The sequence below is a fragment of the Schistocerca gregaria genome, unplaced genomic scaffold (genome assembly GCF_023897955.1).
Source record: "Schistocerca gregaria isolate iqSchGreg1 unplaced genomic scaffold, iqSchGreg1.2 ptg000305l, whole genome shotgun sequence".
NCBI classification, from domain to species: domain Eukaryota; kingdom Metazoa; phylum Arthropoda; class Insecta; order Orthoptera; family Acrididae; genus Schistocerca; species Schistocerca gregaria.
Genome location: NW_026061787.1, coordinates 1,548,715 through 1,620,803, shown reverse-complemented (window position 1 = coordinate 1,620,803; position 72,089 = coordinate 1,548,715).

The following is a 72,089-nucleotide window of genomic DNA, read 5'->3' as shown; positions in this document are numbered from 1 at the left end:
TGTCTGCTAGGATGCCATTGTTTATCAGTGAACAATGTAAACCACAAAAAAGTAAATGAGAACAATAGGGTTTAGGAGCATACTTGTCACAACCATTGTAGTGGAAGTGCTTCTGCTGTGACTAACATTGTGTGAATGTTTCTAACTGGATGATAGTAAGACCATGGTCAGTACTGGAACCTGAAAGTACCTTATCTTGCTCCTGCCCTTCTGCAGTAATATAAAAATGAAACAGAGTGTCTTCCAGTGTAGAGCCTCTTGTAGAATTTTACCATTTTAAAGTAGTTCCTAGAACATGTTTCAGTGTTCAGGTTGCAAAAGAACTTTTTGGAGCATCTGTCAACGTTTTCAATTGTATAACTGTGTCGAAATGTATGTACGTCTTGTTCAGCAGTATTCAGTTTGTAAATATTTCAAGAGAGATGCTGTTTTTAATTTATTAAATGCCACATCAGTAAAGTGGCAATCTATGGGATCAAATTGAGGCAGTTTTAATATTGGAACTGGTATGGCCTACAGATGCACCATTGGTTATTTATACTAAACACAAGCCTTAGAACAAAATGAATAGCACTGAATGTAAACAAAATTTGAAAGAGGTAAGTGCTGGCACAGATTGCATTGACTTGTTTATCAAGTTTTGTATTGTCATCAGAGCTAATAAAGTTATTGCCAATAACAATGAACATGAAGGAGTTATAAGTCTGTCTTGTATCAACTGGCCAAAATTGAAAACTAATCGGTTAATGTGAGAACAAGGGGACATAAGTGACAACATAATCTCGATCTTGGTGAAACAAACTCAAATGAATACACATATTATTTAGTTACATTTACTAGCTATTCTAGTTCCCCACAACAATGTACAACTGCCTTTGGCTATGAGATTTAGCTTTATTGCAGCAAGAGAGAATGGATGCAAGGTATTTCAGTGTGTACTACAAGTATTTTGATGAATTTTCATTTTCAACAAGTAGTACATTCTGGCTGTAGGCATACAATTTTAAATGTATTGGGCCTAATTATTGTTTCTATTGTAAACATGACTAGCATTAGTGGTCATGTGAAAACAGTAGCACATATTATGTAGCTCTATTTGCTGAAGAGCTACTCAGGTCAGAATATTACAACCTATTTGTAGCCCACCTTATTGGTGAAATTACTGTAGCTGTGAAGTTGTCATTTGGAACAGAAGCGCACAATAAAGTATTTTGAGACCAGCAGAAGTGCTTTTTACCAATGTATGTAGGTAGTTCTAACAATTTTTCGTCCAGTGAGTCTTCCACCTAGCTTATGGTTTAACACTATGTAGCAGTGAGATAACAGGTGACCATCGGCATGATTAAATGTTTCTTAAACTAACTGTTTCTGTAAGTTGATAAAATTAACCCTTAAGTAATAAAAATGGTCATGTATATAGTTGCACACTGAAGTCCCAAATTATATTTATAATGCAGTGTTTGTTAATGTTGTAATGTGCCTACGAAACATTTATGGTTGAAATTTACTGTAAAAGATAGATGAATTTAAAAAAAATGCTAATGGTCTTCTTAATTTTGTTGGTTTCATTGTTCCCATCACCTATTACGTATGTGAGAAATATTAGCAGTGAGGCTGTTTTGTTTTTTCGTATGGCATCGAGTAATTACTTCATAGCAAATCCCAGAGGTTAAAAATGTTGTACTGCATGAAAGGCATGGTAATTCTACAGAGCTGCAGTTGCACTACCTTTGAGCTGTGTACATTTTTTAAAATACAAGCAGGTATCAGTTTTATGCTGTAAATGTCTTGGTAAGCTTTCCAGTGGAACAACCAGAAATCTGTGTGCAAATTAACACCATGCAAGCAGTGTAAGTAATGGTGACAGCTCTTTTAATACACCCTGTATATGAAAACAAACTACATACACACAATTTTTGAGTGTTTAGGAGAGGAAAAGAAGCTTTTTTTTATGTGACTGCCTCTAAATTTCTTTTTTTATAGGGGGAGACGATGTTGGTATATGAAGCACTGGTTACCAGTTCAGCTGAATGCATTGTCACTATTTGAGCAAGCATATTCCAGTTGTGCCATAATGTAGACAGGCAATATTTTCTGAATTGCCCCTATACCAATAGTCACACCATATCTTGAGCATTACTAACATCTCTGACCCCACAAATTCTTTGTAAATGTAGATTTTTGTACACAATGTATGCAACTTTTTTAGGAGCACCTGCTGACCAGAGAGTAACAACCTCAGGATAAAAGCAAGTAGCTGTACAGGACAGAAGGGTTGGAGCTTGACTAAGGTAACTCAGAAAGTACCTTTGTCCTTGATTCACATTACCTGTCATGACTAGAGAGAGATAAACAAAACAAAGATAGTTCAACTGTTAATTACCCCCTTGCCCCACACACACACACTGCTTAAACATAGTTACCATCATAAGCAAAAATTTACATTAAAAGGCGACAGGCACTTCCATTGAAGTCCTAAGTATGAGGTGCATCCTGAAAGTAATTGCCAAATCATTCTACTGCCACTGCAGCACTTGTGTTGTAGGTTCACACATTTCTCTGGTTCATTGTCTTGACACTGCAGCTCAATTTTGTGGTATTTATATTTGTTAGTGATCAGTCAAAATCTTTAGGACAACCTCTGAGCCCAGTGACTGTGAAGTGTGCCCCGTTATGTTTAGTTCCAACACACAGAACATTAAGCCAGCTGAAATTCATCAACTTGTAGACATTTACGGTGAGAAAGTGGATGAGACAGTTGAAGAAACACTCATGACGAAGCATGTGTTGGACAGCCTTCTGTTGTCACTGATGGTATGGGTGAGAAAACACATGGTTCACAATAAGAAAGTATTTCAAAAACTGTTTTGCATGACTCAGTCATAAATTGCTTAAATTTTTGTGAATTGCGTTTGAAAAATGCTTTCAAAATTATGTACCTTGGCAGAGTTTTGACATTTCAGCACTGAATACAGTGATAAGGAAGATGAGTTCTTAAATAGAATCGTGACTGGTGATGAAACTTGGGGTCTTCATGACACTCCAAAATAAAATCAACAATCTATGGAGTGAAGGAACTGACAGTCCGACAATCCTCCACCACCCCCAAAAAAGAAATCATAATGAAGTTGCAAGTGCAAAAAGTCAGGTGAAATGGATTCTGCGACCAACAAGGCATTCTGCTTGTTGAGTTCCTTCTCAGAGCTGAAACCATGAAAGTGGTATGATACTGCAAAACACCGAGAGAACTCCATCACACTATTCAAAACAAAAGATGCAAAACTCTCAATCGAATCATTATGATGCTTCATTTCTGCTGGTGGCACTGAAATCCTTACTAAACAATTCACTTGGGAACAGTGAGACCACCTGCCAATCAGTGCTGATCTCACATCTTCGGACTACCACTTTTACTTCATCATCAGTCAGGATGAAGGTGCTTGAACACCTATGATGATGTAAGCAAGTGTGATCAGTATTGGAGGTCTTAACTGGTATTATCTTTCTATGAAAAGGGCATAGAAAAGTTGGATTACTGCTATGACAAATGTCTGAACAGTGGTGGCTGTTACGGTCTGAAGAAATGTTTTCATGAGTCCTTTCCCACAATGGTACTTACTTTTCTGGCATGCCTTGTATATTTTAATGCCTTTTGGCATACCAGTGTGGGTATAAAAGCTGATGGAGAACACCCCACATCCTCTTCTTTACAGCAGTCACATAATGGGGATACTCAAGCCAATATGAACCACCTATTTTCTATCAGCAGCCATGTTTGACCATGAGGTTTGATCAGCATGTTGTTGAATCTTGTGGATCATACACAGGGTTATTCAGCTGCCCCTGCCATAAAGTTTTATGGAACCTGCAACATCTTCAAGAACCACACCCATGATTTTAATCTTCTCTCCTCCCTACATGCTCACTGTTAGTCCTGCAAAAACAATGAACAGAACCTTTTTGTATCAAAATTAACTACATTACATTTTGTACTTTGTTGGACACCACACTTTCTGTGGCATTCAAGAAAAAAGGCATTTGAATGCCTGTCTTGTTCCTTTTTGTTAAATAATTCAAAAACTATGGCTTCTAGTAAAAATGTATCCCCTCCCCTCCCAAAAAAGAAATGACTACATTAAATTTCCCACAAAAAGATCCTGTTCATTTTTTTATGTAGGACTAGTAATTTGCATGTAGTGGGTGAGAGAAATGAAAATCTTGCCCATGACATTTGTAGGCATTGCAAGTTGCATAAAACCCATGGGTAGGTGTAGTTTAATCATCGTGTACAGGTTTATCATGCCAAAAGAACTAATATAAGATTTCTCTGGCTTCATAAACAGCTCAAGAAACATTTTACACCACATTAATGTATAGTGTTGGCACTTTTCTTAATCAGAAAATCATTTCTCATTGCTTTCCTGACCACAGAAAATTCCTACACACAGCCAACTGTTTTTGTTGTTGTGGTCTTCAGTCCAAATACTGGTTTGATGCAGCTCTCTATGCAAGCCTACATCTATTTGAACCTGCTTACTGTATTTCCCCTTCAACAGTTTTTCCTCCTCTCACTCAAATCCCACCAACACCAAATTGATGATTCCTCGATGCATCAGCGTATGTCTTATCAACCAGTTCCTTCTTTTACTCATGTTGTGCTGAAAATTTCTTTCAATACTATGTCCCTGGTAATTTGATTTGCAACTGCATAATTATTCCATTAGCCACCTCTAGGTGCAGTGCAGAGGGTGTCGAGTGCCAGTAGTAGTCATCTATCCACTTATTGACTACCTCTGTAACTTAGTGTTCACTGCTGCTGCCTATCATGGCGAGGACGCAGGTTTAGATTCCCTGTACTGCCAGGGATTTTTCTGGGTGAGAGGATTGGGAAAGTGTACATTCACCCTTGTGATGCCAACTGAGGAACTCGAGGACAAGAAAACTGACACAGGCAGGATAGTGGTGTGCTGGACGTCATTGGTAAACGATGACACGGTGGTCGGCCAGTACCGATGGACAGAGTTTACCTTATGTTTTATCCACGAAATCATCAAAATTTCTTCCTAGAAACACATTTTTAAAGATACCATCCTTTTCTAGCTTCAACTGCTTGTTGTTCACATCTCGTTTCGGAGCAAGGCTACACTTCACGCAGATACCTCCAGAAAAGACTCCGTAACATTTACATCCACTCCTAACATATTCCTCTTTCTCAGATATACAGTGAAGCCTGCATTTTATATCCTCTCTGTGTCAGCCAAAATCAATTATTTTGTTACCCAAATAACAAAACACTTCTATTATCTTCAGTGTCTCATTTCCTAATCTGCGAGGTTTGTCCGAAAAATACATATAAAAGTTGCATAATAACTTTATTTTACAATTATTCAGGTATTACAATATGGTCTCCTTCAAAGTGCTCACCCTGAGACGTGATACACTTCTGCCAACGCCATTTCCACTGTTGATAACATTGCTGAAAGTCTTCAGTTGTGATGTTGTTTAGTTGCCATGTCGTTTCCACATCTCCCAATGCCACACCATTACGCATTTTTGGGAACATGAAGAACTCACACGGGATTAAATCCAGTGGTGATTGAGCTTCGGGCCAAAAACACAACGAGCGACATGTGTGCGGGCACATTCTTGTGATGAAGGGTCAAACTCTTGCCACAAGAGCTCCGAGACGTGTCAGAACTTCAACGTAAAAATTTCCGTTCACTCTCTTGCTGGGAGGGACAAATTTCTTGTGAACAATGCTCCAAGAATCAACACTGTCATCACATTGGACCTTGATTTTCGCGACTCTTTTGTTCTCGGTTCTCCTGCTAGTTTCCATTCCTTGCTTTGACCTCCACATCGAATTTCTAATACCAGGACACATCTTCAGTGATGACTCGGTTGAGAAAGTCACCTCATTCCTCTGCTTCCAACCAATCCCTACAGCACTCAACCCTCTTTGCTTTCTGTTCTGGTGTCAAGAGCTTCGGTACAATTTCTTCATTTCAAGTTTTTGTGAACAATTGTTTTAAGGGTTGACAGCTTGTCAGCAATCATTCTGTCAATCCACGGTCTTTAAGAACACAATCTGCTGCACACTCCCACCTTCACGCAGAGTGCTCTGACTCGAACTGAGCATTGATTTGATTGATTACAGCAGTAGTCTCACCTGATGGTGACTGCAACCTGTAACATAAAGACATTATTCAACCTTTATACGTATTTTCCGGACAAACCTCGTATAATGGACAATGAAAAACTTCCAATTCTAGTTAGTTATATTAGTTGTTCCATGGATCATGAACACGATTCTTTCGTAATGATGTGGAACGTGTCACCTGCCATATTCTCCAGATCTGACTGGGTCAGACTTTTTCCTTGTCCCAAACCGAAAAAAAATACCTCAAAGGATGATGATGATGATGCAGTGACTGATGCTTTGTTGCAATTGAAATCAAAGATCTTTTCTTTGAATGGTTTGCAGAAGTTATCTGAGCATGCCTCCAAGTGTATTGGTGTACACAGGTATTATATATACAAATAAATTTATATTATGAAATTTCTTTCACTCTTTATTTGTTAGGGTAGAAGCTTTTTCACCCCTCCTCGTACAGCTTTCAAATGCAAACTCACTGATCATCCCTCGTTATTCATTCCGCATCTCCTGATTCAACTTGACTACATTCCATTATTCTTGTCTTATGTTCATCTTAGAACTGCTCTTTAACACACTACCCATTCCACTGTCTGCCTCCTTAGCTGTGCCATTCGACTAACTGCCAGCGATTTTTCCTCGGGGGGGGGGGACTGTGACTGGTACAAAATGCAGTCAGTCTTGTGAGGAGCTGCTTGACCGAGTAGTAGTGGTTCCACAGTAAAAAAAATCCTAGGACAGAGGTGTGCTGACCAGCTGCCTCTCCATGTTGCATCACATCACATCACATCACATCACACCACACCACTGGCAGGGGGCAATATGTCGGTTGGTGGAATTTTAGCATTTTTAAAACAACCAACGGAAATTCCAGGTAGGAATGTCAAAAATTTCTGATTTTTATCCCTTCCATTCCATTCAACTTATCTTCCAAGACCCTTCCTGCCTCTGATATCAAGAGCTTTATTTCTTCTCTCTTCCTGTGTATTATAAGAGTCCCGTTACTCACTCCAAACAACAAGAAAATATTGAAACGATGTAACACTTGTTTCTCAGAACTGTCTGAAGTGTAATGTTGGGATATGACACTGTAGGATAGAGTTCCAATGACATTTGTTGCATAACCTAGAAAACAGTATCAACAATCATCGACATGATTTGAAGTATTTTGTGGCTCAGCTCACCATCCAAATATATTTAGAAGTACAATTCATGTGGGCTCTAGGTCATATAGTTTCAGTTAATATCTTGACTTGCTGATGAAACAACATTGTAGCTTTTGATAAGCCCAATTCTCCAAATGTAATCAACAGCTAAACCACATTTCTAAAGCTTTGGCAACTGGCTAAAAAAGAGTCACTGATTTCAAAGTTGCAGAAGTATAAAAGCAAATTACAGTTCATGATATACACTGAGTTCACATTACTCAGTCCAACAGATAAAACTGCACTTGGTTCCATGTGACATCAAGTCCAAGACAACTACTCTCATTCAGTAACCTCACTAAAACTATTGAGAAAGTTAACAACGATAGCACAACTCAACTCACGGGTGCAAAGCATCAAAGGTACATTTTTACAATATTAACTTCAGGAACTGTTCTAGTGGTTATAATTTTTCATAACAGTTTCTATTTGACACAGAAGTGCTATGAGGCATTTTCATAACCAAATAATTTGAAAATGTGAAACACATGAAATTTATAATCTCAAACATGAAAGAAACAGAAAGAAATTTCAAACAAAATATCAATCCAAAAGGCTTCCATTTTTGAACAGCAGATTTGCAATTATTGAAAAAAACATAGCTGAAAATTTAATGGAATCAGATACTTTGTTGGCCAGAATATTTATCATAATCTACTATTGAACAGAAGTCTCTGTGAGACAGATTCATTAAAATCTTCAACCGTGTTGTCTGTAAACATGCTCTGAAGGATCATTTCAGGCTTATCTACATTGTGAGTGTATAGCAGCATGATAAGTTGCCTGTCAATTTGTCATACACCACAGTGACATCATTCAAACAGAGAACCACTACTGTGAGACAAACCATCTTCCAGTGGTAGCCTGGAGTCGACAACCTGTTTAGAGCATAAGAGTTGTGGCTCATAGGCACCCACAAGAAAATGCAAAAGAGCTGTGCACTGCCCATTTAGAAGGCAGCTGTATTAGTACAGACCAGACACCAAGTTTTTTCTGAACTAAATCGGGATATTTTTTAAAAAACCAAGACTAAACACACACAGGCTACAATTCAATGTTTTTTTTTTTTTACCTTATTGAGATTTTTGCTCACTTTTCAATCTCCTTCATAGAATCTTCTCTTCTTCCTCAATAAAACTGGAGACATGTAAATCACTAAACCATCTTCATTATTATTATTATTTCAGCTTCTAATGTTGCTGCTGGGAAAAGGTTCCTCTCAGCTCACCAAGTGTTCACCATCATCTGAAACAAAACGGAAAAGTTTTAAGAAGTTGTCATAGTTTTCATAACAATGAAAAAAAATTCCTTCCACTAATCAGATTTCAGCTTGAAAAGTTCTTCTCTTCATCCTTGAGAAAGTTCTTTAACTGCACACATTCTTCAAACATCAAATCCCCATCTGCAAGAAATAACTTCTAGATATTCTGAAACTGAGCTCTGTTTCACTGTCAGTGAAAATGGTTTGAAAGTCCTGTAGACACTTTCTTCAAAGTCAAATCATTTTTCAACATAGTTTAGACTGTGCTGCAAGTAAACTGCCATTTTGTTGTGGTTTGCCTACTTTGTTCCTTTGTTGTCCTCGGTGTCTACATACTGGCTGAAAACATAGGGGTGTGCAGTACTGTCTACTGTAAATGATGTAGCCGACAGATGCACACTTGCGTTTCACAGTCTTCTACTTTCACTTTTCACATCCTCCCAATAATACACAGTTATGTATGGCCAGTGCACAACTTCCCATTTATATTTGTTTATAAGTCCACATCAGAATTAAAGTTACATAAAAATGACTGATTTTGCCCTATAATAAAAGATACTAGCTAGGAATACTCAATATAAATTAGAAAATCAATTACACAGACAAAATTCAACCTGAGGGGGCTGCCTTTCTCTTTTATGAAAATGCAGATTACAATTCACATATGTTAATGGTAATTAGTTGAAAGTGAAGAAACAAATTTGAAGGAGGCATATTGCAAAACAAGGGGGAAGTAAAAATTAAAAAATTATCCCAGCTTCCTTCGTCACAATTTCTCTTTCGAATGTTTTGATAAGATCATCATGACGACTAAGGCTGCCACAGGGGAAGGAAACTGCACAACCCTATTCAATTTTTTCAGCAGAGAATTACAAAGCACTGTCACGATTGACCTCTGATGCACTACTCGAAAACAATGGCTATTTAGTCAAGTATGGCCACTTAGCGCTGTTAATAAAAGGAGGAGTTTAAGTCAGTAACTCATACAAGACTGCCCCTCATTAGAAATTGGTAATGAGCAATTTGAAGTGAAGACCACATCATTTTATATAATGTTGTCCATTTTTATGTAACCAGGAATTTTATCTATCCCAACAAAGTACAGTTGGGAGTTGGGTTTCCAACCAGATATCTGGGATATCAGGCAACTATGGTCAAGACAGAATCCAAGTCTCCACATTATCAATGTGGCCTCAGATAGCACTAGCATCCCTCCCCCAAAGCATTGGTCTGTGGAGTTGGGTACGGGAAAACACAGAATGGGTACTCAGTCAGCAGAGTAGGATTCCATTCACTGATGCATCCAGGAGTAACCTGACATCTGATGATTGTCAAAGAAAGGTGTGAAAGCAGCAGGAAACTATGAGACTTCAGAAAGAAAGTTACCTGTTACTATGGCAGACGGAGTAACTTTTACTGTATGCTGCAATACAATTCAAAGTGATGCAGATACTACTTTTCACTACAGTCACTAAAACCTGTAAACAACAATTGTAACATCCCACAAACTGTTCAGTTTCTTGAAAATATAAACGTGTGCCTCAGTCATGGAACAATTTGAGGATTGCTGTGTGAATTTCCTCTTTGATGGAAAATCTCTTTCCTGTCAAATATCCACTGAGCTTGCTGGAAAGACTGAATGGTCTTCATCAAATTGTTGGCACTGTTTCACTACGACTGGATGCTACATTGCAAGAATTTCATGGCGAATTTGTGTGCAATTTATATGTTTGGCTAACAAGAAACTTAATGTTCCTTGTACCTCATCTTTGGAGTGCCATTTCACTCCCACAATGTGATGAACCTGTTGTCCGTACTGCAGCAGAATTGTCTCTCAGGAAATTGGTAACATGCCCACTCTTCTGAAAGGGTGCCGTGCCTGTTGCGTAACTTAATTTCAGAAGTCCCTATACCTCAAGTGTGTCTCTTGAATGAATCAATAACCATCCAAGACCATTTCTTCAGCAATTCCTTTGGATCAGTGCTCATTGTGTAGAAGCAGAAGAAGATACATTCATGTGTGTGAGTCATGAGGCAACGGTTCAAATCTGTGTTCTGTAACTAGTGCAACATTCTTTAATAATTCTCCTGATACTGTGTTACTATCACATTTTTACTGTTAAATGTTTGTTTGCTGATGGGGTGGTAGGGTCAACCAATAACCCTCTGGAAATTTATACAGTGAGATAATCACAAGCCTATTTGGGGCCCACCCAAACAGAACCCTGCTTGCCCCAGTACAGCATATTCCATAGCAGTTACTCAGTAATGATTGTTTCACTCCCCTCAACCCTTATTGACAAATGGTGCATTTTCAAAATTATTTTTCTCCTACAATGTTCACAGTTCAGCCAATAAGATCAAAATCCCATGCACTATGACGTACAATGTTCCATTACTGTGTCATTGGATGGTAGGCAAAAGTATGTCCAGAGCTTAGAGTAGCAGTCGACTGTTCGTGTTAACAAGTCCCCAGCTCACGAAATCCATGTTTGACAAATGTGCACCCAGTCAATGAGACTGATCTCATCAGGATGGTCAACATTTGTCATGACCCAAAAATCAAAAGTAGCGTGTTTTCTGGAAGATGAGGAAGGCAATTGTAAACTGAGAGCTTTTATCATCTGCTTTTCTGGGGTTCCCATTGCACAGAATTAGTTCATGCTGACTATTTACTGAACTTTGTTGCTGCCTTAATCCTCAACAAAATTTTATATGAGGAGCTTACACACAAAAGCAAACATGTCAGGAATTTAAAATAAATGAGACACAGAATGGAACAAAACAAACAGGATAAGCAGAACCTAGATAATCATACAATTTAAGTGAAATCAAACATTTGCCAAGATACAAGCCTAGGAAAATACATCTGTGTCCACATACACATTTTGTGTGAAGGATAACTAATCCATTACATCCAGTCGAGTGATTTCCATTCCAGTCACACTGTTTCTCTAATGCAGAGCAACTGTTTGTGCTTCCGTGCTCCCTCATAATATGTTGCATAGCACTACTTTTTATAATTCTTGTTCTCATCACTATGTACCCCCAAGTATTTTTAACAATCAGTCTTCACATATTTCTTTTCCGTAATGCTTCATTATTAGTGATGATTTGTCTTTCCTTGTACAAAACTGAATAAGATGCCTTTTCTTTGTAAATGATGTGCTAGACCATTTATTGAGAACCAATGAATGACACTTTCGAATATTTCATTTATTGCTCCATCTGATATCGAGGTCGGTTATCGTGCTTTTGAGGTGAATTAAGAGAACTATTTTGCCTTTATCAGTAAAGTTTCAGGCAATTACCCTTCATCAAATTCATGTTGAGACCTAGAGAAGACAATTCTGGTCTATAAAGTGTGTCACAATTCAGAAATGTTAACTGTGTTCTTTAATGCTTCAACAGATTGTTATCCATAATATAGGCCTGCAATTAAGTGCATTTGCCTTGCAACCATTCCAGAAAATGGGAATGGTGTGTCCTTTTTAGTCACAATGCCTTGTTGCCCCAGTGATATACAATTAACTGCCACAAGAGGAGGGGATCTCAGACTAGATTACATTAATTATTTATTCCACAGACCCACAAAAGAGGGTATCCTCCTGGGTGTGGAACATGTCCAACAGTATTGGAATAGTACCTCAGAATCAAACGAAACAGGAGGTCCTGCCTGAGACCCAGGTATAGCTGCTTTCATTAAATGAAACTATATTGTTCCATTTCATTCAAAACTGAGATGCTATTCCATGACAGTTTGACAACCTCTGTGGTGCTCTTTGTGTTTTGGGGGAATAAAGGGACTGAGGAGGGAGGCATGCTGGGGCAAACAGTGCAGAGCCACTGTGCCAGGGTGGTGTAGTGGTTCGTGCATCTGCCCAGTGAGCAGAGGATCTGGGTTCAAATTTTCATTCATCTCTTCAGTCTACATGTATACTGCATAGTTGGTTGAGACTTGTAAAGGTCCATGGAACCATAAAGTTTCTTTTCTTTTTGATGATCATTCATATCAATGTTATTTTCAGTTTCAAGTGACAACTGAAAGAACAAACTAATAGTCTTATCTTCCTTAATAATACACTTTTTGGCGACAGAGAGAATACAGGCAAATGATTTAATAGTGATGCATCATCATCTAATCCAATTTAGTTAGTAGGATACATGTTCTATGGATCATAATGATGAGGAATGAGTCATTTTACATTCATTTGCAAATTAATTTATGCATATGGTTACATTATGAACATTTCTAATGTTGAGAATATCATGATTTTGCCATGTATAAAAAAATATGAGGCGTACATAAAGACCACAAACACTTTCAATTATTTATTGCACAAGAACCAAACAGTGTGCACCTATCATACATGTGTCATTTCAAAGAGACACTGAAAGGTTTTTTTTAATGTATACCACCACAGTGTAGTTTCGTAACTTGAGGATAGTCACAAACGTGGTGTGTTGGCATCCAACAAAAACTAGTGTGGTAAGGAGCCACCAACAAGGAAGGCCATTTACCACTGGCACAACAAATTTGTTATGATGGGTTGCTTGTGCCCGGGAAAGAGAAGCAGACGTCCCAGTGTGAGTGAAGTGAATGAGGAGTGCATACGAGAGTCATCTATAAGGAGTCCGAGAAAATCTGTGCGTCGTGCATCCCATGATCTCAAAATAGCTCCAATGACATAGTGAAAAGTCCTGCTACAGAAGGTGTCAATGAAATCATTCAAACTGGAGCTAGTGCAGGAACTCAATGATGATGACAAAACGCTTCTCTTTGAGTTTTGTTCAGAGTTGCAAAAACTGAATGGGGATGGTAATGGCTTTGATTACATAATATTTAGCAGGGAAGCCACTTTTCACACTAATGGGAAAGTGAACAGGCATAATTGTCATATCTGGGGGTACAAAGCATCCACACGAATGCATTGAATTTGAGCATGAGTCCCCAAAAGTAAATGTTTTTTGTGCCTTGTCGTACCAAAAACAGTACAGGCAATTCTTCTTCACTGAGAGCACTGTTACTGGATATTCCTACTTGGATGTGTTGCAGCAATGGCTGATACCTCAAATGCAACTGGACCCTTCATTCATTTTTCAGCAGGATGGAGCTCCAACCCATTTTCATCGTGAAGTTTGTGGGTGTCTGAACACAGAGCTGCTGCATCGATGGATCGGCCTTGCTACAGAAGAGGACAGGTGTTTCACTAAATGGTTCCCCAATCACCACATCTCACTCCATGTGACTTTTTTCTGTGGGGACGCATTAAAGATCTGGTGTATGTACTGCCTCTACCACATGATGAAGCAGTACCCCCGTTTGTTTGGAAGTTTTTTTACAGTTTCGCTTCAAATTGCAATATGTATGATATCTGTACAATGTTTAGTTCTTGTGCAGTAATTACTTGAAAGTGTTCCTGGACTTTATATAGGGTGTACATAAAGTATGATAGGAGTGGCAGGCTTGTTAACATGGTGCTGGAACATACAATGGTAGCTAACGAAAAGCTCTGTTTGATGTGTTGCAGACACTACTGGCTACAACAACTCCCAAATTTAGGTATTTAAATATTATTCTAATGTTATCGTAAGATAAGGCATAGTATTCATTATACTATTGTTAAAAACAGCATTGTTTGTTAAACATGTTATCTTCTATATGAACCGTAAAAATTGTATACATTTCATTTAAATTTGTTGCCAATTTGTTTCAGCTATTGCCACATGATGTACAGTCACTTCAACTTAAAAAATATACGAAAAAGGAGACATAAACATTTTTTTCAAGGCACTTTCTTGATCCTAAATTACCACAGCATTACATTTAAATGTTTATCAGCCAATACCATTTTTCACAGCACCTGATAATTCTTGTAACTGTACCCAAGATGTAGTCTGGAATGTCTGAAACACCATTATCATTAGTTACCTTTATAATTCAGTCAATATATGTATTATTTTTTACTTTTAAACACATTTGGCAAAATAAAATGGATTTTTTCTTTAGCAACAGTCCTTCTCACACAGGCAAGCAAAGCCACAAACATTTCATCCTGGTTACTGTAAATGCACTCCAAGAACTAGCACCTCTACTTTGAGCAGTACTGTACTCTGTTTCACCCATAGCAGTTCACTATACCAGACTGCAGACAGAATGTTCACCACATCTTGTACTTTTTCTGTAAAATGTATGTGTTTCTGACCCTGCACAATTTGTCAGATACTCCAAGCAGTACACACTTTTAGTATTAATCAATTCCCAGGGTAGCTTGCTTGGAATCATTTCAGTTCAGACACTCATTCCATGTTCCATGTGATCTTCACTGTCTTGGGGTGATTTCCATGCTTCAATGTAGCAAGCTGTACAATGATAACTGTAACTGAATGCAGAAAATTAAGAATTGGAAATATAACAATAACAGACACAGTGTAATCCAATGAGCAATTCTACGTTCACTTACTCAATTATATTTCAGCTTTCTATTCAATTGGAGGCTTTTCCCCCCATCATTTGTACTGAATAACCATGTCTCTGAGCTGGCAATTATAATACCAACACTTCTAGGGATACGAGTTGTGACATTTCACACCTTCCAAAAGCACATGAAAATATTCTGAATTCAAATTTTGAAGATGGAACATTTTGGTGCTACATAGGCACTGTATTACACAGATGGAACACGATTCAGCAGCAGAAACATATTACAAAATTAGATACTGTTATAAAGAGAAGATCCCTGATTTTGTTGTAGCAACTCAATATCATTTCTGTGTTTAGTCACATCTCTGCCAATTCAGTTACAGTTACCTTGACATAGAGAACACTTAAAATAGCAGTATGTCTGTGCTAGTAGTAAGTGGCATACATTCTAATCTCTTACAAAGGTTGAATTTCAATAACAGAATTCCATTTATGAGGTTTGGAAGCAGTTTATGTTGGGATCACTATAAAACCACGTACATGCTACTTGGGCCCTTGAGATGTGCCAATGACTCGGATGGCTTGCTGTCAGATGCATTTTGATCTTTTTGGGTGTCCAAGGGCTGTGGTCCAGATGATCACACACATTGTCTGCGAATTTTAGATGCTAAAGTGAAGAAAAGTTTTCAGTCACAGCTATTGATTTGCGTTAACACAGGGATTTAACTTTGAGTATTGCACCATAAACCTGTTTTGATAGTAAAACATGCAAAAACTAAGCTCATTCTTCACCCAGAGAGGTGCTGGTGAGTCTCCACAACACTGGTGGCCTTTACCTAAGAGGGTTCCATTTAAATAGGTCTCATTTCTTTTGCTGCCTTTGTACACTGTGTGTACCTAGAAGTGAGTTTCTATACTTGTTCAAGTTCATGCTGTATTGCATCCTAATAAGATGGAAGGAGGAGGTCGGAATTGAAAAAAGTGCTGTAATTGTAGCTCTGCATCACAAAGGCTATTCTAGCAAGGCAATAGTAACAAATTTTGGCCTAACCAAGCCTACAGTAGTGTATACATTGCTCTGGTGCCAGCTCAAGTGTTTGACAATCTGGAAGACCCTGAGTAACACGGTAAAGCAAAGATTAGTTCCTATGTGTACAGAGTAAATGTGAAGAATCCTCCTGCACCTATAATTAATAATAAAGTAAACAATATGTGAGAAGCTCCAACCTTTGTCTCAGCAGAGCAATGCCATTTGTGTGACCATGACTTACATGGATGGATAGAGAGAAGTTGAATTGATTGCAATGGGCGCAGCAATGGTCCAAGGATTAATCGAGTTTTAAATTTGTAAGCCTTCACTGAATGTTTACTCATTGACATCGTGGAGAACGTATGAAGTCAGTACTGATCAACAATTCAGTTCAATCTGCCAAGAGGCATATTAGTTGTGGGTTGATCTGCAGCAAGACAATGATCTCAGACAGACTTCTAAATTGTGCCAATAGTAAGTCAATAGAGGAAAGAAATTTGGGAAACTGAAGAATATGGTCTGGTGAAGTCAGCCGCCTCACTTAAATCCCATCGAATACTTACGGGATGAACTTGAGGAAGGGAGATTAGTGTTTAATGTCCCATTGAAAACAAGGTTATTAGAGACGGAGCACAAGCTTGGATTAGGGAAGGATGGGGAGGGAAGTCCACTCTGCCCTTTCACAAGAACCATCACGGCATTGGCCTGAAGTGATTTAGGGATATCACAGAAAACCTAAATCAAGATGGCTGGACATGGGTTTGAACCGTTGTCCTCCCGAATGCAAGTCCAGTGTGCTAACCACTGCTCCACCTCACCCACTGGGATGAACATGGCAGAGAGATCAGAGAACTGGCATCATCTAATGTTGAAAATCTATGGATTACAGATGCATGGGACTGTAATCTCTGCAAAAATATTATCTCCATAATGCCAACAGTCTGCGCAGCTGTTCTTAGCACGAAGGGTACTTAATGACAGAGAGAGAGAAAATATTTGTATTGTTAGCCTATTTAGTTTGAAGAGTGTAGTTGTCTATTAAAATAAAGTGCACAGCTTTTTTCATAGGTGATCGAATAATTTTGACCTGTAGTATATACTTAGTAACAACAATAAACAGATATTGAGATCCTTGTCAAGGAAGGTGATTTATTTACTAAACTAGAAAGGTTACAATGAAATGCATACCATTTACTCTGCTGAAAGAAGAAACTGCAACACCCTCAAGGAAATGGTCATTTTTGTCATACGATGTGACATCGCTGTAATTCAGGTCAAATGGAACATGTGTCACAGTGAAGGGTGTCCTGTCACATCACTACAATGCATACCACTCTCTGATGGCAATGCAGGTGTATATTCTGACACATAAAGGTGCCAAATGCCATCCTGTGATACATTGCCCCATAGCATCTTGGGCTGTTTGTTGGCACAATCTTTCATTAACTCACGATATATAGCGAAGTTTTGCTAAAGTTAAAAAGTGATTTTTACTGCTGAGTGTATATTTTTTGTTTTTTTCAAAGTACGACAACAATTACTGCAAAATGGCCGATACACAGCTCAGTGGAGACAACATGGCGTGTAGAGACATTGTCAATAATAGATCAACTCTATGCATTGTTTGAATAACATTACATACAAGCTAAACATTGTAGAGACGAGTTTAAAAATAAAATCTTATTACTATTGATACGGTCATGACTCACAGAATGGATAACATAAACAGTTTGCCTACTGCAAGTTCCATATCCAATGAAGCAGCATAGAATTAAATTACACTTGCTCAAACAAGTGAAACAGTAAATGAAATACAGAACCTAAATAATCTAGCCGTAGGAACCGACAGCAACATAGAGTTGCAAGATATGGAAAGTGGATCACAAGCAGTAAATTCTCACGATTTACCGGGAGCAGATAATGTTCAAACAGTAAATTTCTCACAATTTATCAGTGCAGTCATGCAACAATTTCAGCAGATGAATACAAGTTTACAGAACAATGAGAAACTGTTTACGGAAAAATTTCAGGAAATAAAGAAAAAACTTGACAGTAATGATGCTAAATTAACCAAAATTGGTACTGACTTGAACAAAAGGATCACTCAAATGGCCACCTAGTTTTCAAAACTAACAGTTTTAGCAAAACATAATGAAATCAATGTCAAACCTTTAAGTAGCACATAATGACAAAAGTAGGAAAGTGCGTTACCCCTCATGATGACATCACGAGGCGTGTCACACAAGTAGAGGCAGATTTAGAAACCATGGCCAAGACAATCAAATCAGAGACAGACAGATGTTTTTTTAAAATGAATGAAAATAAACAAACTAATTAATTTCACACCACTTTGGCGAATTGTGCTTGGATGGGGATGAATAGGTGATTATCTGGACAACACAACACCCAGTCCCTGAGTGGAGAAAATCTCTTATCCAGCTGGGGATCAAATGCAGGCCCTTAAGATCGACAGTATGTCACACTCACCACTCAGCTAACGTGGGTGGACAATGATTTAATAGAAACAAGCAGACTGCAAACTGACTTGTTCAACAACCTTGGACACTGGAGCCAATAATCAGTCTGTATTTATATGTCCAAAAGTATGTGATCCGTTTGTTTTGTTTACACAATCAATGAGAAACATCAACTTAAAAAAGTAAAATTGCATCATAGTGTTGTCAGAATTTATTCTCAGTAACTATTCCTTTTCTTTGCTCCCCTTTCATTTTGCAGTCCGTCTATTCCCCCCCCCCCCCCCCCCCCCCCCACACACACACACACACACACATATCTCCACCATCTTCCCCCTCCCCATATATGCCTATCATGTACAATGCAGTTAGCTTTCAGCTCATATTGACTCCAAATGACCTTTTTTTTCCAGTAAATTGTGTCTTGCTGATTACCGCATCTTCCATCGTTAAGCTCTCAGGTTTTCAAATCTCATCCAGTGCAGGCACCAAGGATCAGTCTCTGCTTCTCATCCTGTCTGGTAAGTCTCCTCTGACCTATGGTTTTGGGCAACTTTTCCATAACTCTCTCCCTTTCTTAAGTCTTGCCAGTCTTCTTTCTTTCCCTTCAAATCTTCTGCTAGAAGGAAGAGCCATTGGCTCTGAAAGCTTCCACATTTCTATATCCTTTGCATATAGTTTCTGCTGCCACCAGTGTGGTGAGTAGATCATCTTATTTATCCAATTATACTGCAGCCATCTTCATGATAGTGCTGGCAACATGGCTGTGGATGAGGTCGTGTTTGGTATGAGAGTCAGCTACCATCTGACATCGGTTTACGAGTACTCAACAAAAAGCTTGTGAGAATTCAATTCCATACAGCTGGAACCAAAAGAAAATTGGTAGTTCATACCAGCACAAGACCATAAATGAAAAAGTTGTTATTAATAATCTGTGTCCCTGACACTCTGTCTACAAGTATGTTAAGTAAGTTTCAATATACCATTTCACACTTAGCACTTATTCTGCTTTTAACACTATTTTACTCAACTCCAGTTGCTTGTGACAAATGGACTGATGCATCAAACAGGCTACAGTATATTTTATTACATGATACATTATTCTCTTTTTCGCAGTTTTGGGAAAATGGTGTACACTGACACTTAAGTAAAATGCTAATCCGTGTGCATGCATAGAACTTTATTGCAGGTTTCCTAATACAAACTACTCTATCAATAATGTATTGGACTGAGTGTAATGGAGCAGCTTGTCTTTTATTGTTAGCCAAAATTAGCAGCAATGGCTTTGTGTACATGGTAGCTCCAAACTGTGACAAGCTTTGAGAGCACTTGCCTGCTAAAGGCAAAGGATCTGAGTTTGAGTCTCAGTTTTAATCTGCCAGGAAGTTTCACATCAGCACACATTCCACTGCAGAGTGAAAATTTCATTCTGTAAACATCCCCCACGCTGTGACAAGCCATGTCTTTGCTATATCCTTTCTTCCAGCATTGCAGGACAGCTTCTCTGAAGTTTGGATGGTAGGAGATGAGGTACTGGAGGAAGTAAAGCTGTGAGGATGGGTCATGAGTCATGCTTAGGTGGCTCAGTTGGTAGAGCACTTTCCCACAGAAGGCAAAGGTACTGAGATAGAGTCTCAGTACAGCACATAGTTTTAAATCTGTGTACACTTTACTGCAGAGAGAAAATTTCATTCTGGAAGCTTTGAGAGGTTGTGTGTTTGGGTGGGAAGGAGTGTTTTACGACTGTGGAACATGTATTGTGATTAGTTGGTTTATGAGCACAGAATAGAACTACTGAAACTAATAAGTTATTGGAGGTAATTTGTCACACTTTTTGTGGATTTTAGAAGCAGAGTGTTAACGACTTTGCAATACAAATATTCCGAATGAATCTCTGAGATTGTATTTACAAGATGACTTGAAGTTCCCTTGATACCATTCAGTAGCAGCAGACCACTTCTGTGGCTGGCCAAATATTTGACAAGTCTCCTTACACATCAGTGTAGCAACTGTGAGGAGAGAAACCTCAAATTGCCAAATATTTCTATATGTGCTTAATTTTACTGGCTGTGCTCTGGATCTTCCAAGCTCTGACTGGGAAAAATGCTCCTCAGAGAGCACAACTCCCCTTCCCTGGGCTATGTTTTACTCGGGCAACCATTGCTTCCATTTCTGCTATACCCCTTGGAAAAAGTCATGCCTCACTATTCGTATCTCTCTCCCGTGTCAGTGAGGCAGCTTCCTTTTAGCTCTCTGCCACTCTGAAAAACATCAAGATGAACCACTGTCCAAAGGTCTTAAATCCCTAAACAAAATTTTTGTAAGAGTTATGTGTTTGGTGGCATTTAAAAGGCCTAGCTGGGAGTTCACCTGTAAGACAGCAATCTCTGGCACACATCCCAAAGCCAGATTTTCTGCATTTGGCAGTCAATTGCATCTTTCACAAACATTACTTCTCACTCCAACACGTAAAATATTTGTGTGAGTGAACAATGCAGAATGTCTTGACTCTTATCAATCCACACGGTGGTGCCATTAGGGATCACAAAGACACTTACTGGGCCAGGCTGCCACAGTGAAAGTTTCCCCTCACCGCCGCTTTCCAGACGAGCTCAGCCAGATCCCCTTATTCCCAGCTATTTTACAAATCTGTTTTAAATTACTCTCTAAACTGACTATCACTCAGACATTTAATATCAATACCGTGCTTCATTCGTAATTAATTGCATGGCTCAAGGTGGACCTCTACTATGAACTCACAAGAACTTGTGTATGTTGTATGACAGTGTTGAAAAGTTGTCCTGTAACGATTATAATAGCTTCATAGTTAGGTCTACATCATTTTATGGCCACAGAAAGAAAGTTCCTGTTTCAATTGAAATTTTAGCTTGGAATGTGAAATATTTTAAAATGTTGTGTAAATGCCCCATTCCATCACACGAGTCAGTTTAGGTGGTTGTTGGTCACAGTTTGGAAGAGTCCATTCAGGATAGCAGACAGCTGGTCATACGTCGTACCATGCACGAATAGAGTGTAAGGAGATTTGCTAGCTGATTCTCAAGGGAATGAAATATATGGTGGGAACCTGGTATCAGGATGACATACAAATGTACTAGCATATGGTTTAAGTTAAGTGATTAATAGCATACTGTTATTGGAAGCAAACACAAAATTTTGACCACGATATTCTTACTCCTCACATCAAGCTATGATGAAGTGGGCAAAGTTCTGTTGAAAGGTGTAGCCAATTTTCACAAAGCCTGTAAATGTTGGTAAGTGAAGTATTCATTTGTTAGCGAGCAATGTAGTCAAATACATTGGGACTGTAATAAAAAACTATGGTTGTGGGATTAGACATGTCTGTTATCCAGCTTGGCAGCAAAATTCTGAGCCCTGTAAGAAACCACGTGTGATTTTAACCAACGCACATCTCGATGAAACATTGTGAGTGAAGCTCTCTGTACTGTGCTGTGTGGGCAAGGTTCAATAAGGGTGCACGCAGTCCTTGTAAGGCCAACTGAGGAGCTACTCGACTGAGAAGTAGCATCGCCGTTGCCAAAAACTGGCAAGGTCCGGGACAGAGGTGTGCTGACCACGTGCCCCTCCAATTAATTTGGTTAGCTGAGGATGACACAGTTGTCAGTCATCACTGTTGAGACGTCCGATGCCTCTTCGCATAGATCTTTTTTTGGGGGGGTTCTAGTCATGGCTGAAAAGTACTGATTGTTACTTAAATTTTTTTTTTATGGAAGAGTAAAATATATGATTATTAAGCTGTTGTTATAAAAGTGTGCTTGTAGTCCATCATATGTACAAAGACTCTCTAAAAGAAGGAGGCTAAAAGACTGACAGTATGCACAGGTTCCTAATATATCTAAACTTCAGCTAATGCTCAGTATTGCTGCATTATTCAGCTTTTCCGTAAATTCACAATGGGGCACTGACTGGCTTATAAATAAAGTTCAAAATTTCATAACGACAAAAATAAATATAGATCAACCCAGAGCACAATCTTTTTTAAATCTTGTCTTGACAAGAAACAAGTAAAGCTGAGTTACACACTGGTTCCAGATGTGGACAACAGCTAGTTATATCTTTAGATTTTTCTGTTTTCTTCATAGATTAATTCTTAAATTCCATGAGTTTACACCTCTTAAATACAAGAAGTCTCACATTTTTGTAACTTTCAAGTGGAAATTCAGGCAGTGTGTAGCACAGTCGTCATTTCTCTTGAACGACTAACTGCACTGCTAGGTTAGGCATGTGGAGGCTGGATGTCCAGCCACGCCCACTCGTCTGTGTGTCACTCCTCCGACGGCATCTGAGCGAGCTCACTGGAGGAGGGGTTCACAAGTGTTGGACACATTAGGGAAATATTGTTCAGAGCCAGAAAGATAGCCAATATGCTCTCAGTAGGTCTGTCAGGGAGCCTCATCCGAGATGGGGCATCTTTGCCTGTGGCTATTGAGCTTGCAGGGTGCAGTCATCTCCGAGGAGTGGCATCAGTTCTGACAGTGCCTTTTGCGAGGTTTCCGAGGTCATCCTCAGTTCATACAGATGACTGGTGGAGGCTGCTGGCCTCTCATATGGAGTGCAAGAAGAGCTCACGATTTGCAGCACAGTTTCCAGAGTTGACTGGGGTCCTAAGGTCTGGAGCCGAGTGGACAATCTCGGCCAGAGGCTTTGTTGAGTCTGACAGTCTTGGCTGGACCTCCATTATTGGGTGGATAATTGTAGGACTCTCCTAGACAGGTCAGGGTACACTACACAAAGGAAGCAGCTACTCAGTTAGGTAAGTACTTGCGGGGTGCACATGGTGGTTTTTAGCCTACATGGTAGTCTGAGATACTCTGATGAACACAAAGCAGTTGACATACAGATAACAAAATCAGACAGCATTCAGAGTGAAGAAACTTTGACAAATTTTATCAGTTAACTGTTGTAGTTTTTGCAACAAAATTCCCAAACTTATCTATTTATGGCTTATTTACCCTGACTAGATTAGATGCTTCAGGCGCTAACTTACACATGACCAGGAACAATATTACACAGAAAACAAAATAATAATAACACTAACATTAATAATGTATTATAATAATACGTTAAGACACAACAATATCAATGCTAATAATTTGGATTATTAATGAAAAGTACACCCCCCCACCCCAAGAAACATGGACCTTGCCATTGGTGTGGAGGCTTGCGTGCCTCAGCGATACAGATAGCCGTACTGTAGGAGCAACCACAACGGAGGGGTATCTGTTGAGAGGCCCGACAAACGTGTGGTTCCTGAAGAGGGGCAGCAGCCTTTTCAGTAGTTGCAGGAGCAACAGTCTGGATGATTGAATGATCTGGCCTTGAAACACTAATCAAAATGGCCCTGCTGTCTTGGTACTGCGAACAGTTGAAAGCAAGGGGAAACTACAGCCATAATTTTTCCTGAGGGCATGCAGCTTTACTGTATGGTTAAATGATGGTGTCTTCTTGGGTAAAATAGTCCCCCATTATAATCTCCAGGAGGGGCCTACTCGAGGATGTCATTATCAGGAGAAAGAAAACTGGCATTCTACGGATCGCAGCGTGTAATGTCAGATCCCTTAATCGGGCAGATATGTAAGAAAATTTAAAAAGAGAAATGGATAGGCTAAAGTTAGATATAGTGAGAATTAGTAAAGTTCGGTGGCAAAAGGAACAAGACTTTTGGTGAGTTGAATACAGGGTTATAAACACAAAATCAAATAGGGGTAATGCAGGAGTAGGTTTAATAATGAATAGGAAAATAGGAATGCGGGTAAGCTACTACAAACAGCATAGTGAACGCTACTACAGTAGTACAAGTTTATATGCCAACTAGCTCTGCACATGATGAAGAAATTGATAAAATGTATGATGAGGTAAAAGAAATTATTCAGGTAGTGAAGGGAGACGAAAATTTAATAGTCATGGGTGAATGGAATTCGGTAGGGAGGAAAGGAAACATTGTAAGACATTTCCAGGGGCAGATGTGGACTCTGATCACAATCTATTGGTTAGGACCTGTAGATTAAAACTGAAGAAACTGCAAAAAGGTGGGAATTTAAGGAGATGGGACCTGGATAAACTGAAAGAACCAGAGGTGGTACAGAGTTTCAGGGAGAGCATAAGGGAACCAATGGGGGAAGGAAATACAGTAGAAGAAGAATGGGTAGCATTGAGGGATGAAACAGTAAAGGCAGCAGAAGATCAAATATGTAAAAAGAAGAGGTCTAGTAGAAACCGTTGGGTAACAGAAGAAATATTGAATTTAATTGATGAAAGGAAAAAACATAAAAATGCAGGCAAAAAGGAATACAAACGTCTCAAAAATGTGATTGACAGGAAGTGCAAGATGGCTAGAGGACAAATGTAAGGCTTTAGGGGCTGATCTCACTAGGGGTAAGATAGATACTGCCTACAGGAAAATTTGAGAGACCTTTGAAGAAAAGAGAACCACTTGTATGAACATCAAGAGCTCAGATGGAAACCCAGTTCTAAGCAGAAAGGTGGAAGGAGTATATAGAGGGTCTATACAAGGCCAATGTACTTGAGGACAATATTATGGAAATGGAAGAGAATGTAGATGAAAATAAAGTGGGAGATATGATACTGTGTGAAGAGTTTGACAGAGCACTGAAAGACCTGAGTCGAACCAAAGCCCCAGGAGTAGACAACATTACATTAGAACTACTGACGGCCTTGGCAGAGCCAGTCCTGACAGAACTCTACCATCTGGTGAGCAAGGTGTATGAGACAGGCGAAATACCCTCAGACCTCAAGAAGAGTATAATAATTCCAATCCCAAAGAGAGCAAGCGTTGACAGATGAGAAAATTACCAAACTATCAGTTTAATAAGTCACTGCTGCAAAATACTAATGTGAATTCTTTACAGACAAATGGAAAAACTAGTTGAAGCCGACCTTGGGGAAGGTCAGTTTGGATTCCGTAGAAATATTGGAACACGTGAGGCAATACTGACAGTCTGTGGAGATTTCAATTTGAATTTTCAGTTGTCCACTATCTGTAACTCATATGCAAATAATTTATTAAATTCATTTGGTCTTTATATTACAACCACTGAAATAACAAGGCTTCATTATAAAGGTACTGGTACATGTATTGACAATATATTTGTATCAAATGAGTTAGTGCATCTGAAGTCAGACGTAATTAAGACCTGGGTATCTGGCCACTGACTCAGTGCACATGGCAGGAAAGAGTGTATGTGTGGTCAATTATGATAATCTAAATATGTTTAAGTCTAATATTGATAAAAGTTATTGGTTGCAAGTTTATCGAGAACATGCAATAGGTAGAAAGGTGGAAGAACTCATATCTACTCTTTCTGTATATGCTAGGATGTCGTTTCCCATTAACGTACCAAATAATAAAAAGGCACTAAGAGTAAATAAGGTCAAGGGTGAAAAGGTGTTGGAGATCAAGAGGGAATGTGATCAATATTATGCCTGTACAAAAGTACAGGTTCTCAAGTATTTAAAGACATGCTCACAGTGAAAAAGGAAAGATTAAGACAGGCCTTAAAGGAAGCTAGGTGTATGAAAAAATGAAGATATAATACTAGCATCAGAAAATAATATCATTAACAGTCAATGCAACAGGAAAATGACTTCACAGGCTGAAGGCAGCAATCTGAATGCTGCACAGTTAAATACATCCTTCAGTGAGAAGGTGATTGGCACTTACAATATAGTCACTCACCATAAATACTGCCTGAGAAACACCACAAAACCTGGAAGTACATTTAGCTTTAAATTTGTCAAGGTACAGGATGTTACCTATATACTGAGGAAAATGAAGAACAGTTTTACTGATGACGTTTATGGTTTAAGTTCAGCCATGTTAAATGTGATTCAGTTCAGCTGCCAGAATTGATAACACATGTATTTTGGAGGCTCAGTTCCCCAGGGCAGTAAAGTCACTCGAAAACACAAAAAAGGCAGCCTCCAAAGTTGTGATAATTTTAGGCCTGTTTCAATTGTGCCAGTCTTGTCTAAAGTGATAGAAGCTATATTAAATAGTAAAATACTTTGAAGGAAACTATATCTTCAGTGATAGACAATTTGGCTTCAGATCAGGGTTAGGAACTGTTAAATCTGCCTTATCACTTTTAACACAGTGTGTGAAGCAACTAGAAAGCAAGCTCATGGTTCATAATAAACTCTGTGATTTATGAAAAGCTTTTGACACTGTGTCTCATGAAATCTTATTGAACAAAGTGCAATTCTATGGCTTTACACGAAGTGCTCGGGAATTGATAAAATCCTATCTAAGTAATAGAGTGCAGAAGGTGGTTTTTAATGGTACAGAATCAGATTACTTACTTGTGGGCATGTTCTGTACTTGGCCCAATTCTATTTATTATTTATATATATGACTTATCATGTAACATAGTTGGGCCATCAGCTAGGAGTTACTTATTTGCAGATGATCTTGCAGTCTGTATAACTGCAGAAACAGCACAGAAGGTCAAATATTAAGCAGACCAGTGCACTGTCAAAGTTGAAAACTGGTGTAAAGCTAATTCCCTTTGTGTCAAAAAAAAAAAAAATCAAGACCTGTATGTATCGTGGAATAATAACACTGAACTTGAGCAGAGCTCAAATGCTGTTGATTTCCTAGGAATCTCAATTGATTCAAAAAGGTGGGAAGCAGCATTAGCAAAGGAATATTTTCTCCAAGGAAGCTGTGTCTTTGTCTAAATGTGCCAGTACTTAAAGCAAAAGAAACCACAGTCACATTTACTGTGGGGACATCAAAGCAAGGCAGCTAATGTCTTCAAACTACAAAATAAGGCAATAAGACAAATATGTAGCTTGGCACCCAGAGCTCACTGTAGACCAAGCTTTAAAAAATTACAGATTATGACCCTGCTGTCAATATTTATACCATAGTGTGTAATGCATACCAAGGAAATCTATCCGAAGTATCAACAGTATGACATGCGGCATAATTATAACACAAGAAACAAGCAAGACCTAGTTTCTTTCTGATGTAACTATAAAAAAACACAAAAGTGCTCTTTATACAAGCCCATAAAATTTTTTAATGCCGTACCCCAACATATCACAGATCTTCCAATAAAAAAAAAAGTAAAAGAATTTCTTCTTGAACTCAACATTTATGAAACGGATGAATTTTGAAGGGTGGCAAAGAATATGGTATGACCACACTTTGTGATCAGTTTTTACATGCTTCTATATATGAGTACGTCTGTAATTGGCTAAATTTACTATGCAATATCAATTTGTACCAGAAGTTTCTCTGTTTTGTAATGCCTCTGAGGTCTCTACAACAATAAAAATCAATCAATTGTAGACTTCCTTGAGAGTTTCATTTGCTTTCTCTTAGAGGAGTTCTCTTGTTTTCTCACTGACTATAATATTGCTGTCATCAGTGAAAAGAATTTTTTCACCATGAGTAACACTACTGGGAAAGTCATTGATGTACATTAGGAATACTATTGGTCCTCATTTGATACCTTGCGGAAACCCCATATTAATGTATTTTTCGCCGGCCGTGGTGGCCGAGCAGTTCAGTCCAGAACCGCACGACTGCTACGGTCGCAGGTTGAAATCCTGCCTCGGGCATGGATGTGTGTAATGTGCTTACATTTGTTCGGGTAAGTGTTTTACTAAATGTTAAGCTCTATTTGAAGTATGTGTTATCACTATTCTTTGTACCCTATCTGCTAGGTATGATCAAAACCAGTCCTTAGCTACCACTCTTTCTCCTAATGCTTCTAATTGATTTAATTGAATCTTGTGGTCGACTGCATCAAAGGGCTTAGAAAGATCATAAAGGAACCCTCTGACAGACTCTTCTTTATCAAGAGCATCAAGTACAACTTTTGTGCATTCTACGACAGCTGACTCCGTATTTTTGCCACATCACAAACAAAACTGTGATTCACTTAAAAGATTGTATTTATTCAGGTAATTCATTAATCTGTTTTTCATAATTGCTTCTATTATTTTTGAGAATGGTGACAGCTTGTAATTTTCTGCATTACCTTTCTTAAACAAAGGCACAACTCTTGCCTGTTTTAACTGCTGTGGAAATGTCCCTGGTGTACAGGATTCATTTATTATGTGTGTTAAGGGACCTTGTACAACCTCTATGCATTGTTTTAGTACACACATTGATACTTCATATAAGCCTACTGGCTTTTTAGTTTTTCAACAGTTTTACTGGCTTCATTATCTGTGATTTGAAGTAACATCATTGTATTTAGTGCAACATTTTTTACAGGGGTTATATTTGTTTTGGGGAATTCTTGCCGTAACTTCCCTAAAATACTTGAAAAATGCTCATTTACATACTTTGATAAGTGTTGTGGCTTATTTATTACCTTATCCTCCTCCCTTAGGAATATGTTATTCTGTCTGTCTTTCTTTGCCTCTCCCTGTTCCCGTTCCCGTTTTTATAACATCCCAGACTGCTTTGCTTTTATTCCCTGCATTATATATTACTGTGTCATTAAACGATTTTGTTGCAGCTATCAGCACCTTCCTATGGATCATTGTGACTCTTTTCCATGGAAGTGAGGTATTTAATTGTTTGGGAGGACTTCTTAGTACCTGCTGTTATCCATCTACTTTTGTGTGACGTTGATACAGACATGCATACTTTTGGAAATGCCTTTTCAAAATTTAAATAATGTGGATTCTTATTCACATTGGTTTCCCTATACACTTCATCCCAGCGTTTTCTTTTTTTTTTTTTTTTTTGCTAGTTCCTTTGAAAAATCTTTTATTTTCATTTCCAATGGATGTCATTTGTAGGCTTGTAGTTTATGGGATGATTTCATGTCTCATATTACTGTTGTTGTTTGACAGAGATGGTCTGATAATCCGAGATCTTTTACAGCTACATCACATTTTTTCCCTGCCCATATTTGTGGCAACATGGTCAATTACTGATGAAGTCATTGTAGCAACCCTTGTTGCACTATTGACCAATAGGGAGAGGCCAAAACTTTGAAGTATATTTATGAAGGTGCTGCTGGATTCATTTATGATATTCATGTTGATTTTAATGTCCCCACACAGAATTGTGCTGAGCTTTGTACTTGAGACTTTATATAGAAATTCTGTTAATTTATTGAAAAACAGTGTCCACACTATCTCTGGGAGATCCATACAAACACAAAATTATTAATATCTTGGTGATATCAAGCCCTGTTAATTCAAACTGCTGGAGACACTCTTTAGGCAGGGGAACCTGTTGTCTGGATTTATCCTAAAAAAGACCTACTTCTCATACTGATGACAACAGGTATTTGACCATGTGTGGCCCGAGATCCACCCCCTATACTTTCACGAATCAGCTGTACCAATCTTCCTTTGCCAGTCCTGTTTAGGTATAGGCCACACCCAGTGAAACCCCATCTGTCGATAGTCCCGACGGGCATGTGAGCAAAGTTGGCTTCCCTAACCCCAAATTGATTCGCCTCACATCTCCATCAAGGTGTGGCCAATCGTGACACCGGAACAGCTCAACAAAGTGTACTGCCACAAGTCAGGGAAGCTATCTTGCCCAGGTCACCACCTATGTCATGTGCCCTATCCCTGTGTAAACTGTTTCCTGCCCCACCCACTATCACTACATGGTCTTCTTTCGTAAAGACCTTAAGTCCTCTATCACATGACTTTGCCCTGCATTTGGCTGGAACATACTGGTGGCCTGGTATGTTGCCCCTAAACATTCCTGTAACTCGGGGCCTACAACTCACCCATGCCTAATACCTAGCAGCAGCACTTTCTTCTTCCTAACATTTTGTATATTTCTAAGCTTCTTGGCCTCAGTTGAAGTGTGCTGCACATTTCTTGCTCCGTGTTCTACCAGAGGCTCTGGCAGTGGTAGACACACAGTTTTATCATCAACGCCAAAAACATCAGATCATGTTCTCTTTCTTCCTACCCTCCTACAAGCTGCCAGTTCACAACCTCCCTATCTCTCTTGATCCTTATCAGTTCCTTCCTTGCTTCCTTCAACTGTGCCCCAAGGGCACAAATTTTCCTTTCCTGTACCCCAACCAAAATGTTCCTACTGCATACTCTGCAGTTTCAGGAGAGAGCTTTTTCTGTTCTCCCAAGATTCTCCCTCCCCCAGTGAAAATATTTCCTACAAGGTTAGCAACAAATCCCACTACTCACAATGCTATAACAGCTTCCACATTTCCCACTCATGATCAGTTTCAAAAGAATAATTAAGTTTTAAATTTGTCCAGGACACGAGATTGGCTATATGTATGCAAAAATGACATGGAGGTCTTACATGCCATTGTTGTTGTTTTTGTACTGATTTAGAGATACAATGACAGGAGAGTGAATTAGTAATTACTTTGCTTTTAGAGAATTTACTTTAGTGTTTGGTCAGGTTTTAAATTTATGCCTAGATCACCTCTAACTAGTGAACAATATGAAATGTGTTAGTTAAATACAATTTAAAAAACTTTCAATTATACTTTTATTGTAACAACAGGCACTGATGAAACTAGTAGCTGCCTTTCTTAAACGAATTTTCCGCTATCAAGAAAATTTGAATAGAATTTTTTGTGTTTTGGAATGCAAAATGTTCGAGTATAATGACTTTCCTAGAGACTAGAAATCTACTCTGTAGGAATCACCACGGGTTTCGGAAAAGACGGTCGTGTGATACCCAGCTCTCGCTATTCGTCCATGAGACTCAGAAGGGCATAGACACGGGTTCACAGGTAGATGCCGTGTTTCTTGACTTCCGCAAGGCTTTCGATACAGTTCCCCACAATCGTTTAATGAACAAAGTAAGAGCATACGGACTATCAGACCAATTGTGTGATTGGATTGAAGAGTTCCTACATGACAGAACGCAGCATGTCATTCTCAATGGAGAGAAGTCTTCCGAAGTAAGAGTGATTTCAGGTGTGCCGCAGGGGAGTGTCATAGGACCGTTGCTATTCACAATATACATAAATGACCTTGTGGATATCATCGGAAGATCACTGAGGCTTTTTGCGGATGACGCTGTAGTATATCCAGAGGTTTTAACAATGGAAAATTGTACCGAAATGCAGGAGGATCTGCAACGAATTGACGCATGGTGCAGGGAATGGCAATTGAATGTCAATGTGGACAAGTGTAATGTGCTGCAAATACATAGAAAGATAAATCCCTTATAATTTAGCTACAATATAGCAGGTCAGCAACTGGAAGCAGTTAATTCCATAAATTATCTGGGAGTACGCATTAGGAGTGATTTAAAATGGAATGATCATATGAAGTTGATCGTCGGTAAAGCAGATGCCAGACTGAAATTCATTGGAAGAATCCTAAGGAAATCCAATCCGACAACAAAGGAAGTAGGTTACAGTACCCTTGTTCGCCCACTGCTTCAATACTGCTCAGCAGTGTGGGATCCGCACCAGATAGGGTTGATAGAAGAGATAGAGAAGCTCCAACGGAGAGCCGCGCGCTTCGTTACAGGACGATTTAGTAATCGCGAAAGCGTTACAGAGATGACAGATAAACTCGAAGACTCTGCACGGAGACGCTCAGTAGCTCTGTATGGGCTTCTGTTGAAGTTTCTAGAACATACCTTCACCGAGGAGTCAAGCAGTATATTGCTCCCTCCTACGTATGTCTCGCGAAGAGACATGAGGATAAAATCAGAGAGATTAGAGGTCACACAGAGGCATACCGACAATCCTTCTTTCCACGAACAATACGAGACTGGAATAGAAGGGACAACTGATAGAGATTCTCAAGGTACCCTCCGCCACACACCGTCAGGTAGCTTGCAGAGAATGGATGTAGATGTAGATGTAACGAGCGTTCGATCGTCTGTTATGTTACAGCGTGTGTTAAGGAGGTGACACGAAAAGAACTGTTACCCGTTCCAAGCAAAGGGCTCCAATTTATGCAAACGTCTGTCACGCCTAAGGAAGGAACGCAAAAATAAACCGCGTGGTTTACAGGGATCGCCACGAAGGAAAACTAGTAATTTTGGGAGGAAACCCGTCGTCGTAGACAATTTCATAAAATCGATCCTTCCACAAACGATGGAGGGCTTTTACATCAATCTAAAAATAGTGCCGACATTACGGAAACTACAAATTGCCGTGAAACAAAAAAATCCAGTTTTACTCGTAACAGGCTCACCAAAAGGAATATTTAACTTTTCTAAAATTCCATACTCTTTATGTAAGAAAGATTCTCTAATCTGTTTTTACACAAAACAAATAATCGTTGATGCTACCAAAACACATGTATCCTTTTTGACAGCTGATAATAGAGCAAATAGCCAATGCGTATAACATTGTCCACATACTTTTCACGTACGTTTACGAAGGCAGTGACAAAAAATGTAGTGCAAATCGGACTAGTACAACACAAGAAATTGTAAATTTCTTGTTACTTTTTAAACATTCATCGCGTTGCAAGACCTGTTAAGTTTCAACGCAATCCTTCAAAGGAAACTTCTATCCTTTAGTAGAAACACAAAGTGAGAATAATTCTTAAATTCTACAGTTTCATTGCGCTTTATGGGGTAGCAGTAGAGGAACGTACATTCACATGAATAGGCATTCGGTTCCATGTTTGTAGTAAAATCCCGACTTACGTTCATATGTTAATATTATTTACTCTATAGCGTTATGTTTCGGAAGAAGCTATCGTCTTTTGTATTCTTTACGGTACTAAAACACTTGTCTAAAAATTAACGCTGCCGGGCCGTGTATGCAGACGGCGTCGCTGCCGATTTAAAGCGCGCGCCGCGGCAGGGCGGTACTGCGTCGTGAGACAGCCTGTGGAGGCGCCCCGTGACGTGGCTGGGTAGCCAGAGTGGGGACAGACTGTAAACGGGCACAGTGAGGATCCATAAGAAACGCATTGTCGTTGATACAATCTGTCATATTTCAGTGTCAGTTAATAACGTATCTACCATTAAAACTTCCAGTCGGTAGAGCGAAATGATGAGGTAGCTGGTAATGTGATTCTTGTTTGCGCCTCAGTGGATCCGAATATTTTTATTACTAGTCTTCGCTTTTTCTGTTAGGATCTGATACTTTTATTGCACCGAAAAGAAAGTATATTCTCTAATATTCGATGTTACATATGTACGTTCCATCTGAGGATGGAGTTTGTTCGAATGGTTTAATCTACAAGACAGATTGCACTACATGCAGTAAGATATAACAAGAAAGTGTAAAACAATTCTTTTTTATTTCACATGTTGTGAAGATTCTGCTGCTGAATAGGAACAAATATAAAGTAAGACTTTGAATCGCGCTATTTGTTACGGAGCTTCTCTTTCTGCCTTATAACATGTCCGTGGACACTACACGCAGAACAACGTGACTCTCACGTGGACAAGAGAGGAAAGGCGCGTTTTAATAGCGCTAGCTTAAGAATTTTACGCCCATGCATTTTGTAAAGTGGGTGATAGAGAGAAACGTGTGACGAGGGCCTCCCGACCGCTCGCCTGGTGCAGGTCTTTCGACTTGACGCCACTTCGGTGACATGCGCGTAGTTGGAGATGAAATGATGACGATTAGGACAACACGACACCCAGTCCCTGAGCAGAGAAAATCTCCAACCCAGCCAGGAATCGAACCCGTCTGTCACGCTGACCACTCAGCTACCGGGGCGGACAACCGGGTGATGTGTGACCCAGATGCTGCCGCTGCGGTCGCGTGTACCACGTTGACACGCACATGCTGTATGCACAAGTCAGAGCGTACGGCAGCACTTTCAACTTGGCACGCTCAAGACTGATGTTCACAACACCGTCCGTGTAGTGACGGCATTACACTTTCCTAAAACAGTGCACGGAGATCGGCGCAAATACTGTTGAGTGGTACTTAAGATAGGGAAATAAATTAGTGAAATCAAGGTGAAGTGAAGTAGAAATTTAAAATTAATGAGAAACTTCGTTTAGCTTAGAAGAGTTACACTCTGGCAAACAACGGGCAGAGCAGAAGAGGCAATGACCGCGAAGTCAGCACATTCAGGAGAAGCTATCGTCCTCCCCCACGTAAGCAGAAGCTGTCGATTCAGCCGTCAGGGCATCGCTCGTCCGGCTCACGTGTTTCTCAATTGTCACACGTGATCAAAGGCCCTCGCCTACATTCCGAGAGCCAATGAACGACGTTAAGAAGATTCTTCGCGAAGCTTTTCAAAGTGACAGAAGAGGCAACGACAGCGATGTTGTTCACCTCCAGTGAAGTGAAGTGAAGTGAATAAGTACGCGAGACGCAATGGGCCCGACAGGAGTAGCTTTCAGTTCAGTTCCGGTACAGTCGGTGCTCAAGACGGTCATGCAGGAAGATACTACATCGTACACAGAAGCACCGAGTCCGCCGCTGTAATGGAATAGCAAGCAGCAGCCTCGGCGCCAGAAGACAGAAGGTATTTGAGGCCAGATTTTATGTACCCGAGTGACTCGTGAGGACGGGAAGGAGACAGCGCACATCCGAGTCGTCACCGTCCGATTCACGACTTCTTCCTCAATAATTAAACGGACCACCTCGCTATGCGCGTCTCCAGTCAACTGGGCGAAACGGCGACACGAGATACACACCGCCGTGCGTAATCAGACGCCGCCGCTCACGCAAGCAGAAGGCTTCGCAAACGACACAGCTGCCAGTATCCCAGCCAGAAACCCTTGTACAAAAGTTTTATTGAAAGTTATCTTATGTAAAACTGCTGTTTCATTCTACCTCATACCTGAGCCAAGGATGAACCCACCCTGCAAAAATGTTGTTAAGAGACAAAAAGTAATTTATTTAGTGTTTTTCACCCTGACATAATGCTTTAGAATCAAATGCCCTTTGCAGTAGTGCTCATCCTGACAGATGACCATCACAAACAGAGAAAACCCAGTTACAGTACGGAGTAGAGAGGAGCGGAGAGTATTCGTTGTGAAGGGGTGCCGTCGAGAATAGATACGATGTGTCAGGGGACGAAAAGCAGTTCGCTATAAAATTAACGAAGAATGCCAACAAGTTAGGAATTACTACAATAATAGTGATTGCGATATTTCTCTCGGCAGTTTAAACCGAGTAGGTGAGCGAGTAAGGTAATCAGGAAAATAACAATAGCTACAGTTGTATGCTATAGCATACAATGTAAAGAATTTCAGGCAAATAGTTTCAGATCAAGTAATACTACAGTTAACGGTAACAGTCGAAGACACTAGCAGGAAGATAATTACGGAGTTACAGTTACAAGAACAATAGGTAAAGGCACAGAAACAGAGATAGTTGGAGAGTAGATGCAATTTCAAGATAGCATTCAGAGAAGGAGAGATGTTGCAAAAGATTAGTATTAAATTAAGGTGAGAGGTGCTAGGATTTCGCTTTGGCTCGCATAGTTTCTCTTGATGCTGTTCAGTTCTGACACGTTTCTAAACGCATTCTTTTCAGGGGGGGGGGGGGGCGGTCTTAATTATGCTGCCGCCCAGAGTACATACATTCTGAAGGCCGAAATGGGGTGTGGCGTTGTTTTAAATCCTTAGATGGTCCTTTGTACACTCCTGGAAATGGAAAAAAAAAACACATTGACACCGGTGTGTCAAACCCACCATACTTGCTCCGGACACAGCGAGAGGGTTGTACAAGCAATGATGACACGCACGGCACAGTGGACACACCAGGAACCGCGGTGTTGGCCATCGAATGGCGCTAGCTGCGCAGCATTTGTGCACCGCCGCCTTAAGTGTCAGTCAGTTTGCCGTGGGATACGGAGCTCCATCGCAGTCTTTAACACTGGTAGCATGCCGCGACAGCGTGGACGTGAACCGTATGTGCAGTTGACGGACTTTGAGCGAGGGCGTATAGTGGGCATGCGGGAGGCCGGGTGGACGTACCGCCGAATTGCTCAACACGTGGGGCGTGAGGTCTCCACAGTACATCGATGTTGTCGCCAGTGGTCGGCGGAAGGTGCACGTGCCCGTCGACCTTGGACCGGACCGCAGCGACGCACAGATGCACGCCAAGACCGTAGGATCCTACGCAGTGCCGTAGGGGACCGCACCGCCACTTCCCAGCAAATTAGGGACACTGTTGCTCCTGGGGTATCGGCGAGGACCATTCGCAACCGTCTCCATGAAGCTGGGCTACGGTCCCGCACACCGTTAGGCCGTCTTCCGCTCACGCCCCAACATCGTGCAGCCCGCCTCCAGTGGTGTCGCGACAGGCGTGAATGGAGGGACGAATGGAGACGTGTCGTCTTCAGCGATGAGAGTCGCTTCTGCCTTGGTGCCAATGATGGTCGTATGCGTGTTTGGCGCCGTGCAGGTGAGCGCCACAATTAGGTCTGCATACGACCGAGGCACACAGGGCCAACACCCGGCATCATGGTGTGGGGAGCGATCTCCTACACTCGTCTTACACCTCTGGTGATCGTCGAGGGGACACTGAATAGTGCATGGTACATCCAAACCGTCATCGAACCCATCGTTCTACCATTCCTAGACCGGCAAGGGAACTTGCTGTTCCAACAGGACAATGCACGTCCGCATGTATCCCGTGCCACCCAACGTGCTCTAGAAGGTGTAAATCAACTACCCTGGCCAGCTGGATCTGTCCCCCATTGAGCATGTTTGAGACTGGATTAAGCGTCGTCTCACGCAGTCTGCACGTCCAGCACGAACGCTGGTCGAACTGAGGCGCCAGGTGGAAATGGCATGGCAAGCCGTTCCACAGGACTACATCCAGCATCTCTACGATCGTCTCCATGGGAGAATAGCAGCCTGCATTGCTGCGAAATGTGGATATACACTGTACTAGTGCCGACATTGTGCATGCTCTGTTGCCTGTGTCTATGTGCCTGTGGTTCTGTCAGTGTGATCATGTGATGTATCTGACCCCAGGAATGTGTCAATAAAGTTTCCCCTTCCTGGGACAATGAATTCACGGTGTTCTTATTTCAATTTCCAGGAGTGTAAGATCTTGTCTTATTGTAAGCCCTGCCCTTGCTAACTATTTTTTCTCGTGGCTGAAGATCTGCGTCCTTTTTCGGTGTGAGACAAAGTTGACAATTATTGGATGAGATTTCGAAGCACCTTATAATCCACGTACCGTCCAGTGTCTACCTTACCTATGTCAATGCCTAATATTTCTCGTGCAACCTGTATAAGGAGGTCATCTGTGTCTTCCGGCTCATCTTCGCCGCCGGCTATTTTTCCTTTTTATGTAGACTGAAGCGAGGAGAAAGGAAACGGAAGGAACTATTAAGGTAAGCTGCACTGAGACCTTGCGCGGAATCAGCGGCAATGAGAAAAAATGTATGCAACCCTGGAACTCGAACCCGGGGTCCGCTGCTACATGATTCATTGCTCGTAGAGGCGAATCAGTTATATGAAAGCGTGCTGTCCGTTTATTCAAACGTGTCACAAAGAACAGACATTGCGTATCACTAATATTTCGCCTTTACTGCCCTCTCTGAAATTCGTCACACACAAATTATTCTCGGGACCGAGAGCTGTATAAAGCTCTGAAATGTTTAGCGATTCGTGAAACGTGTAACGAAAAGACATGTTAAACGCCACTGATGGGGAAGCGTTTACCGAGGGCGACAAAAATGTTGTTTCTACTCAAGTCGGATTTCAGTCTGGCTGTGAAGTTATCTGGTAACGCACAACAGGTCTAGGTGAAAAGAAGGTAATTGTTGGATGTTATTAACGGCCTCCCGATTCCGTCGAGACAGAGTTATTCAAAGAAAGTCTACGCTCAGTAGTGCGGAAGTACCCAAATCGTGCAGTATTAGTTCCGAGCATAGACAAGGACACCGATGGATTCATTACAAGGTTTCCACATAAGTAGCCTTGCAGAGTACTGTTGAACATGTTTTTTCGAAAACTGCCTTGAGCACCTAGTTCGAGAGAGCACATACAATGGAAATACACACATAAAAAAAAATTGCGTGACCCCGGTTACCAGAACTCGGGAAGATAAACGTCGGCTGTGGATATCGTATCAGATACACAGTCCCTTTGACTTTTTAAAGATGTCACTAAGCCCGACCACAGATGTGAGCAACCGTGTATGAGCAGCGCCTATTAGACAGACGGGGTCCGACAGCCGATCCGTTCCAGTCATTCCACCACGAAGGAGGTACACGGCTCGTGTTGTCTGTAGTTCAACCGTGCCTACACCGTCAATACAGCGGTCCGCATTGTTCGTTTGTGCCAGGAAGGGCTCTCAACAAGTGAATTGTCAAGGCGAGTCGGAGTAAACGAAAGCGATGTCGATGACATGTCTCGCTCAGGATGCCCGGGGGCGACTACGGCAATCGATGACCGCTGCTTGCGGATTATGGCTCGGAGGTACCCCGACAGCAAAGCCAACATGTTGAATAATGCCTTTCGTGCAGCCACAGGACGTCGTGTTAAGACTCAAACAGTGCACAGTAACCTGCACGATGCACGTCTTCACTCCCGACGTCCGTGGCGAGGTCCATCTTCGCAACTACGACACAGTGCAGCGCGGTACCGATGGGCCCAACAACATGCCGGATGGACCTCTCAGCATTGGCATCACGTTCTCTGCACCGATGAGTCTCATATATACCTTCAACCAGACAATAGTCGGAGACGTGCTTGGAGGCAAACCGGTCAGGCTGAAAGCTTTAAATACACTGTCCAGCGAGTGCAGCAACATAGAGGTTCCCTGCTGTTTTGGGGTGGCATTATGTGGGGCCGATGTACTCTCTCGTGGTCATGGAAGGCGACGCAACGGCTGTACAATACGTGAATGCCATCCTCCGACCGATTTTTTAATTTCGTTTTTAGTGCAACGAGATCGGCAGTATACAGTAATGGCCGAGGCATTCGTCTTCATGGACGACAATTCGCGGCCCCATCGTGCACATCTTGTGGCTGACTTCCTTCAGGATAACGACATCGCCCGACTAGTGTGGCCAGCATATTCTCCAGACATGTGCCGGCCGGAGTGGCTGAGCGGTTCTAGGCGCTACAGTCTGGAGCCGGGCGACAGCTACGGTCTCAGGTTCGAATGCTGCCATGGGCATGGATGTGTGTGATGTCCTTAGGCTAGTTAGAACTAATTAGTTCTAAGTTCTAGGCGACTCATGACCTCGTAAGTCAATTTGCATAGTGCTCAGAGCCATTTGAACCATTTTTCTCCAGACATGTACCCTATCGAACATACCTGGGACAGACTGAAGAGGGCTGTTTATGGCCGACGTGACCCTCCAACCACATTGAGTGATCTACGCCGAATCACCGTTAGGAATGGGACAATCTGCCTTGATGAACTTGTGGATCGTATTCCACGACGAATACAGGCGTGCATTAATTCAAGAGGACGTGGTAGTGGGTATTACAGGTTCCGGTGTGTACACCAATCTGGGCAACCGACTCTGAAGTTCTCGCTATACGGTGGTACAACATGCCATGTGCCATTTTTATGAGCAATAATAAGGGCGGAAACGATGTTTATATCGATCTCTGTACAAAAAATTGGAATAGTTTCCGGAACCAACCGAAGTGATGCTAAACTTTTTTTGATGTAAGTATTTTAGAGCATGTAGCTACAAAGATGCCTGGACTCACCGAGGGTGTCACTACAGAGACAGGCGTTAGTGATAATGACGTTGCCGTAGCGACGATGGTTACTTAAGTTATTAAATCAATCAAGAAAGCTAGGAGAGTAGTTGAGCAGAAAAGCGGTTGTTAGAATTTCAAACAGTGAATGGACATTATTTAGTTCCAGTATGATGGGTGTAGAGTAATTATAAGCCAAGTTTGAACAGATTCTAAATCGTGCTGTGGAAAAGTATGTGCCTAGTAAGCGAATGAAGGATGGAGAAGATACATTGCGGAAAATGATGATGAAGCAGAGACTGTTGCACACTCAGTTCAACAGAGAGCACGCTAACAACAATTCAAGGTTAGTAGAGATTCGTGCGTCTGTGGAAAGATCGAAGCTCGAGCATGAAGCTGCCGCCGTCATACCTCAACAAATTATCTTGAAGAGATCGCGAGACTATTCTGGTCCTGCGTAAAACCGCTGAGTGGGGGGCGAAGCTTCAGCCTGGTGTGCTAGTAGAAAACAACAAAAGGAATGCTCAAGTTTTAAATTTCATGTTTAAGGAATATTTCACGCAGCAGAATCGTAGAAACATGCAGTCGTTACACTCTCGTGTCGACACCACGGTAATGGACATTCCTAGCCTAGAGAAGCAGCTGGAACATTTGGTAGCAAATAAGTCGCCAGGTCCTGACCGAATACCGATTCGGTTTCACAAACAGTACTCTACGGCATTGGCCCCTTACTTAGATTGCATTTATCGTGAATCTCTCGCATAACGCAAAGTCCCAAGTGACTGGAAAAAAGTGACTCCTATGTACACTAATGGCCATTAAGATTGCTATACTACGAAGATGACCTGCTACACGCGCGAAATATAACCGACAGGAAGAAGATGCTGTGATATGCAAATAATTAGCTTTCCAGAGCATTCACACAACATTGGCGACACCTACAACGTGCTGGCATGAGGAAAGTTTTCAACCGATTTCTCATACCCAAACAGCAGTTGACCGGCGTTGTCTGGTGAAACGTTGTTGTCATGCATCGTGTAAGGAGGAGAAATGCGTGCCATCACGTTTCCGACTTTGATAAATGTCGGATTCTAGCCTATCGCGATTGCGGTTTATCGGAGCGCGACACTGCTGCTTGGTCGAGATCCAATGACTGTTAGCAGAATATGGAATCGGTGGGTTCAGGAGCGTAATACGGAATGCCGTGCAGGATCCCAGCGACCTCGTATCACTAGCAGTCTAGGTGACAGACATCTTATCCGCATGGCTGTAACGGACCGTGCAGCCACGTCTCGATCCCTGAGTCAACAGGTGGGGACGTTTCCAAGACAACAACCATCTGCACGAACAGTTTGACGACGTTTGCAGCAGCATGGACTATGAGCTCTGTTACTCTTGACGCTGCATCACAGACAAGAGCGCCTGCGATGGTGTACTCAACGACGAACCTGGTTGCACGAATGGCAAAACGTCATTTTTTCGGATGAATGCAGGTTCTGTTTACAGCATCACGAAAGCGTGTATTCGTCATCGCCATACTGCTGTATCACCCCGCGTGATGGTATGGGGAGCAATTGGTTACAGGTCTCGGTCACCTCTTGTCCGCATTGGCGGCACTTTGAACAGTGGACGTTACATTGCAGATGTGCTACGACGGAAAAAATCGCAACACCACAAGCAGTTGTGAGAGAATAACGAAAGTTGGTAGGCGTGTTTCTACAATTGAAAAATAGTGTCGATTTAAATTTCGCGCCAGTCGCATAAGAATGGTGTTAGTAGGGGGGGGGGGGGGGGGGGGGGCACTGTGAGGGTGCAGATCAGGTCTGCTGTAAATACACGCCGTGGCGGTTGTGAGCGTTAGTTACCTTCTAGATTGGACGTGGTGGTTTGATCTTAGCCAAGAATGCCTTTGAGGAGACAGAGACGCCATTACGATCATCTTAACGAGTTTGAACGAGGTCGTGTAATAGGGACACGAGAAGCCGGATGTTCCTCCAGCGATTTCGCAGGAGACTTGGCAAAAATGTAGCACTGTATACTGGCAGCGGTGACCGCAAGAATGTACGGTTGCAAAAAGCTCGGGCTCCGACCGGTCACGTGGCGCTACCAAGAGGGAAGGCAGTCGTGTCTGGCGTACGTCTCTGGCACATCACATTTCTTCTGCAGTAGCAATTCGAACAGCAGTCGACGACATAACGAAATAATAATCGATTACTTCAGGGACAGCCCCGAGCCAAGGCGCCCAGTAGCATGCATTTCACTGACCCCCAAACCACCGGCATTTGCGACACAAAACTGACATCGCACACCATTACAACACAATGCATGCCCGTTTCAATGTTTGCATTCAACATTCTGATCGTTACATCTGTTATTAACTTACCAGCATGTCACTTTTGCAACGGCTTATTTCGCGCTTACGTTGCCCTGTGATGCTGCAATGTTAATTACTTAAATATCCTACATAGACAGACGTATTCCCGAAATTTCATTACTCTACATGATTTTTTGTTCGTTTGTTGCTGTGATTTTTTTTTATCGCCAGTTCATTTGTCCAGTCGCGGAAGCCGTCAGGCTCTGATGCCACCCTGCAACATACCTCTGCCAGGCAGGCTGCATAGAGCATAGCCCCTGTAAATCAGTAACTGCACAGTCCAGCGAGCTAAGAAAGTTGCAGCTCGGTCCGCAGAGGTCCTTCGTGTACACGAGACACTAGAACAGGTGGTGCACGCATCCGCGACAGGGTCTCTGCTGCATCCACCGTGACACGTGCGGCCACTGGAGTGTAAGTGTGCCTCCCGGGCAGTCCCGTCGTAGCCGACAATTGGTGCCCACCGCTACGAACCCAGCATCGCCTCCGACTGCACACCGCCTTCGCTTCCTGTCCACAGTGTTAACTATACAGACGGCGCTTCTACGAAATCGGCAAAAAATTATATACACCATTTAAAGAATATTATGTTTTTGAAGAAAACTACACTGTCAAAAATTCCCTTTAACTAACAGCTAAAATTAAAAACATTTCCATTTCTGATGATGGTAATTCCGTATCCTTTAACGTAGTTAATTTACTTGCTAACATTCACATTTATGAGACTATTAAGATTACTGATGAGAATCTTCTCCAACACAAAAACCTAATGTACAAGAAATTAAAGATGTCATTAGGTTATTACTTCTGATACTCTCCTACAACTATTTCCAGTTTAACGCTGAAATTTTTTTTACGACCTTAAGCCTTTGCCGTGCCCATTTGTATAACAAGTACGCTTGCCAACAGTTTTGTTAAACATCACAAAAGGCAGTACTTTAACAAATTGGTGTGACCTGAGCAATTTTCCAGTCTTTAGGTACGGATCTTTCTGTGAGCGGTTGTATATAATTACTAAACATGGACCTATTGTATCAGCACACTCAGAGGAACTTGACTGGTATACAATCTGGAACGGAAACCTTGCCTTTAATAAGTGATTTAAGCTGCTTTGCTACACCGAGGATATATGCTTCTCATTTTGGCACTTTCTGTTGACTGGGCTTCGGGAATGCTTACTTCGTATTCTTTGCTGAAGGAGTTTCGGAAAACCACGTTTCTTAACTCTACTTTAGTGGCACTGTCATCAGTGACTCCACCGTTACTTTCGCGCAGTGAAGGTACTGATTGCGTCTTGACACTGGTGTACTCTATGCATGAACAGAATCTCTGGGTTTCTCGCCAGATTTCGAAACAGAGTTTTGTTGCGGAAATTATCAAGAGCATCTCGCACTGTAGTAACCGCTATATTTAGAACTTCTGCAAAACATTGCCAGTCTTGCGGATTTTGGATTCTTTTAGATTTGGCATGCTTTTTCGTTACTTCTGCAACAGCGATTTCACCCGTTTTGTCCATGGGGGATCAGTACCATCACTTATTAATCTATGTGGTATATATATCTCTCAATTGCAATCGATACTATTTCTCTGAAATCATTCCACACCTTTTCTACGCTTACATGATCAGATCGGAAGGAGTGGAGGCTGTTTCCTTAAAAATCGTTAAGAGCATTGTCAGCTTTTTTTAAACAGATGTACTTTAAGTTTCTTTTTGATGGTTGTAGGTGTTACACTATTCAGTGTACAGGCAACTGACTTGTGGTCGCTAATCCCTGTATTCGTCATGATACTACCTATTCATCCAGGAATATTTGCTGCTATGAGGTCAAGTACGCTTTCGTAACCATTTATGCTTCGAGTGGGCTCACGAACTAATAGTTCAAAATACTTTTTTTAGAAAGCATTCAGTACTATTTCAGGTGACGTTTTAAGCCTGCCGCCGGCTTTAAACGTGTAAATTTTCCACCATATCGAGGATACATTGAAATCACCACCGACTATAATTGTGTGAGTGGGGTACCTTTTGAAATGAGACTCACGTTTTCTTTGAACTGTTCAGCAACTATATCCTCTCACTCGGGGGTCGGTAAAACGATCCAGTTTAGTCCGATTGACAAGTACAGCCTCCACCCAAACTATTTCGCAGGAACTATCTACTTCAGTTTCACTACAAGGTAAACTACTTCTGACAGCAATAAATACTCCAGCACCAACTATGTTTAATCTATCCCTTCTGAACGTTGTTAGGTCGTTTGAAAAAATTTCGGCTTAACATATTTCCGGCTTTAGCCAGCTTTCCGTACCTATAACTGTTTGAGCTTCAGTGCTTTCTATTAGGGCCTGGAGCTCTGGTTCTTTCCCAACACAGCTACGATAATTTACAACACCGATCGTTTCTACAACCTCCTTACTGTGTGTTACCTGCCCCCTTTTAGACAGACGCCATTTCTATGTTTTCCTGAGACCCTCTAACCTAAAAATGCACCCCAGCCGCCCCCACTACCCGTGTAGTGGACTCCTGCCTATTAAGCGGAATCCAGAAACCCACTACCCTATGGCACAAGTCAAGGACTCTGAGGCCTACACAGTCACATAACCGCCTGAGCCTATGATTCATACCTTCCACTCGGCTCTGCACCGAAGGACCACAGTCGGTTCTGTCGATGATGCTGCAGATGGTGAGCTCCGCTTTAATCTCGCAAGCAAGACTGGCAGTCTTTACCATTTCCGCTAAACAAAAGGAGAGAGAATCTCCTCCAATCCAAAGCGACACAAGCCATTGGCACCGACTGGGGCCACCACCTGCAGTTGGGTGCACCCTGTACTCTTCATGGCACCCGGAAGCACTCTTTAGAAATCAGGACTGACTCCTCCACCTTGTGCACACTGCCATCCTTCCACACCTTGGCAGCCATGTTACTAAGGGGGCCCAATTACGCGCCTATTACTGGAGTTCCGAACCACCAGCAAACTCACCTTCTGTGAACACCACGAATTTGCGTTCCAAGAAGGTTCCTCTGGAGGCCCTACGATCGGCCCCTCGCAAAGTCTTTCGCTGCCTGCCATACTTTGGAATGATCTCTCACTCGACCACAGGTGAGGGATCAACCTCAGCGCTGCAGACCAACATAAATGTAGGATAATGACATCACTGCTGCTCAAAAATCTGCAGTCAGAGAAGACAACTCCAAATGCAAGGGGAAAAGACACAAGAATGCTATAAGTAAATATCAGAAACTTATCTATTATAAAGAACATTCCTAGATGTTGAAAGCGACCGAAATTGTTAATTCTACTTACGATGTTTTAAAAGAATTAACTTATATGGTAAAATAAACCAAGTCTGCTTTTCTTCATGGTTACGTGGCGTTACGTATATATCTGTTTTGTATTTTTATTCGTCCATGCCTTTCGTTTAAGCACTCACTCAAGCTAAACAGGTCTCTGCTGCCAAGTCATTATCAATTGTCATCGATGAAGGGTGAAAACAAAGGAAAGAGTATTCACTTTATTTTGCCTGATGGCGGATTTAGGGAGTTGGGATGCATGGCAAAAGCGCATTCTTACGCGACTTTTATTTTTACCAAAGTACTTTTATACCGTAACAGCGTTGTGTACGTTGATTATGACTCTATGATCATACTGATATACTAAAAAGGACAACCAAACCAGCATCCACTGCAACGTGGATAGTAGTACGAAAAGATTTGTTTTTACTTTTTAGACATTACTCCTGACTCTAGAAAATTCGAAGCGCAAGGGACCGTTACAATCGAGTCTGCACAATTCGAAGTTCGAATAATTAATTCTATTTAACTCGACTTTACTCTAGATGAAATCAGGCAAAATCGAAATAAAATTTTGATTTTCTTTTTACTAACGTATTTCCAGTTTTCTTACATGTTATTTGCTTTAGTATTGGAAATGGAAGGTACACACAAATGTTCGAAAATACATACATTCAGCTTCATTCATTTTTCAATACTGAACAAACTGTTACGAATGGATGCATTTTGTGAACTAAATTTCTTATAAACCACCTTATGCCTTTGGATTTAGCGTGTCACTTCTTATTTGTATCTGAGACTTCGGTTCCCAGACTAACCGTTAATGATTTAGCGTTCCGTTAAGCTATAACCTCCGACAAATACCTTTTGTACCCTGCATTGAGTAAGGCAATACTATAAACTTTCGTCTCGCCCGGTCTGCTTGCTCCCGCTTTTTAATACTTATGAGCAACATTATCTTTCCGCTCGATGATCGTTTGCAGCTTGGATGGTGGAATCCCGAAACAATTCGTTACCTGCTACTTCTCGTTGCATTCCACAGCGTCGAAACTCGTTTCTGTTTTACGAATGTCGGAAACTTCCTGGAAAATATCCTAAAGTGAAAAACGTCTACTTTCTCCGTGGTCGAAGTTCCTTGTGTGACAAAATGGCGTCAGATTTGAATCACTATTAATTACGAGACTGACAGTGCGCAAACAAAGGTTAAGTCCACGTGGTTGTCACTTATTGCCTGTATTGGCATATGCGGGTCATTGTTAGGAATCATCTTTATGTAAAATTATAAACTGGTGAAGCTGTTAGCTAGGATTCTCATTTGTGTGTCATTGCGATGAACAGCTTAGGGAGCGCCGCTAGGAGTAACAGAAAATAAAAATATTCGCTGGAATATAAACGAAAATCTATATTGAGTTTAAACCTACGACACATAGGAAGAGTTCGTCTCAGGACTTGTAAATATGCTCTAAATTACAGAAAACGTGAGAAAAGCCCTCCCAGAAGCCTAAATAGGGCAGCGCTGAGAGAAGGTGACAGCTCCCTCAGAGTCGGAAAAAAAGGAAGAAATTGCGCAACGCGATAACGTACTCAAAGGCTATATCGTACCCCAGCCACTGAAAAGTCCAAAATTGTGAGTGTGACCACTGTAATAAAGATATTGTTAACTAAATTTCATATTAATATGAAACACATGTTACGATTTTATCCCGTCGTTTTCACGAAAACTCTACGGCCCAGACCTGAACTGCACACACAGAAATTTATTTGCAACGGATTAATAATATGCTGTGGTATTTCGTGCACTGTTAAAACAACTGATGAAATAGACAGAATTATCTGGTGTAAGCTAGGCGTTGACTTGTAATTATAGAATGTCTGCGGGTCGTTTTCATATGACAGTCGCCTCGATTAGTGAAGAAGTTACTTCGGTTTTCTCGAGGCATTTGGGAACAGGTTGAAACAAACGATTAACAACCGTCGACTGCATACAGTCGCAAAGGCTGATTTCAAATGTCTTTGGTAACTGTAAAGCTACTTCACCTGGGTAGGGGGGACAGCTACTAGTCGGAGGTAAACACTTCCACCTCACAGCGTTCTAATGTTGCCGGCTACACTATGCCACTCAGCGTCCAATGTAAACACAGCCGACAACAGGAAGTGTGACAGGACTACCAGACCGAGTTCAGAGCAGGAAACGGCCGGGGTCCCCGGTGGTCTAGTGGTAAGGGGGTCTGGAACGTTCCAGCGCCTCGGCTGGGGCTATTCGCCCCAGCCGGGCCGGGGTTCAATCCCCGGCCGGCGCTGGAATTTTCAGATTTCCGAACACTAGCCTCCACCTCTGCCCTGGCATGTGGCGCATGCCGGGCACCCCCGTGGGGTCCGTGCTTCGGATCCCACGTGGAGCTCACTCCCTCACTACAAAATATACCTCATTATGCTGCTGCAATCACTTATTTTAAATTTTAATACTCACACTTTCTTCACCAGACCACATCTGCATATATTTTCCAGGTACTTTCTACATATTATATCTCACTGTCAAAAGAAACAGCATAGTATCATGAACATTTGTAGGATTACAATAATGAAATAATATCCTTACTAAAAAAACTAATACGTTTTATTTTCGTTTTTGTTCTAAATGCTGCTAAGATAACTACAAGAAATTGGAAGCTGTTTTGGTATTTAATAATCAGTAATTAGAAAAATAAAGTTGGCTATAATACTGATACATATATTACATATTTACTTAGTACATTCTCAGTGCAGGAACAGGATAAATTGTTTCAATGTCAAAAGAAATGCAAAATATTATATCAAATTCCGTGCCATATCTCCATTCTAAATGCTAAAAATCGTGGATAAAACTTTTAGCAATACTATTTCCTTTTCACCACATCGCTGCTAGGTGTCGCTACTGGTCCCTCACACAGTCAGTTGTCTGTAGCGCAGGGCTTCGCTACCAGTGGACTCACTCTGCCGGGATTTGCTGCTTCATTCCTGAACGAGTACGCCGGCTGAAATACCCGCTAAATCCTCACACTAAACGAGAAGCGTAATAGCACCAATACCAAATAAGGCAACTCGTGGTCAGTGCGAATATTTTCAAACCACCACTATGATAACTCCTAGCTGAAAATACTGATACAAACTATTTGCAGAGGAATGGAGCACCTTACAGAAGCTGATTTAGAGGAAAATCAATTTGGAGGGTACAGCACCCATATTTATAACATCTTTCGATACAGAAAAAACTTTTGACGATGTTGACCAGAATATACAGTTTGAATTTAAGATGCAACCAGGAATAAAATATAGCGAGCGAAGCATTACTTAGAACTCCACCAGAAACGAGACAGCAGCTGTACGAGTTGAAGGACCTGAAAGAAAGGAAATATGTGACAAGTGAGTGAGACAGGATTCTAGTCCATTCCCTGATGTTATTCATTCTTTATACAGGGTGTTTCACAAATCATGCTTCACACTACTCAGGGCTGTTCAGGGGACGTAACTGATGAAGTTTTACATAGGAATCTACTTCTGAAAACGTCATCCAGCGACGCTACAGAGCGTCAAAGTTATAGATACCGGTGCCTACAAAAATAGAGGGATCCCACGAAGATGTTACAACCTTTCTAAGATGATGCAGATGGAAAAATGCATAAATTTGAGATTATGTCCTTGTATCGGAAAATTATAACAGAGAACCTTTCTGTTACCTCAGTATGTACCGTTATCGTTGTTGCTAAGATGTAGGACAGGAAACTTTCAGGTGTGGTGGTACGGAACGTGAGAAGAAAACAATGTGCAGTACACATAGGCTGTTACATGCATACATCAGGAACCATGAGCACTTGTTCATCTTCGCTAGCGTTCTTTGTAGGAACTATATCGCTTCTGTCCGATATTTTGAGAATGATACAATTATTTTTTCCTAAAACCTAGCAGCTGAATAGTGCTTGAAACGATATAAATGGTACTTATGATTTATGGTATGGAGACAGAAACGGTAGTTCACTTTAATGATAACAATATACAGCAAAATTCTGTAATGTTTCTGCAAAATGCCATAACACCCAAATCCTGAAATATAATCGGATATTTCGAATGTGGTACGACACCAGTTGTACAGTTTACTGGACAGATACAGAGTTTTCCGAAATTCTAGCACTTATAGAGGGAACTAAGCGACAATATTTTTAATTTGAACCCCCGTACGGAAACGTATACTTTCCGTGCTACAGCCGTTTGAATACATGTTTGCTACGTGGGTAGGCAACAGGGTAGCCATCGTGGGATGGCGGAAGGGGTGGGGGAAGATGCTTACGTCGGATGTCATTCACCGTCAGCCCTGCCACTCTGACAAGGTTCGTGTGTCACTCAAGTGTCTCTCAGTATTAGAGAAATATTGCGGAGTGCACTTTTGCCGAATACACCGATATGATCCTACTGTATGGCGAAGTTCGTCGCCTTTATCAAGCTCGTTCTCAGCAGCGTCCAACTTCACGGCATACGCTTTTCGCCACAACTGCGCAACGACTTTGAGATAATGGTGCGTTCACCGTCAGCACGGGTGACTGCAGTGCTACAAAGAGACGCAGCGCACCTAAGTTTCAAAAGGCCGTATTGTAAAGAAGAGTGTTTCTGAAAACTTATCAAGTTTCCTTTCAATGAGTGGAATTGTGGAACTATCGATGTACTGGGTCACAGCTAATGACTTACTTGTACAAGTGGTCGCGTTACTAACATGTTTTCCGACGGCTGTAGCGAGGAAACGGTGCGTTACAGGAGATGGGTTCCAATTCAGAATACGAGTATTGTGTACTCATTCCCCATCTACACTAGGAGTTTGTAACGGAAATTTCGGAACATCGTGCATGTTTCCGGTATATTTTACAGTTGTTGTTCCACCATAATAGAAATTTCGAATACATTTCATAATTTCTGAGAGCTCATCAGGCGCGACTACCGTGTCCGCAGTATAAAACCCAGGGGGCCTCTTGCGTACGGGGGCTCTGACGCCCACGAGAACAACTGTAGGTAGAGAGCGCAACACAGCTTCTTTGATGGACATTTCACTCTAATGCTGCCAGATGTGTCTATTTTTAGAGGTATCTTGAACCGCCTCGCACCAGCTTTAAGCTCAAAGCCGAATGTCCCAAATTCTGGCCACTGCTAACATTCTGAAATACACTATCGGATCAAAAGTATCCAGACACCTGGTAGTGGACTTCAATATGCGGTATGACCACCTTTTGCCATTACGAGGGGTTAACCTCTGCTGGGAACGCTTTCAGTGTAGACGATATTTTATGCATCACACATGTTGAGAGTTTCATCTGTGTGTACGTACGTGACAATACACTGGCCAACAAGATCTCCACCTCTCTCCCCAATTTTGGAGCTATATGGGATTCTCCATGCAACCAGGTCGAGATTTTGACGATGTAACAAATCAATTGAACTGAATATGGTACGACATCCGTCAGGAGGACATCCACCAACTTTATCAATGAAGATCAAGTCGAATAGCTGCTTCCTTAAGGGCCAGAGGTGGCCCAACGCGTTATGACTTTCTCCTGAATGAGTCACCCAATTTAACAGCAATTGTTATCATTTGTTTGCCTTTACACGTACATCACATCTAACGATTTCCTTCACACTGGGATAATTTATTGGTGGTACTGTTTAGAGTGTAAATATGCAGGGTGTATCAAAAAGTATCAACCGATTTTTTTTAAAAAAGTAACTATTATGTTGTTCGACATATGTGCGTGAATAGCGTACTGCTGGAAAGAGCAAACCCTACGGCTTTACATGGTTACCGCTTGGCAGCAGCACTGTCCGACCATTTCAGTCCTAGTAAAAATGGTGTCGCGGCGTCAGGAAGCGTTTTGTGTTCTGCATTTTGCGCAGTGTGGGCAGTAATAAGTGTTCGACGTGACTTTCGTACAAGGTACGATGATGATCCTCCTACAGCACAGAGCATTAGATGATGGCATCAACGATTAAGAGAAAGAGAAGGTTTGCGGAAAGGCGAATCGCCGGGCCGTCCCCGAATGCCTGACACAGACGTCAAACGCATCCGCCACAGTTTCACGAGGGGTCCGCAGAAATCCGTTCGCCGTGCAGCTCGAGAGCTCAGCACGTCCCCGATGTCCGTCTGGCATCTCTGCGTCGACGTTTATGCATCAAACAATATTAAATTTAGCTAATGCGAGCTGTTCGTGAGGGCGATACATCGTGTGAAGTTCCATAATTTCACTCTTGTCAAGGTGGAGGATGGCCGTTTTCTCCCACAGTTAGTGTTTAGTGACGAGGCAACACTCCATTTACACAGAGAGGTGAACTGTCATAATGTGACAATATGAGGTACGGGACAACCACATGAAGGTGTACAACATAAAATAGACTCTCCTAAATTTAATGTATTTTGTACAGTTTAGAGGGAAAATGTGTATGATTCATATTTCTTTGCCGGAAACACTGTTACAGTAAGCATATATCTCGATATGCCTGAAAACTTTCTCTTCCCACAGTTTGATTCGAACGACTTCATTTTCCAATGCGATGGGGCACCGCGACAGTGGCATCTGGAAGTGTGGGAATTTCTAAATCAAACGATTGCTGAACGATGGATCGTTCACACTGGACTAAATCACTCACCCTTAGACTACTAGACTCCAAGGTCACCGCACCCGACTATATGTGATTATATATGTATGGTTTTGTAAGAGACTCTTTATGTACCTACATTACCAACAGCAATAAATGAACTGAGACATCGCATAACAGCACCTGTGGAAACTGTAACTCCAGACATGCTTGCTGCAGTGTTGGTACAATTTGAACACCGCATTGACATGTTCCGTGCATCTCAACGATGCATATTGAACACCAATGAAAAGGATGAAAATAACTTTTTTAGTTTTCGTACATCAAAGGACAAAATTCATTGTATTCATTGTATATGTTTCTTAGTTCCAGAAATATAGACGGCCCAGGTCGGATGATTGTTTTTGATACACCACGTATAGATAATGCACTTCAAAACCTCCCAATAATTAGGCCACTACCAAGATGGGAGACAACAAGTAGTCACACATGCGTCTTTGCATGTGTTGGATAAAAAGTGGTAGCACAATGCCATAATATGACGGATGTGAGTCATTCGGTACGCACACTTTCTGTTGCTGACAGATGGTGGGCTGAAGTAGTAAAGTTAGCAGCACAAGTCGTGTTTGAGTCAGTTGCAGTGTGTACTCTCTCAGAGTTGGAGAGGCTAGCTCGAGTGCCTTAATAGTATGTTTGGGAAACACGAAAAACGTGCTTGGGTGCAGACTGGAAGGGCACGTGGTCGGAGCGCGCAACAATCTTTCCCTCCAGTGCTGCATTCTACCAACTTACACGACGCCAAACGACGAGCCCTGTGCAGGAGCACCGCATACGTGGCAGCGGGACATACTGGGACATCCACCGTATTCATCCGGTAGAGTCCCCCCAATTATGGCCTGATCACCCAAATGAACGAAGTATTTCGTGGCACGTCTTACAGCAAATGATAAGACACCATATGGCGGTCCTAGCGAGACATCATCACAGATGGATGCACAGACAGTGTATGACATCTTTCATGTGGATGTGGAAAGTGATCGAGACGCGAGACGGAAATGTGATAAAGTGAATTTTAGTCAATGAAGACTGACATGAATTATAGCCAAACTGCCACTACTTTTCATTCACCTCCATGTATATTACCATACCCGTTTATTTTTACTCTTAAAAATTTGTCAGTAATCTTGTATGAAATGTTTTCACAATTTTGGTTTGTTTTCTAGATGTATAGCAATTCGGTAAGAAAAATGGAAGAGTTTGATTTTTACTTACAATACTGCTCTGGCTGCACATTTTTCTGGGATCGGAACTGATGCCCTTAGCGTGAATGTACTTTGGCTTGCACCACAGCACATTTACTTGACGCAAAATACGACGAAATACTCTGCCAATACAGTTCGATTACCGTCTCGTAACTGTTGGACCTGGTGGTCTACCGGCACAGCGCGTGCCTGCAAATCGAGAATCTCGGGATCGAATCCCAGATGAACAAATAAATTTTTCTGTCTGCTTTTAATACAGCCTTCACCTCTCAATGATATGAGGAGTCGGTAGAAACAACATGTGGTGCGGATTCCACGTTAAACTGCCGATTCCCTTTCCCCGGTTGGACAACTGGAGTACGTTAATGATAAGCATGTCTTCAAAGTGCCGTCCAATTGAAAGACTTAAACGAGGGCACTGAAATAAGCGAAATTTATTATTATTATTACACTGTCCAGTCGCAGTAATCTGACCACGTGTTAAAATACCAAATAAACACCTTCTGCAGCACGAGACGTACAGGAATAGAGTCAATGATGTAACGACAGTCATAAGAAGCCATTCCTACCCCAGTACTTGTCATGCTGCGATAGAATTCTATCGATTGAGGATCCGTGGCACAAACTACTCGATCGAGGTGACCTTTCAGATTCTCGATTGGGTTTAAAGGCGGAAAATTTGGTGGTGAGGGCAGTACGGTAAATTCATCCTAGAGCTTTCAGAACCACGCACATACACTGCGAGCTATGTTACACGTGCATCTAGGGGTGGATTTGGTCCCCAAGGATAGGTGCGTACTAGGGTTGATCCATTGTGCCTTTCAGAACAACGAGATCACCCAGGGAGTGCCACGAAAACATTGCCCACACCATAACACTCCCTCAGGGTTGCAGGGCGTTTGCTTTCAATCTGTCCGATGGAGCACAAAATGTGATGAATATGGAGAGGCCACCTGTAGCACTCAGTGGACTTTCAGTTGTGGTACCGGCGTGCAAATGCAAGCTTTCAACGCCAATGAAGAGCAGTCAGCGTGGGTGCAGGGACCAGGTGCCCACTGCGGAAGCCCATAAGTTGTTGAGGAAACATTGGTGGCAGCCCTCGGTTCGCCTGGGCTGTCAGCTGCACAAAAGTTGCACGTCTTCTCGCCAGCACACACATCTGCAGCTATCGTTCACCTGTGTCGCCTACTGCCCGTAGTCCAACACACTTGCCTTGGAGCCGGATTAGAATACCGAGATTTTGCCACTCACGGTTTACTTTACATACAGTGGCATGTGAAAAGATTACAGATTTTGCCGTTTCGGAAATGCTTCCACCCTTGGGAAGAAAGCCAACGATTATGCCCTGTTGGACGTCACATAAATCGCCCCTTTTACGCATTATGACAACGACTTCACTGTTTCCAGCCTCCTCCCCTCACCCCCATTCATCACCTACTAATGCTATCTCCTGGAGTCTATGGGTTATTACACGTTGACCTCGAAAATAGGAGTTGGTCATATTAATATGACTGGATCTATTATTATTATTATTGAAACTTCCTGGCAGATTGAAAATGGGTGCCGCACCGAGACTCGAACTCGGGACCCTTGCCTTTCGCTGGCAAGTGCTCTACCAACTGAGCCACCCCAGCACGACTCACGCCCTGTCCTCACAGCTTTACCAGTGCCTCGTCTCCTACCTTGCAAACTTTACAGAAGCTCTCCTGCGAACCAATTATTGTTATTATTTCGTTGTTGTTCAGTTGCCTACAGTAATTTACTTGCTACAGTAACATTTTCTTTGCCTTTGCTGGAGTTGTCTTTCAAGTTTGCAGGGTCCGGCGCTACTGGACTGCGATATTACTGTTATTTCAAAATGTGCCGTTTGTTACTCTTAAAACTAACAAGGAGAGCCCCCAGCGGTGGGATCGACTTTTTGAATCCAAATAAGCCGTAGTGCAACTTAAGATCCCTGCATCCAGGTGGCCCTCGGATTGAAAGTAACTGACGGAAAAGATTTCAAAATTTTGCCTGATGCTACATAGCGTGAAGAAAGTCGTATTCCACAGTCTGGTTACGTGTCATAATGGTTACGATAGAAGCTTAACCATGCCTCGTCAGGTGCAGTAATTTTTTTTAAAAATCTTTATCGAAATGACTTTGATGTTTATTTGTACTCTATTTATTGGTTTAAATGTAATTTCTTTCGTTCTATTCTTTTGTCACATCGTTTTAGTCACCGTATGAACTTTTCCATTTGTTTAATTTTTCTTCCAATCGGAATTTTTGTGAATGTGTAATTTATTATACCTATCTGTTTGACTATTGAATTACTTCAAAACTCCGATAAATGAATTAAAAAACAAAAGACGAAATAATCTATTTATATTGACTGTGCATTAATGTGAAAAACGTTTTTCTTTGGGAGACGTGCCTTTTTTTGCATGGTAATCGACATACAAATATTTAAAACATAACATAAAATCTTTGTGCACTATGGAAATTATAGTGTAGATGAGGACATAAATGAGAGAATGTTTTCTAAGTAAAATAAAATTCAAGCAAAGTGAGAAATCGATATAATGTACACAATAACGTAGACGAAAATACAGGGTAATAAAAACAGGAGGCATTAAATCGGAATTGATACATGAAGATAATTAAAAGTTCACAAACAAATATTTCCAGTGGAGAAGGGATGATAAGAAGAAAAACTAGACCAAATGAAGAAGTTCATATCACTATTGAATCACGTGACCCAGGAGTGGAACTAAAAAAATAAATATATATATATATATTTACATCAGTTGAAGGAATATGATTATCAATGTCACTTGGATAAAGACCTAAAATAGATTTATTTCTCTGGTGAGATTCGAACCCACAACCTCATGCATGTGAAGCTAGTATCCTTTCAATTATCCTCATAACCAACTTATGTCATTCGGCTTTCTTCATACTATCGAGTCTCACACAAAATTCCGAATTTCTTTTCTCGTCACTTCCTCGCTAACGTCGACTCACCAGGATGAATGGCTGCAGTGTGCGATACTTGGGTGCTTAACCTACATAACCGTATAGATGGTTCCAAAAAGTCGATCCTACCGCTGGAGATATCTCCTTGTAAGGCATGATGAAAGAGGGCCGCCGTTTCATTATATACCCTGATATGGTGGTGGATACACATTTAGTAGTGTAGCAATACTAACACAATCGGTCTGAAACCTGCACGATCTAAGCAACAAGGAACGACTTCATACTTAGTACAAAGGAAAATCTCCAGAATTACTAGAAAACTTATGGCCAATGCATCGAGTCCCCTGCAGTCATTTAGTCCGCGGCGACTGCTGAGAACCTTCAGAGCAGTCATTAGGATTCGCACTCGACTACTTCGATGTTACACGTTCGGTGTCCTACTCTATGGAGCTGAGTCATGGACTGTATTAGGCATTTGAAATGCGATCGTATCGAAAAATATTAAGGATACCATCGACAGAGGGGTAAAATACAGGGAGCGAAAGGATATTTACAATTTGTACAGAAACCAGATGGCAATTATTAGAGTCGAGGGGCATGAAAGGGAAGCAGTGGTTGGAAAAGGAGTGAGACAGGGTTGTAGCTTCTCCCGATGTTATTCAATCTGTATATTGAGCAAGCAGTGAAGGAAACAAAAGAAAAATTTGGAGTAGGTATTAAAATTCATGGAGAAGAAGTAAAAACTTTGAGGTTCGCCGATGAAATAGTAATTCTGTCAGAGACGGCAAAGGACTTGGAAGAGCAGTTGAACGGAATGGACAGTGTCTTGAAAAGAGGATATAAGATGAACATCAACAAAAGCAAAACGAGGATAATGGAATGTAGTCAAATTAAATCGGGTGATGCTGAGGGGATTAGATTAGGAAATGAGACACTTAAAGTAGTAAAGGAGTTTTGCTATTTAGGAAGTAAAATAACTGATGATGGTCGAAGTAGAGAGGATATAAAATGTAGACTGGCAATGGCAAGGAAAGCGTTTCTGAAGAAGAGAAATTTGTTAATATCGAATATAGATTTATGTATCAGGAAGTCGTTTCTCCGAGTATTTGTTTGGAGTGTAACCATGTATGAAAGTGAAACATGGACGATAACTAGTTTGGACAAGAAGAGAATAGAAGCTTTCGAAATGTGATGCTACAGAAGAATGCTGAAGATTAGATGGGTAGATCACGTAACTAATGAGGAGGTATTGAATAGGATTGGAGAGAAGTTTGTGGCACAACTTGACTAGAAGAAGGGATCGGTTGGTAGGACATGTTTTGAGGCATCAAGGGATCACAAATTTAGCATTGGAGGGCAGCGTGGAGGGTAAAAATCGTAGAGGGAGACCGAGAGATGAGTACACTAAGCAGATTCAGAAGGATGTAGGTTGCAGTAGGTACTGGGAGATGAAGCAGCTTGCACAGGATAGAGTAGCATGGAGAGCTGCATCACACCAGTCTCAGGACTGAAGACAACAACAACACCATCGATAGATATAGTCAAAAATATAGCGGTACGAAAATGCAGAAATTCTCAACAGCATCCACATAGCAAAACTCGATTGTTTTGGTAGCGCAATTTCGCAACAATAAATAAAACTTGTTGAAATTAATAATTCAATGAAACATTAATGGCCGGCCATTGTGGACGAGCTGTTCTAGGCGCTTCAGTCTCGAACCGCGCGACCGCTACGGTCGCAGGTTCGAATACAGACTCGGGCGTGTGTGTGTGTGTGTGTGTGTGTGTGTGTGTGTGTGTGTGTGTGTGTGTGTGTGTGTGTGTGTATGTGTGTGTGTGTGTGAGATGTCCTTAGGTTAGTTAGAACTACTTAAACCTAAGTTCTAAGGGACTGATGACCTCAGATGTTAAGTCCCATAGTGCTCAGAGCCATTTGAACCATTTCTTTGAAAGATTAATGGCATACGTGACCCACGACGCACAGGATTATCCAGGCTAAATAACTCAGACCAGCAGTTTGGGTTCAGCACTGAATCAATGGTCTGAAAAACCATGGACGGACAACAGATCATGCTATCGATCGACAGTGTTACTGGAAGACGAGGCACTTAAGAGAGGAAGAATGACAAGGCAGAGAATGTTTAAAAATTACATAAATGCTCACCATTAAATCTAATAGTCCACTCATATAATCGCGCTAGCTGCCATTAAAATTAATCTGCAATTGGCATACAGTTAAAATTTTTTGAACCTAGTGCTGTTAAAAGCATTCATGTTAACACTTATTTTGATCAATGTACGTATTTTTTGAGACATCCATTGTACGAGGACGTACAGAAAAGTAATGTTGACATGTTTTGAGTGAAAAGTCACAAAGATTTTTAAATAAAACAAACTTCATGAACATTCTGCATCGGTATTCTTCACGTCAATAAATTTAGTTTTCAACACACTCCCCAACTAGATACTATTTTGTTGACACCGTCACAGTATATTGTTTGACTATGTTAACAGAGCCACAACCTTACCTCTGCTTGCACCGCTTGAAATAATTGAAGTGCTCGAAGGTTTTCTTAGTTTTGCACATAGACGAAAATCGAGACTGTGTGTAGGATGATCGACGGCAGTGAACCAAGGACGTCGGCTTGCTGCAGATGCCGCAGCGATCGTGTGTAGTTTGGCACTGCCGTGCTCAAGGAGAGTGTGCTCCACATGCGGACGAAGTCTTCGAATTCGTGCTTTTAGTGTTGTGAGCTCTTTCTCACCCCCAACATAGTCACGTCACACACCGCTATGTAACGCGGTACGAAGCAGAGGGCTGCAGATATCCATAGTAAATATGTAGAATGTTACTGACTTCAAATAAAACAGACCGAGTCATTATCTTCTCAGCACGCCGTCGTGTTATAAGCACAAAAATAAAAAAAAATGTTTCCGAGCAAAGTATGCTGTATTTTTAAGTAAAGATCTTTGTAACGTACATCTGTGGTAAACGTTATGCTTGTGATATATGGTGACAATTCGTATTTATATTTACAATGGAAAGAGATTGACCAGTGGCCAACAGACAACTAAAACGCAAGTTGATAGATGGATATTAACTGCAATAGCGCCCACGCTGCCACGGTAAGTAGGTGTTTTGGTTTCGCGATACATGTCGCCGTTTAACTGCCGCTCGTGGCGATACATTAAAGAGTGCTCTGTCTTATTGTCAAAGAGCCAGTACCCAGATTCACTCTAAAGACATAAAGACGCGAATTCTGTGCGCCACATTTTCAGATGACCCTCAAACGGTTCCAAAACTAGTTAACCCGAATTAAAAAAAATATTCAAAAAGTGGGTTGTGACAGTTTTCCACATTTATGTTCAGTATACATTCACAGGCAGTTGAACAGTGGTTCCCAGCCTTTCTCAGACCGTTGCTCCTGACTGTCATCAGACATTTGCCAGTACCCCCTGTCCTACCCCCCCCCCCCCCCCCCTCCCTGAGGTCTGTGGCCTTCCCTCCCCCACATTATCACTAACTTTGGCACATAAATAAACTGTACAGTGAACAACGTTTCTAGGAACACTTTTATTTTCAAAATCATGAGAGGTGGAGGGTATTGTGTGGGGGGGGGGGGGGGGGAAGGCGATATTAGACTGAACGACGAAGGAATTCGTGATGCATGTCAAGGGCTAGCCACAATTACTTCTCAGATAAGAAAGCTAACTATCCAAAATAAGGATAAACACATGTTCCAAACGCTTCTCTTGCTCAACCTCTCTACAGTACGGTACTTGCTTGATCTGCACGTTGCAACCTCAATTAAAATCAACCGAGCAAAAATGTGTGCACGTACTGTTCATAAATCACTTGATTGTTATGCACCTTGCTTCTGAAATATAAGACTTCAGGCTTTTAAATCTTGGTATCCGAACACAACATGTGAAGCTATTATCCTTTCCATTACACCTCACAACCAACTAACGTCACTCAGCTTTCTTAATGCTACGGAGTGTCACACAAAATTCAGAATTTCTTTTCTCGTCAGTTACTCGCAAACGTGGAGCCACCATTTTGAGTGGCTGCAGTGTCTTAACCTACATAACCGTACAGATGGTTTCAGACCAAGTGTTACTTGCAGAGCAGTAGGATAACGAGCTATCGGCCTGGCAATTGAGTTTGAGTTTGGCCGAAGCAACTTTAGGCACGAAGGGGATAATGATGTGTCCCTCCGAAAATAATTTCGCGTGGGCTGTAAGCGGCGCACAGCTCAGCGTTTACATAGTTTTCCAATTACATCTCACACAGGGAATATTATTATTAAGCCCAGTTTCAACAGCAGCGAATGGAAGCGAACTCAAGCGTACGAACATTTGCAGACCACTTGCCTGTATTCATTACCTTTCGTCTAAGAGGTCTGTTTAAAAAATTCCGGAACTTTGTCCACAAAAATTTTCTACGCTTACCTTCACATATTTGTATATGATCACCCCCACGACTGATAAACCGTTTCCACTTCTGGGAGCAGACTTCGTTCGCCTTTCACTGGACCGTGCGTCTATCGTTACAAATCTTCGTCCTCTCAACTTGGTTTTCAACTTTGAAAATAAATGTCTGCAAGGGCCAAGCTGACCTGACAAGCTATTTTATATGTTGATCGTTCAGAACATTTCCCTACACATTGTGAAGATTGAACCTTCATGTCAACGTCATAACTGCAGACCCATCACCAGTTATAATTTTCTTAAGGAACATCTCGTTCTCATTTGGGTGATCCTAAGGCTCTTCTCAGATTGGGAGGTGGAGGTCTTTCTGCTCTTGACTCGTGAGCCGTGGCACGAACTTGGCGGCAACACGATACATTGCAAGATGCTGTATTAGGATTTCACGATCCAACTGCAATGTTACATTCTTCTGCAATCTCTCGGACAGTCAGTCTTCGTTCAGCACGCACAGGATCGTTGAGTTCCTGACACAAGCGTTGCTGGCAGAAGTCGGAGGACGAGCGTCGTCTTTAGCTTCCGTCCGGCCGTTCTTAAACCGTGTGAACCATCCGTAACACCGAGTGCGGCTTAAGCACTCATCACCGTAGGCTTCCTGCATCATTTGGCGTGTCTCTGTAGAGGTGTTCTTGAGTTTAGCTCTTATGTTCGTATGGGACCAACTGCTGATGTCATCAGTCCCTAGGCTTGCACCACTTACACACACCCACGCCCGAGGGAGGACTCTAACATCCGACAGAGGGGAGCCACACGAACCGTGGCAAGGCCCCTAGACTGCGCAGCTACCCCGAGCGGCGGTTTTCTTGAGTTTCACGCAAAATTTATTGCAGGCGCATTGCTCCTCTAACTATACACTCTCGAAGTTCGCCAACTGTGCGACACAACGTTCTAGTCAATACAGCACTGAACAATAAGCTAACAGACATACAACAGTGAAACTTCCCGCAGTTACACATTAAGCACACGCGCGTGCAGGGATGTCAACTGCATTTCGCCCCAACACGCCATTGGCGCGAAATTACGAACGTTCCCAATTTTTTTTTTAACACACCTCGTATATTCAAAATTTACGGTATGTTCTAGAAATTTGGCAAGTAAGCTTTCTCGGGATAGCTTATGTGTATTTTCAGGCATCTCCCAATTTCTTCAGCATCTCTGTTACATTCTCCTGTGAGCCAAACAAACCTGTGCTGACTTTATTATGAACAGTTCAATATCCCCTGCTACTCGTATATGGGACAGGTCCCACACCATGGAGCAATATTAGAGTATGGGTCGCACCAATAGTTAAAAAAAGATCATCTTTGTGCACTGATTATATTTCTCTTTAATTCTAACAATAAATTACAGTTCGCCACCACCTTTATCTTTGACTGACACGATGTGATGGTTCCATTTCTTACTTCGTTATCACCAATGTTAAGACTCTCGCTTTTCCCGTTTATGCTTCATCTCATCACTATTGTCTTTGATTTACTCTGACCCCTACTTCTACACTCATTATATTGTATATTTCATTCATCAGATCCTGTAGTAATTCACTTTCACTGACAACGATAATATTATCAGCAAACATTGTCACTGGTATCCTTTCAACCCGTATTTCAGTGCGAATCTTGAACCTCTCTCTTATTTTCTTCATTGCTTCTTTGATGCAAACATTGAACAGTATAGGCGAATAACTATATCAAAGTCTTACTCTCTTTTTAATCCTTGCACTTCGTTCTTGGTCTTCCACTCTTATTTCCTCTTGGGTCTTGTACTAATATATACCCGTCTCTGCCTAGAGCTATTTTCTTCACAACTTCGATCTTGCACCATTTTACATTGTCGAACGCTTATCCAGGTGTAGAAATCGTATGAACGCGTCTTGAGTTTTATTCAGTCCTGCTTCCATTCTGTATCCTTACAATGTGTTACACCGAGGTATTTGTGTGAGCTGACCGATTGAAAATGAGAGTTATTGATGCTGTAGTCATAGGATACTATGATTTTTCGTTTTGTGAACTGCACAATTTTAGGTTTTCGAACATCTAAAGCAAGCTGCAAAAACATCCGGAATTCTGTTTGATTCTACGTACAAAAATGCATTGTTAGGAAAACAAACTAAACCAAGGAGGGACAAAATATCAGTAACGAACAACGTAGAATCTCTGTGGTTAATCTGGATTAAACTGCTCCATCATCTTCAGCAACAACCAGGGCACAATCCAAGGAGGGATCTACACCCACATGGATATTGTGCAAATCATATCTAAGTGCCAGGCATAGGGTTTATCGAATCACCTTCACAATTGTCTATTATTCCAACTTCATGTTTTGAACTGCCCAAGGTGTGGTGAAGACTAAAACGAGTCTGTCACGGAAGACTGTATTGAGTGTGATGTCTGCTCCCAACAGTGGCATGAAGAATGCACAGTTTACGAAGGTCATGGTGCATTTTCTTGCTATTGGTGTTAGTGCGTACTCTTGCCAGATGATGCAGCTACGAGCAGTGTCATATATATATGGCATTTAAGGTTTGGGTTAAACCTTACTCAGCTGTATCTGATAAATGTTGTTCCTAAATAAATGAGCAATGGTTTGCTACTTGTTTGTTTTAACTTTCTCATCAACTAGAAATGACCGACTAAATACTAAGCACATACTCCTTCGTCAGTTTCTCCTGCAAAGCAAATTAATGAAGTCGAATAGTCCGTAGGAAGAATTTTTGTATTTTTATGACTTTAGGATGGCATGACTGTGATGAGCTAAGAGCGGCTGACAAAAAATAATTGTTTTATTTATAACCTTAATGTTGCAATTGAGAATGGCGTGTCCGGTTGAAGTTTCCACATTAACTGAACAACGTTCAACGATGCGTTTTCCCTTTCAGAAGACGGAAAACGGCCGAAATATTTTCTCTAACGTTTTTTCAGTATGGTCGAAGCTGTGCGAACGACGGAAATTTTTGATAAATACGTAGGACAGTTCAAAAACAATCTAACTTCAGTGACTAATAAAAAACACCGTGGCCGGCCAATTGAACTGTCTCCTCCTTCGCTTAAAGCCGGCTCTGACATTACTCCTGATGGCCGACGTGTTGCAGTAGAACTGAATAGCAAAATAGCTGCTACAGGTAGTGGCACAGTCCATAACGTCGTCATTGACATGCTCAAGTACAGCGAAACAAGTCCAACGTGGGTCCCGAGAGAATTCACACAACACAAGGAAACAAAGAGTGCTATGAACGTGAAGGTGAACCTTTTTCGAACGAGATTTTAACGTGTGATTAAACTTTCGTTCAAAATGGGGAACCCGACTCGAAAAGACAAGGAGTGAAATGGAAGCACACTAGTTCACCTGTCCGAAAGGAATTCAAACTCGAGCATCAGATAGGAAAGTGATGCTGACCATCATTTGGATGCCAAAGTAGTTGTATTTTGGTGATTATTTGGAAGATCAGCGTACAGGATGCAGCGCTGACCACTCACACATATTGATGAGCAAAGTAAAGCCGAAAACGAGAGGAAAGGGTCGCCAATGTCAAAGAAAAGACGTGATACTATTACACAACAACGCTCGCCCAAACATAGCGCAGCTGATCCAAGAAACCACTGGAAGGGAAAAGAAACAGTAATGGGTTGGGAGACTCTGCGTCATTATCGCTACAGTCCAGATTTGATTTTCGTGAATTTTCATTTTCATATTGCTGATATTATTCAGAATGGAAGCTGTCTGCATTGTACTTGACTGGTAAGAAAAACTTCAAAAGTCAACCTCACTTGTAGAGCATTTATTGCTACCTGTTTGACCCGCTCAAGGACGCATCGCTTGGAAAGGATTCGGCGACAGCGAAGAAGTTAAAACAATTTCAGTTTTACTTACTTCATTCGCATTTATCGCCTTTCTCTTGCCCAGCAGTATTTCGCAAAGGACTGGCAAAAGCGCAAGTTGCAGCCGTATATAACGAGATCAATATACATTTGCCTTCTGAATATTACACCTGTAATGGGTCCAACCTAAGGCAGTTTAAAAAATCGCCGGTGACACTCGTGTACAAGAAGAGTAAAAGAAAGGATGTGCAAAATTACAGACATCGATTTTCTGCAGAATCCTAGAACGTATTCTGAATATGATTATAATAAATTTCCTAGACACCGAAAAGCTTACGTCCAGAAATCAGCACGGTTTTAGGAAGCTCGTGTGAAACGCAGCTTGCCCTTTTCGCACATTATATACTGCGAACCACGGATGAAGGGTCCCAAGCCCATTGCACTCTCCTATATTTGAGAAAAGCCTTTGGCACGGTGCTCCACTGCACACTGTTAACCAAGGGCCTCGTATGAGCATACGGAGTCGGTTCCCAGATATGAGAGCGGCTTAAAGTCTACAACAGATACCAGTACGTTCTCGACAGCGAGCGTTGATCAGACACAAGGGCATCGTCAGGAGTGTCCCAGGAAGTGTAACAGACAGCTGTTATACTGTATAGACATAAATGAGGTGACAGGCAGAGTGAACAGCAGTCTGCGGCTGTTGATGATGCTGTCGTGTACGGGAGAGTGTCGTTATTGAGTCACTGTAGGGGGATAAGATTAACGGGAAGCGCGGACAACTGAGAAACGCGCAGGAGTCAGTGAGGTACTGAGCCATGCCGACGCCGGTGCCTTAGTTAGCTGCGCTACGTTTTTCGGTTGAGGACCCAGGATACGAAGAGCTTCATCGAGGTGGTCCCACATATTCTCGATTCCGTTAAGCCCGGGAAGCCTGGTGGTCGGCGGAGTACAGCAAACTCATCCTGGTGCTTTTCACACTGCAAGCTGTGTCACAGATTTAGTTGTTCTGCTGGTAGATTCCGAGGGAAAAAAGACTCGATGTAGGTGTGGCAACGGTTCCGACCGATATTTCTGCTCATCCACTGTGCCTTCCAGAACGACGGGAGTGTCACGATAACGTTTGTGAGATCGTAACGATCCTTCCTCCTGTCCTAACCCTGCCGCCGACTGTTGCAGGGTGTTCACTTTCAGGTGAATCGCGCCCTACACGCCAACGTCTGTCTGTCACTTGGAAAGCCCGCAGGTCACCGTTCAGTGGACGCCCAGTCGCAGAACTGGCGTGAAAATTCCAGCCTTCGTCGCGGACGAACAGCAGTCAGCATAGGTGTGTGGACCAGGAGTCTGCTGTGGAGACCCACACATAGCATTTTTCGCTGAGTGGTCTTAGAGGAGACACTGTCGGTAGGCTCTTCGGTTCACGTGCATGGTCAGTTGCTCAGCAGTTGCACGTTATTCACCTGCGGTCTCCTTTAACTCCTGTCCTCTGTGGACCGTGGGGCACCACAACGGCCTCAGCGTCGGCTCTCGACAGCGCCATGCGCGGAGTGCTTTAAATATGGCAACACGCCAACATTTTACGAACTCTGCCGTTTCGAAAATGCATCCACCTGTGGCCCGAAAGGCAATGATCACGTCCTTTTGGATGTCACATAAGTGGCTGAGTTTCCGCGTTACGCATACCCTACTCATTAGCGTCGGACACAGGCGGTGATCACGTTAATGTGACTGGAGCCTGTGGTTAGAAAAAGGAAAGGAAAAGGAAACAGAAAGGGGAAAGGATGGTAAGCGGTGCCAGGAGCACCGGAAATGTGGTAATTATACGAATTGCTTGTACAGGAACTCCGAACGGAATAGGAGAAGCGGCAGTTTAAAAATTGTAAATGGTAGACTCACGGCTCAACAGTAAGTTTCTCGCCCAACCTGACGAAACAGATGTGGATATTAAGAAACGAATGCATAACTGCTGGGAAACAGTCTGCGGTGAGTAGACAGTGCCTTTTTTCGGAGGGTTTAAAGAGCAATTTCAAGATTTGCGAGATAAAGGTTTAGATTACGTCGCAAGTATAACGAATTGTGAGAAAGACGGCAGTAGTTCAGGGATTCGGCAGCACGAAGATATTTTGAAAGTGACTGAAGTTTTTAAGGAGACTGATAATAACCCTGTTCCTGACAAATGAATCCTGGTGATCAGTTACGAAGAATGGGAGAAAATGTTTGAAAATAAAGCTCTTCTTATGGACGGACATTTCAGAGGTGTTCGAAACAACTTGTTGATACCTGAAGCACGGAAGACTAGCTTTTTTACCAGAGGAAAGTCAAAATAATTGTGAAATATTTTTTCTCAACCGAGAAATGTCATAACTTGGTTGTCATTTAAAACTGCATTGATTTACTTCGAAATGGCTGCAAATTAAGCTATGAAAACAGTGTTATCCGAGACATTTATTTTCCAGTTGTAATTTTCATTTCAAGCAATGCCTGTGGAAGACATACAAGAACTGCGATTAGTGGAGCAATACAGGGATGAAGAAGTAGTTCGTTTGTCTTGCCGCACGTGTGCTGTAGAGTCCATCTTCCACCGGACTGCCTTGATGAAGCATGGAGAGTAACAGCGTAGCAAGTGCCCAGTGGCGTAGACTATTTAATCAGTCAATAGATGGAAAATGCTAGTACACAACCTGAAATGTGGAATTGGTGAAGACAGACAGTCGACCGAAATTATTTCGAAATAAATTCACTCTTAGGTTGGCTTCAGTTGCGTTAGATAATACTTCGATACCTAACACTACTGTATCAAAGTTATCTGCGTTCAGACAATTTATTTCAAAGTGATTTCGGTCAGCTGTCTACCGTCATCAATTCGATGCACAGGACAATGAATGCTGTCGAAGTTTGGCATAGCAAACGATACTCAATAAGGCAAAGGTATCTTAACCTACAATTTCTGTTCAATACGCTAAAGGAGAATGCAATAAAACCAATACCTGAAATTGAAAAAAAATCTGTTGGTCAGCTTCTTCAGTGAAAGAGGTAAAAGATACATATGTGTTGAAAAAGAGTTAAAAGATATTTTAAGAATACATAATGACTCGGTGGATCTAAGAAGTTTAAAATTTATATCATTCCTACGATAAAATGTGGAGAGGCGTTCTTATTACAAAACGGCACGCAGAGCCTCCCCATTGTCGCGGCTTCCTTTGCACGTCGGAGAACCCGCAGCTAAAATGTATGTGGTCAGAAACACCGCGTTGGCTCACGGGTCGCCGAGTCCACGGCTGCAGAATCCCATGACACCCTTCAAGAGGCGGCGAGGCATCTTGTACAGTAGTTATTTGAGAGTGAATTTTTTCCTCGCTCCTCAAGAGACGTCATCAAACGGATCTTCCTGCTTCTGGAGTGTCTACGCGACTATAAGGGAATCCCGAAACGTTACATCTTATTTTAGTTCTGCTCTCCGTTCCACACCTTCATGGACCCACTTGTTTTCTGTGGAACTCGAACACTTGTACTTCTCCGATGTCATTTTCGTGAGGGATTTATGTACTGTGCTTATGCTTTATTGAGAAAACACGGGAATTTTTTAAAGTGTGTAGGGGTGAAACGATTATCTTAATAACCGATAAAACAACTCCAGATATCGAGTATTACGTACCGGCTGACGCTTCATTACAAAATGTTTACGGGCTGTCTGTTATCCCAGTCGCTTCCGTTTATGAAATGTACCGAACACATGAGCTTTCTTCGATAAACAGTTCTGACATTGGTCTTGACAACACGATCGAATTACAGAGGTTCAAATAGTGAGTTGCGACTGCGTGCAACTGCACAGGCAGATTTTCATTCCCTGCATATAATTGTAACGCAACTAAGGAGATTATAGCGACACGAACGTCAGCCGGGTAAATAAGTCGTACACTAAGTGGACATCCAGCGGACGCAAGTAAACACTTCCTGTTACACCACGCCACTGCTGCCTCGGTGTAAACACGGAGGACAACAGGAAGTGCTCTATGACCACTAGCTGGACTATGGAGCAAGAAACAGCCGGGGTCCCCGGTGGTCTAGTGGTAAGGGGGTCTGGAACGTTCCAGCGCCTCGGCTGGGGCTATTCGCCCCAGCCGGGCCGGGGTTCAATCCCCGGCCGGCGCTGGAATTTTCAGACTTCGGAACACTAGCCTCCACCTCTGCCTTGGCATGTGGCGCATGCCGGGCACCCCCGTGGGGTCCGTGCTTCGGGTCCCACGTGGAGCTCACTCCCACACTACAAACTAAACCTGATTATGCTGGTGCAAGCATTTTAAATTTTAATTCACACACTTTCTTCACCAGACCACATCTACATATGTTTTAAGGTACTTAATATATCTCACTGTGGTATCAGTAGTATTTGTAGGAAACTATGAAACAAAAACCTTACCAAAAAAATGATTTTTGTTATCCTTCGTGTGCTGAATACTTCTGAGGTACCCAAACATCTGCCATTTTCTTGCAGTTAACAATGAATATTCGAAAAAAAGTTTATCATACTGATTCATATATTACATAATGTATTTTACTCATTCTCAGTGTTGAAAAAGCAGTAATTATTTCAAAGTCATAAAAAAATGCAAAATATTGTATCACAAGCCAACAAGGTGTTCTTTTTAGTATCATGATTTACTATGCGATTAATAAATTCTGTATAATAAATCGTTTCGTAACAATTGACAATACCTTTTAAAAATACATTGTTTTCACTTATTGCATTTTCAAAAACTAAAACAGGCCTTTTTTCTCAAATTATTCTGGTGTCAAAATGAGATGTTTGATATTACACAGGTCACTAATGACATAAACTGTTTTTTTTTTATAAAAACGATATTTCTCGTGGTTTTTGTGAGCTGAATGCTGAATCAAACAGATAACACTTAAAATTAATAAGAGGAACTTCTTGGTGATTTTACTAACACGCCCATATAGTTCATATAATATTTCGATTAATAGTTACATGACTACCTCTCTGCCTCTACTTTTTGTAAAAGTATCTTGTAGATCAGAGAAAAAATTGTATTACTACCTCTCCAGGTTAAGTGCAGTTCAATGAAAGAGATTTTAAAGGCCGTGCCGAAGATGCAGAATATTACGTTCTCTGCAAGGCATTTGCCATCAGTAATGAGTGAAACTGTAAAATAGAAAAAATGGCTGACAAACGCCTATTACTGTTGTACTATTATATCACTAACGTTGCATTGCATAAACTTACTTACAGTTCTCGTTGCTGTTCAATATTCTTTAACTCACTATACCGTGCGATTATGTTGTTAACATTTAATGTAACAGTAGTCCTGTTTCGAGCCACATATCCATTTTTAATGCTTAAAAGTGTGGACAAAACTATTAGTAATACTAAATTACGAAGAGGGAATGATGAATGTAACATGCTGCGTACGTTAATGTCGCTCGAGATGTAGTTTGCATTATATGTTACCAGAACAGAATTATTTTGTAGTGTGTGAAATACACAAAAATACGGTAACAGACTAACCGAGCAGTGATGCCGTAATCTGTTTTGTAATAATAGTGTAAAGGAAGAAATAAACAGCAACTAGACATTTAAGTCACTCAATTTTCGCGGCCATTTTGCTGTTCATCACTTCGCTGCTAGATGTCGCTACTAGTTCCTCACACACATAGTTGTCTGTAGTGCAGGGCTTCGCCACCAGAAGGCTCTATCAGCACCGGCGAGAACTCATTCTATCGACGCTTGCTGCTTCACTCCTCAACATCTATGCTAACTGACGTGACTGCTAAATTTTCAGACTAAACGAAAAAAATAACACCAACACCAAATAAGGCAAATAGTGATAATTGCGGATACTATCGAACCATCACTTTCATACGTCCTGGCTGAAAATACTGATCCAAAATATTTACACAGGAATTAGAGGAGACGAGCTAGAGGAAAATCGATTTTGAGAGAACACACTAGCCGCTAGAGATCGGTTGAAGAAATTCAACCCATATTTATAACATCTATAGATGTTACAAAATAACTTCTGACAATTTTGAGCAAAATATACAGTTTGAATTTAAGATGATGCAACCAGCGATAAAATACAGTGAGCGGCATGTTATCTAGAGCTCTGCCAGAAATCAGACAGCAGTTTTAAGACTTAAAAGACATAAAGGAAAGCTGGCAGTTGATAGTTGAGAAGAGAGAGTGAGAGAATGAAAGTGAGAGAATGAGAGAATGAGAGAGAGAGAGAGAGAGAGAGAGAGAGAGAGAGAGAGAGAGATAATGGGAGGGGGGGGGGGGCTTCGGTTCTAGCCCATTCACCCATGTTATTCACTTTGCATACAGAATGTTTCACACGTCGTGCTACACACTTATCGCGTCTGTAGAGGGGACCTACCAGATGAAGTTTTACATAGGAATCGATGTCTGGAAACGTCATCCAGCGACGCTACAGGGTATCGAAGTTACAGGCGCTGGAGTCTGTAAAATATGTGTACACAGAAAGATTCAATGAAGATGTTACCAATTTTCTATGATGATGGAGATGGATAAATCTATAAATTTGAGGTTATGTCCCTATAACGGAAAATTGGAAGAGAAGACATTCCTGTTACGTGTGACAGGATCTACCGGTAGTGTTGTAGCTGAGATGTAGGGCAGGAAACTTTCAGAGGTGGTAGTATGGACCGAATGTCCAGTACACATGGGCTGTAAAATGCATACATTAAGAGCTGTGAGGACTTGTTCACTAGCATAAAACATATCTCCACTGCTGAACAAGTGCTCATAGCTCCTCAGGTATGCATTTTGTAGCCCATGTTTACCGGACATTTTTTCTTACTTTGATCCATACTACCACCTTTGAAAGTTAGCAACAACAGTACCAGTACTTGTATTCCGCCGTCAGAGGTGTGTAACTTTCGACTCATTCGTTTCCGGATCATGATACATGATCAAATTGATACATGATCACGGCATCACACTCTACTTACATACATTTGCCGGAGCTGGCGCCTGTATTTTGATGCTCTGTAGCCTCGTTAGATGACGTTTGCATGCATGAGTTACTAGGTAAAATTACAAGCTCTAGAAATGTGAAACACCTTGTATAAAGAAAGCAACATACGAAACGAACGAGATATTTGGGAATTTAATCGAAGATAAGAAAGA